The 72,089-nt window shown below is 45.7% G+C and overlaps 3 protein-coding genes across 3 annotated transcripts; 1 reads left to right on the forward strand and 2 right to left on the reverse strand.

Annotated features, from left to right (window-relative positions):
- Positions 1–24,723: 24,723 nt before the first annotated feature.
- On the reverse strand, positions 24,724–25,104 carry LOC142469228 (histone H2B 1.1-like). Its single transcript, XM_075576184.1, has one exon. The coding sequence runs from the start codon at positions 25,102–25,104 to the stop codon at positions 24,724–24,726; it is 381 nt and encodes a 126-aa protein (XP_075432299.1).
- Positions 25,105–25,411: 307 nt separating this feature from the next.
- LOC142469298 (histone H2A type 1-like) lies at positions 25,412–26,256 on the forward strand. The gene has a single exon (XM_075576228.1). It carries the CDS (start codon positions 25,432–25,434, stop codon positions 25,825–25,827), a length of 396 nt encoding a protein of 131 aa, XP_075432343.1. The 5' UTR covers positions 25,412–25,431; the 3' UTR covers positions 25,828–26,256.
- A 39,958-nt stretch (positions 26,257–66,214) lies between these two features.
- On the reverse strand, positions 66,215–66,625 carry LOC142469229 (histone H3). The gene has a single exon (XM_075576185.1). The coding sequence runs from the start codon at positions 66,623–66,625 to the stop codon at positions 66,215–66,217; it is 411 nt and encodes a 136-aa protein (XP_075432300.1).
- Positions 66,626–72,089: the final 5,464 nt, after the last annotated feature.

A 72,089-nucleotide genomic window follows, 5' to 3' on the forward strand; every position in this document is an offset into this window, starting at 1 on the left:
CTCCTCTGCGCCCTCCTCTAACGTTGGTCCCAAAGGCTGGGGAACTGGCGCCGCCGCCATTGCCGCTGTCTGGCTCCGGGTAACCGCCGCCACTGCAGCGGGTTTGGGCACTCGGTCGTAGGTGCAGGTCATCGGTCCCAGATCGTTTCCAAGAAGAACATCGGCATCCAAACCGGGTAAAACCCCCACCTCCCGCACACCCTGGCCCTCCCCCCAATCCAAAAAGATTCTGGCCACTTGCAGGAAACGTGGCTCTCCGTCGGCCACAGTGATCTGTATCCCAGGGCATGGGAGTAGTTCCCCTGGCCGGACCATATCAGGTCGGACCAGCGGTACTGCAGCTCCTGAATTCATCAAGCCGACTGCTTGCCGGTCCCCGACTGTGACCGGGGTGAAATGTCTGCTCCAGCCATCCGTCTGCTGCAGGTCTGCGCTGAGATGTCCTCCGCTCCTGGCTGTAGGCACCGATGAAACCAGGAAAGGTGTGGCATGGGACATCTCGCTGGGAGTTGGTTCCATGACCGGTCTGGAGTCTTTGGTGGAAGCCACCCGCACGCGGGCTACCGGTTTCGCAGCTGGGGTGCGTTGCCCCTGATGGGGTCCGCCGGAATGCAGGGGTTCTGGGCAATCTGGTCTGATGTGACCAGGGCGGTTGCAGTTGTAGCACAGGTGCTCGTGCCGGAGCTCCCCCGCCTTCGGTGGACTGCTGCCCGCAGGCGGCCTCTGAGTCCATTGGGGGGTATTGGCAGACTTTTTGACCGGTGCCGCCGCCGCCACCGCCACCTTGGCTACTGCTTTGGTGGGCATCAGGGCTCGGCTGGCCACATAGTCGTCTGCAAGCCTCGCCGCCTTCTTGTAAGTCTTGGGCTTCTTGTGGTACACCCAAGACCTCACCGCTGGCGGGCACTGCTGCATGAGCTGCTCCTGAAAGATGAGGTCCAGCAGGCGTTGGTAAGTCCATGCCTCATAGCCCTCCACCCAGCGTATCCCGTACAAAGCCATGCGGGTCACGTAGGTAACATAGGACTCTAGGGGCTGCCTCTCTTCCTGCCTGAATTTACCCCGGTAGGCTTCAGGGGTAAAACCGTACTGAAACAGTAACAGTTCTTTCAGGTGGTCATAGTCATCAGCATACTCATCTGAAAGCACCTTCATCGTCTGCTTAGCCAAGCCGGACAGTAAGGGGTCCAAACGTGCAACCCCATGATGGGGAAGTACTTTGTACCGCCGACACTGTGTTTCAAAGTTCTTTAGAAAACTGTCGATCTGATCGGTACCTTCCACGAACTTGGTGAGACTGTGCTGATCCAGTTTGAGTTCATCTTTGTTGGCTTGGACAGGGGGTCAATAAGCGGGTCTGTTCACTGCCATAGTGATAAACTGCAGCCGCTCCACCGGTGTCCCTCTGTCACCCCACACAGTAATCAGTGCCAAAATTTCAGGGGTGAACGGACTGGTAGCCGCACCAACTACACTGGCGACACACTTTATTCGAGCTCGGCTAGTCCCACGAATTCGGGTATACCCGGGTGTATTGAGGTTTGTGACTGTTTTCTGCCCGAGTGCATTGAGGTATTTTCCAGGCAGGGATTTAAGCATTTTATTCCCGCTGGCTGAAATACTGCACAGTATATATATATATACTGCATTACAATTCATGAATTTATGCCATCTGGTAGACACGCAAAGCATTGCAGCCTATTAAATCCTAATCATTATCATTTAACAGATCAGCCGCCCGTCAGCCAGGCATGAACCCAGGCTGGGAAGGCAAACGCAACGGGGCTTGTCAGAGGTGAGGAGCGGCGCATTCCAGGTATCTGCCAGGTACATACTGGGTATTTGCTCGAATAAAGTGTGTCGGTGCAGTAGTACCCCTCCTGTTGCACTGCTCCCAGGAGGTGCACTCGTTCCCTCCCTGAGATTCCACCACCCCGGCATTGGGTTCCTTCCCTGATCTCCGGGTGGCTGTATAAGGGCAAGCTGAACCGTATCCTGAGGCTCTGCAAGCCGGGCTTCATAGTCACCGATTGCGTCAACCATGTCTGCAACCTCCTGGTTCTCATAGGGCAGTCCATATTCACGGCACTTGTCCTTCAGCTGAGCTCGGGTCCTCATGTTGGATGAGCCTTCAGCCTCGCTCATGGTTCACGGTCGCAGCAGTGAGGTGGTGTTGCAACTTGTGTTAGCTGTTGCACTACTGTGTGTTCAATATCTTTAGTCCCAGGAACTCGCAATTCCCTTTGAGTTCCCACTATATTACAGGGTCCCGCAGTACACTGTAATACAGGTTCAGTTAAATCCTGCCGCTGCCACCAGTTAATTATATGCTTGTCACGGTAACTTATGACAAGATAAACAAACACCAAATATCTGGGTTCAACTGAATGAGGCTTAGATATAATAAAACACATTTATTTCTTAAAAAGGTCAACACAGCAATATAGTACAATTAAAAGGCAAGAAGATAACACTTACTTAGGGTTGGGGAATGTAGAAGTATCAGATAGTAATTCTCCAGCAATCCGGTGACATTCAAGGTGAAATCAGAAGAACTAGAACTGTAGGGTTGACACAGTATATATACCTTTGTAACCCTATTCTTAACATTGAATACAGACTATTGGTGAACAATTATCTGTATCCAATCCCTAACGTGGAAACACAGTTTAACCCATGCCCCCCAGATAGTTAGCCCATGCGTACTGGGACTCTGAGGGTCTCATTTCTGTTGCCCCATTATTAAATCAGGGGCGACGACCAGTTTACCAGATGAAGTATCTGGCAGGATTTTCATTGTTTGTAGGTGTAGATATAACACTTACAAACCACTCCAGTTTGATGCTTCTCCGCCCTCAGGTAAACAGTTAGAGTGTCAGAGTCTTTTGATCAGTACTTGGTTCCTAGACTTTGGGTTGCCCCCCTGACCATTTGCATTCCTTTGTGTTAAGGAATCTGCGCAGGTTGTATCCCCGCCTTGGAATAAAATATTAAAGTTAAAACACAGACATATTAAAATATCAGGTTCCGTTAGGTCCAGTGGGTCCAAACTTTCCAGATCTTAATGGCCGAACTGGGACATCATATGATCCAAGTTTCAGCCTGCTGCGACCTTCAGGACCAGAGATACACAAATACAACTTAAACCGTTTCATACTTTAACACAAAATTCTCCGCTGTAAAATAAATCACAGTGTGTGTGTGTGTGTTGTGCAGACACTAACATTATAATGAAACATGGGAACAGGGGAACATACAGTTTCCTGACAAGGTGTAAGCCACATTTCTGTACCGCAGTCCAGTTAACCCCTTGCCTCCCTGGTGAGGTCCGGAGGTGGCCATATGGGGTGTAACCCCTTTAATACCGGCCAACCCCCCTCTCCCTCTACAGTCGCGTGTCCTCTGCTTCTGCTTCACTTCTTTGAATCCGACAAGGAACCTGTACCACAGGCTATTATGCCATTGATTTCTGAACCGTTGCTGCAGAGACAGCTGAAATAATGAAACTCTGGTGACAGCATTTTGGCAGGGGATTTCTGAGTTTTTAAAGGACAAACTTACTTGCCGGGGCATTCCCAAAGATCTGGAGGAACTGATGGCCCTCTGTATCAGAATGGACCTCCGGATATGAAAATGGCAGACCGTGTGAGACCACTCTCCAAAACCCCAACAATTCGGCTAGCTCCCCATTTCAACACTCCTCTTACTGTACCTTGCCCAGGTGACGAACCAATACAATTAGGGGATGCCAAAATATCTGAGCAGGAGAGAAGTAGGAGACAAACCAGGGGGCTGTGCCTGTAGTGTGGTCTCAAAGGTCATTATGTCCGAGACTGTCCTATGTCAGGACAACCCCAATGCCCAGTGAAGATAGATGAATATTCCTTGGACATTTCTTCTATTCTTCCTCCACCATAACCTTCACAGCTCCTCCTGCCGGTTTCACTCTTCTGGGGACCAGCCTCCATCTTCACTCAGGCTTTTGTGGATTCGGGTGCCGCAGGAAATTTCATTGACCACAATAGATTCCACTAGCGGTAGTGGCCATTGACAGAAAACCCCTGATAACTTGGACAATTACCCACAAAACAAATCTGTTGATGGTTTCGGTTGGGGTACTTCACAAAAAACAGTCTTTTAATGTCATTTGCTCTCCTTCAACTCAAATGGTCCTAGGCCTTCCCTGGTTCTGGCACCACAAACCCAAAATCGATTGGACAAGCAGTCAAGTGTCAGCCTGGGGCAACATTGCCATGGATCTTGTCTTCCGGTGTCATGCACCATCTCCGAGGTTCGGCTACCCACAGAGACTTTCTCATTATGCCTTCCTGTTTTCTACCAGGACTTTTCTGATGTATTCAACAAAAAAATAGGCAGAGGAGTTACCACCACACCGACATTATGATTGTGCCATTGATCTGCTCTAAGGGGCCATCCCTCCTCGATGTCAGACTTGCCCCTTGTCAGAACCGGAAACCAGAGCAATGTGGGAATACATTTCAGAAAACCTCCAACGAGGGTTGTTCACAAATCAAGTGCCCTCGCTGGTGCGGGTTTCTTCTTTATTTCAATAAAGGTCACTTCTCTCAGGTCAAGTATTGATTATAGAGGCCTAAATAATTTCATTCTAAAAAAATCTGTATACCCTTCTACTCATCCTTGAACTTTTTGACCACTTATGCAAAGCTATGATCTTCACCAAACTGGATCTTCGGAGAGCATGCAATTTAATTAGGATCAGATTAGGTGATGAATAGAAGACAACCCTTTTATCTGTGACGGACACAAAACATACTTGGTCATGCCTTTCCGGTTATGCAACACACCAGCAGAATTTCAAAACTTCATCAATGAGATTTTCTGGGATCTGCTTGATCACTTTCTCGTGATATATCTGGACGGTAACCTTATTTTTTCCATTTTTTTGTCCGAACATCGGTACAGGTTAGACAGGTTCTCCAAAGACTTCGGTATCACTCCCTTTTTGCCAAGTCAGAGAAGTGTCAGTTTGAACAGAAGAAGAGTTTCTTCCTCGTATACTTCATCTCCTCCCTTGGATTTGAGATGGATCATGTGAAAGTTTTAGCAGTGCTGGATTGGCCCCTACCAATAGGCCTCAAACCATCTGAACAATTTTTGGGATTAGTCAACTAGTACCGACGTTTCTTCAGGAACTTCTCCAAGGTAGTTGCACCCATTACGGCTCTAACTAAGAAAGGGGCAAATGTCAAGATATGGCACTCTGAGGCTCTTCTTGCTTTCGAGAAACTCATGTCCGACTTCTCTTCCGCACCTGTATTGATCCATTCAGATCCCTTGAAACCATTTGTACTTAAGTAGACACATCTGATTTGGCAGCCGGAGCCATTCTTTCTCAAAGGAAATATTTTCATGGTAAACTCCATCGCTGTGCCTTCTTTTTAAAAAAAAACATTCTTTACAGAAAGGAATTATGATGTTGGAAATCGGGAACTACTGGCCTTGACAATGGCTCTACAAGATTCAAGACATTTACTTGAGGGGGCACCTTCTCTCATCACAATCCTGACGCACCACAAGAACCTCAAATACATTGAAGGAGCAAAGAGACTGGCGAGGTGGGCTCTATTCTTGACTTGGTTCAACTTTGTGAACTCTTATCATACAGGATCTAAGAATGTCAAAGCAGACACGCTATCCATGCAATTTTCTGCAGACGACGTCAAAGAGATAGAGCAGGGGCCCATAATTCCATCTTCTCTGATAATCTCTGTAGTTTGATCTTCACTGAAGATTTCACTGGTTCAGACAGAGGATCTCAGGTCAACATCTACTCGTTCGTCCAAACTATTTGTCCCTCTTTAATTTCAAAGTGAGGTTTTGCAATGGGGACATAACTCTAAGATGGCTGGCCACCTGGGAGTTAGGAAGACATGATTTCTTTGGGAGTTAGGAAGACATGATTCCTTTGAACGGATCTTTTGGTGGTCAGAGATCCGCAAAGATGGGAATGAGTAATAAGCAACCTGCATTGAATGTTCCCAGACTAAGGTGCAGAGGACTTTACTCTGTGGGTTGCTCCAGCCGTCATCCGTTTACCCACCTATCTATGGATTTTATTGTGGAACTGCCTTCCTCCAGGGGTATGACTGCCATACTGGTAGTTGTTAATCGTTTTACAAGACAAACCCATTTTGTTCCTCTCATGAAGCTACCCACAGCCTCTGAACTATCTGATATCTTTATTAAGGAGATATTCTGCCTCCATGGAGTCCAAACGGATATAGTCCCGGACCGCAGATATTAATTAATCTCAAGATTGTGGAACAATTTCTGCCAAGGAATGGGTATCTCCCTGTACTTCTCTTCCTCCTATCATCCCTAGTCCAATGGACTCACAGAAATGGCCAACCAGTCCTTAGAACAATTCCTCCATTGTTTTGTTTCCGAGCTACAGGACGACTGGGTTGACCTGCTCCCGTGGGCCGAGCTTTCTTGCAATTCCATGCGACATGATTCAACACTAGAATCACCATTCTTCTGTGCCTATGGGTGCCATCCTGCTGCCCTTCCGAATTCCAGTTCTCTCACCTGAGTTCCTGCAGTGGACAACAAAACCCCCAGAACTCCCATTACTATGGAAGAGGATTCAGGACCATCTGGTCAAAGATCCCTGCCAGCAAAAGATCTAAGGTGGATAAATGCTGACAGCCACCTCCCCTGTTTCAAGTGAGAGATCAGGTTTGGCTGCCTACATGGAATATCCGGCTGAAACTGCCCTCCTCTAAACTCAGTCCCAAGTTCATTGGACCTTACAAGTTCCTAAAACAAGTTAACCCAGAGGCATTTAAATTGAAACTCCTGGCTAGTTTGAAGATACCTTTTCTCACAACCCAGGGGGAGCATGTAGGAGAAAAGCAACAACAGAGAAACAATCTAAGTGCAGACAGTAAATTACAATGTGAATCAATTCACTGGATGTCTTGGCTCGTGTGTGCAGCCTACTCACAAGATGAAAGTAGTATATGGGCAACAACAGGTAACTGGAATGTGTTCGGTCTTCTAACCACAGGCGTTGATACACTCCAACTCAGATGTCAATGTAGTGGTGAGATGTTAAGAAAAAAGATATGTTCCAATGGTGCAGATCACTGATACAAAGGTATTTCTTTATATAGATTCTAAAAATGTGCACTCACAATAAAATAGTTTTAAAATAGCATATATCACTCATAGGTGATTAGAGTACAGATCGGACACTGCCGTAGTTCACCCCGCCGCCTCCGTTTTGTGTCAGGTGGGCTCACCAGCGCTCAGCCGTCTGCCGCCTGATCACTCTCTGCAGCGTTTTTAACACAGCTCTATCCCGGTCTCCAGAGCGTCACGTCACTTCCGGTAAGGCTTCAACGATGGACAGTCACTCTGCACCAATCCTCTCTGTCTCTTGGCGGTCCTACTCTACGCGTTTCGCCAATAGAGTGTTTGGCTTAGTCAGGAGTATCAGTGAAGACAGTCCCTTCCAGAGGGTTTGAGCAGGGAGATGCAACATTTATATTCATCACATCACTTGGCACTATTATAATCATAAAGATCACAAATACTGTATTTTTTATAATATTTCACTCTTTATTTGTGTCCACTATCAGTGTTTAGCGCCTTTTTTTGCACCATCACTCTGTCTAGTTTGAAGATACCTACAGTTTTCCATATTTCCCTCCTCAAACCGTTTGTTCAAAACATGTTCTCTTCCACCAGTCTACGTCCTCCTAAGTCAATCTTGGTGGATGGCCAAGAGGAGTTTGAGGTGCACCAGATACTGGATTCCGGAATATCCTGGGGCAGACTACAGTACTTGGTCCAGTGTATGGGATATGGCCCTGAGGAGAACTCATGGATTAAGTCCAAGGAGGTCCATGCCCCAAACCTAGCATTGGCATGTCATTTCAAATTTTTGGCTAAGCCTGCTTAGATCGCCCGGAGGTCGCTCCTGAAAGGAGGGGTACTGCAATGATGCTGTCTAATCCGTGTCGGGGTGGGTTTGCTGCAGTACAGGTTTTCCAGCTTGCCTGCCCTTTCTCCTCAGTTCGGCCATTTTGGTGACTGGCAGCCTGCTGCTTAAAACTGCAGTTCCCACAGGGAGTTTCTGAGCAAAGTTCTGCTTGCTGTTGCTCCTGTTGATCATTGATGTCACACATTACCCTTTCACCTATTTGGTATCCCTGTTGCTGACCCCAGATGTGACCCAGATCTTGCTGCCTACTGCCTGTACTTTGCACCACTGCCACAATCCCTTATCTCTGCCTGCTTACAGACAATGGATACTAAAACAGGACTCTGTCCCTTGGCTCTAGTCGGTTATTCTGCACCCCTACCTCAGCCCTGAGGGTCCGCTTCCTGATTCAAAATGAGCACCATCACACGTCCTCACTACCCCCTGTCCCCCTTCTCACTCCCTTTTACTATAATTCAATCTCCACAACCTCCTCTCCACAAACACCTCCACCTCCACCTTCACCTCCACCCACACCTACACACACACACATACACACATATCCCCCGTTAAGATTTTTTAACAGGGCTGATTCGGCTGCTCCGATCCCAACTGTGCTGCCGCTCAGCCATGCAGGGAAACAAACAGGAATGCACCCACATCAAGCTGAGACCTGCAGTAGCCTCAGGCATCCTGAGCCAAATCTCCAGCACCGGCCAGCAGGGTTCCGCTATGCTGTCGCCCCCCGCATTGCAGGGTTTAGTGGCACAGTGGTTAAACCATTGCTTCCACTGCTGTGAGGGCAGGGCCCCTCCATACCTCACTGGTGAAATATGAGGCTGAGCATTTCAATTTCCAATCTCAAAATTCCTGCTTTCTTGTTCTCTGGCAACTCACAGTTCCACATTACAGAAGCACTTTTAAATATCCTGCATATAAAAGCTCCCAGCCTCGTTTTCAGGTGTCTCTGGCACGGCCTCAGGGGGCACCGCTTAGTCAATCTCTGTGTTAGGATCATAATAAGAACTGAAACTCTGATCGGGTTCCTATTTCATAGATTCCACGCTTCCATAAGAAATCATGGCAAACATGCCTGCAACCAATCACAGCACAGATGCTGCGCTGGAGCCGATCAGGACATGTGGTTTTGCCTGCACTGGCCAATCCGGGCTTGAGGTGGGTTAAGGCAAGTTAAAGGACAGGGGAGGGAAATATGAATGGGCTAATGGGAGCCACATCCAAAAATGGGGCTCAAGAATGGGGTCCCCAGCCAGCAGGATATCCTCTGCTGGGCTCGGCGATGAGATGTATGTGAGGATGGCAAAATTATCCACTTTTTGGGTGGATGGCCCCCCAGTCTGATCTCCACCCCAGGTCACTCTCCCTTGTTTCACTGCACCTCTCCTCCCCTCCAGTCGCAACATTGGCCAGTTCTCTCGACATGTGTGCTGCACAAAGTGTTCCTCATCCCTGCATGTCCAGAGACATTGGCTATGCTTGTGAAAGAATGGGGCCCATTGACCAGTTAATAAAGGTTAAGCCCAGTCAGTGGGGTTCAACTGACAACCAGGCCCCTTAGATACCATTTTTTTTACTGGCCCAGGATCCCCTTAAATCCCATGAAAACTGTATGCTTTATTCCTGATGTGTATTGTCAGGGAAGACCAGGACAATTTCACGGGATCAAACACCAGACATGACATGGAGATAAAATAAACAAGTGTTTATTTCGGCCGGAGAAAAACAATCCCAGCACAAAGTCATAACAGAGCTTATACTCACGAACCTCAGAACAATATAGAGGGTGTCCCAATCCCTTACGTGTCGGCACCACCGGAAATACTTTTCCGGAGCAGCTTATACTTGTGCAGTAGGTCCTGTGTCTCCAGCAGCGCTGGATGCAAGTTGTGGCAAGGCAACTTCAAATCTCTTGCTCGGGGTACAAGCAGCCTCGGCTTTGCGTGTCTCTGGCACATCCTCAGAGCCCACCACCATAGTCTATCTGCACGCCAACCCAAAAGAGACCTGTGGAACTCGAATGGGTCGCAGCTTTTCTAGGTTCCAGTTCTTAATAGGAAATCATTGAGAAAGGGGTGGTGACCAATCCCAATGAGGATGTTGTGTGGGGAGACACAGAGGGTGGGAATTATGAACCAGATAATGAGAACAGCGCCTACCTCCTCCCTTTTCTCAGTGCCGGTTCGCTACCTCTTGTTGGGAGTTGTCTCTCTGTCTAGGAAGACAATGGCTCCGCTCTTCACACCAACACATCTGAGATGTGAGGCCTGCCCATCCCCATCATCTATTGTCTCCAAACTCCCTGTGGTACCAGCCAGCTCAACCAGGGTTACTGATCATGGAGACTGGGTAATTGTATTAACCAGCTAGCAAGCCCAGGGAACATGTACATGCATTTAATGTCTCTGGCCATGTGTCACGGGAGCTTATGACAAGATATAATGAACACCAAATATCTGGGTTGAACTGAACGAGGCTTAGATATAATAAAATATATTTATTCCTTAAAAAAGGTGAACACAGCAATATAGTACAATTAACAGGCAAGAAGGTAACACTTACTTAGGGTTGGGGGATAGAGAAGTATCAGCTAGCAATTCTCCAGCAATCAGGTGACATTCAAGATGGTATCAGAAGAAGAACTAAAAACTGTAGGGTTGACACAGTTTATATACCTGTGTAACCCTATTCTTAACATTTAATACAGACTATTGGTGAACAATTATCTGTATCCAATCACTAACATATTGAAACAGATTAACCCATGCCCCCCAGCTAATTAGCCCATGTGTACTGGGACTCTATGGTAGCCCCATAATTAAATCAGGGGCAACGACCAGTCTACCAAATGAAGTATCTGCATTGTTTGTAGGTGTAGACATAACACTTACAAACCACTCCAGTTTGATGATTCTCCACCCTCAGGTAACAATTAGAGGGGCGGAGTCTGTTGATTAATACTTAGGCTCAATCATCCGGCTGCCCTTCCTGACCTATTTAGCATAGCAGATGGAGTCTGCATTTTTCAGAGCAGATCCAAAATACCATACATATACTCTTTAATATCTACACATATTAATAAATTCCATTCTGGTGTGTTCAGTGGGTCGAAATTTGCCAGTTTTTAATGCCTACAGTGACTCCACATATTGGCCAAATATCAACTCTCGGTAACCTCCAGAACTGGAGATACAGAAATGCACTTTAAAACATTAAAATACAGGATTATAATGAAACATAGGAACAGGGGAACATACAGTTTCCTGACGTGACAAGGTGTAAGCCACATTCCTGGACCGCAGTCCAGTTAACCCCTTGCCTCCCTGGTGAGGTTAGGGGGTGGCCATATGGGGTGCAACCCCTTTAATACCGGGCCAACCCCCTCTCCCTCTACACCATGCAAGGCTGAGAAACCCTTTGTGCAGCCCATATTTCCAGAGAAATTGGCTGCAGCTGGGTCTGGTAGGGGAGAAGAAGTGCAGAGGACAAAGGCAATGGTGTCCATGGGGTGGAATCATGGCCATGAGGGCATCCACCCAAAATACGGGGCCATTTGCTACCTCTCCCCAGCCAGAGCAGTGCCAGCCAAGGGGAAGATATGCTGTCAGCTGGGGAAGCCATTGCCAAGTCCCTCTGTTAGGTGCTGCACTCAATGGCCCATTTGAAGTTCTCTCCTCAAAGCCCTTTAACTCTCAAATCACACCCTCAGACCTAATTGGTCCATGAAGGCAAGCCCCACTTCCTGATTTGCCCATGAGATGAATCTGCACTCAGATTGGTCACCAGCCACTCTACCATGCTTTCCTATGGCAGAGAGGAAGATAGAAAAAGAGGACCCGATCAGTGCTCCAGAGATTGATGCTGAGCGTGTCATGTAGACCAAGGGTGCACAAGATTTTCTACGGGGGGTGGTTACAGATTTCCTGCTCTCTCCCCCAAGGCATTTAAATAAACGTCGGGAGAGCGCACAAGACCTCTAACAAACTTGCTTTGCCTTCCGGTGACGCGTCATCATGGTAACCCAACATCAAATAATGCCGTAGGGTCACATGACATTGCACTGCCATGGTAATGTGATGTTACATGAGGGGGAAGGTGGGTCGAGCCATAGAGGAGAGCAGGCAGGGGTGCACAGGGGGGAAGTTTGTGCACCCCTGGTGAAGACTAACAAGGCAGTGTGCTCCAAGGATTTGCCGGAGACACGCTGATCAACCATGTTGTTACAAGCCCGGTAGCCCTTGCATCCCATGTAAAATATACTATGTATTCCCCTGTGTGAAATGTAACTGCAAGTGTAGAAATGTGTTTTGTGCAGAAATAAAGCATAGCCAAAGTCTCTGGACATGTGGGGATGAGAAACCCTTTGTGCAGCCTGCATTGTTACAGGGTGACAGAACTTTTAACACCAAAACCACTGGGATCACTATCACTGGAAAGGGCACAATAATTGAATACATGAAAGTTTATTCTGGGAAGCCAGCAAACACACACAATACATAAACACAGTGAAACACTCACCAAATGGGGGCCCAAGAGCAATAAATTAGCCTTATCTAGGTGCAGGGGCCTGAGAGTCTTCTTCCCCGGCTTCTCCGTGCTTTCTCTGTGGGCTGTTACACAAAGCACTTTTGAATCTCCTGCCAGCTGCGTCTCTGATCAGCTCCAATGTTGTTTGGACTTTCATGGCTGCTCTGGCGCTTCTCTGGCAAGCACAGTGCTATTTCCAACATAACCCTTTTGAAAAGAACAATCGACTCCAGGTATGTTCTGGTTCACTGATTGGCAGTGCTTCTTACATAGCCCTCAGTGGCTATACATAACATGGAGCAGGAGCAGCCGACCAATGAGAGCGCAGATCGTGACAGTGCAGCCAATGAGAAGACGAGGGCTTGTCCAGCAGCACGAATCAAGCGTAGGGTGCTTGGCTATGCGCTCAGGACCACCCCTGCATGATGGTGTCGCAGAGAAGCGGGGAATTCAAACTTGCCAGTGGGAATCGTGCCGAGGGGCTTCAGACCAGCCAAATGGTTCCATTTCCAAGTGGTGTACCTCCTGCTGGTAGGCGCCCCAGTGTCTGCAGGGAACAAAGGCTCCATCCCGCGAAGAGCCCGTCTTTGAACCTCTGAATCCACAGCCTCCCTCACTGCCTCCCCCACCCCACTAAACACACACGAGCCTCACCCCCCACGCTGACACCCTCCTGCTCACACCACCACACCACTACACACACACGCACCTCATCGCCCCCACCCTCGCCCCTCCCATCAGCTGCACCTGCCAGGGGTGCCATTGATTCACTCAACCTGCTTCGGCTGACTGCCAGGACGCTCGCATCACCCTGCTTCGGCTGACTGCCAGGCCGCTCGCATCACCCTCCTGCGGCTAACTGCCAGACCGCTCGCATCACCCTCCTGTGGCTAACTGCCAGGGGCGCCGCCACTCGCCTCACCGCACATCACCACCCTTGCGCTGCTGTCCTACCCCCTCCATTCAGCTGCACCTGCATGGGGCGCCACCGCTCACCTCACCCTCCTGTAGATGACTGCCAGGGGCGCCACCGCTTGCCTCACTGCCCCCGCGCCGCCATCCACCCCCCTCCCTTGAGCTGCACCTGCCAGGGGCAATGCCGCGCGCCTCACCCTCCTGCAGCTGACTTCCAGGGGCACCGCAGCTCGACTCACCCTCCTGCAGCTGACTGCCAGGGGCGCCGCCGCTCGACTCACCCTCCTGCAGCTGACTGCCAGGGGCGCAGCCGCTCACCTCACCCTCCTGCGGCTGATTGCCAGGGGAACGCCGCTACACTCACCGCCCCTGTGCCGCCGTCCTCTCGCTGCCCTTCAGCTATGCCTGCCACCGTGCATCACCGCCCCCGCGTCGCCTTCCTCCCCCCTCCCTTCAGCTGCACCTGCCAAAGGCATCATCGCTCGGCTCACCCTCCTGCGGCTTAGTGCCAAGGGCGGCACCGCTTCACTCACGCCTTACCGCGCCACAACCCTACCAGGTAACAATATCACCTCACCACCACTTTATGCAATTCTGTATTCTCAACTTCTTACAGAGGCGTACAACCTCATGCAATTATGGGGCCTATGCAGAGAGCAGCAAATTTTAAAATTGGCGAATTTATTAAAAAGTAGCTTTTTTTGAGAGTTTTAATCTCCATATGCAGAAAAGTGCGAATTCTGCTATGTTTAACATGGATGCGTGTGGCGAGTTTAAATTGGCAAGATGCGCGCTTCAGAAATGTGTTAAAACAAATTCGCGCCTTTTTTTTCCCCTTTGCAATGGCCGCGAGCGGCAGTTTTTTTTGGCGAGGCAAAACGGAGACAATGGCGCGAACAGCCGCTAGATGCCGTTCGCGCCTCTCTGCATACGGATATTTTTAAAACTGGCGAGATTGAGGTTCTCGCCAGCCGCGAGGCGAGTTTTACAAATAGAAAAGAAAAATTGGCGCGTTTTTCGGAACTCGCCATTTTCTGCTGCTTTCTGCGCGATTTTCTCCAAAAAATGGCGAATTTCGAAATAGCGCTGCTCTCTGCATAGGCCCCTATGTCTTCATGCACTGTCTCTCCACTCTACACATCCCCATCATGCTATATTCCTTCACTGTGTACACAACTTACTACACTCAATATCGTCTGTGCAATGTCTGCACTACTCACCACGACACACAGTGCATGCTGTGGGGGTCACGTTCAAAACCTTAACATGCCTCTGCGCCACCGCGCCACCCACTGCCTTGCACACCACGCACTGTCATTTCGCCACAATCATTTATGCTCACACTACCTCCAACAACAACAACTCTATCTTCTGCATATGCACTCACTCTTCCTACCACTACACACTCAACAAACTCACACACTCGCATACTATTGCCACATCACTCTTACTACACTCAATATCTTCTGCCCCACACCTGCATTACTCGCCAAACACACACGCTCACATACTATTGCCGCATCACATTTCATGGACAGTCATATACACACACACACACACACACACACACAACAACAACAACAACAACGCCTATCAGAGGCCACATGCACCTCTGTCATATACATTCTAATAATGTTTACTCATTGACTGGCTTCGGTTTCTAATACTCTTTCTACATATACTTTATTGTCATTTAAGACAGCAGGATCAAACATGTCTCCAAAACAACGATGACGCATTGAACAACTTCAGCACACACAACCACAGATTCCCATCAACACTGACACAACAGAACTCCCTCTCAGACACCACTTCAACAACACACACAAACATCCCCTACCTCAAGTGTGCCATACACCACATAATTGCATGTCACCACATTTAAAAAACGCAGACAAAGAGCCAGAACATCACAGGTGGCAGAGACCGAGAGAGAGAGACCGAGAGAGAGCAACCGATATAGAGAGACCGAGAGAGAGAGAGACCGAGAGAGAGAGAGACCGAGAGAGAGAGAGACCGAGAGAGAGAGACCGAGAGAGAGAGACCGAGAGAGAGAGACCGAGAGAGAGAGACCGAGAGAGAGACCTAGAGAGAGAGAGAACAAGAGAGAGAGAGACCGAGAGAGAGATAGAGAGAGACCGAGAGAGAAAGAGACCGAGAGAGAGAGAGACCGAGAGAGAGAGACCGAGAGAGAGAGACCGAGAGAGATACCGAGACCAAGACAGAGAGAGACGCAACATCACAGGCAGCAGAGACACCACAGCAGCATGAGGCACAACATCACAAACAGAGACAAAGAGCAAGAACATCAAGGGTGGCAGAGACCCCAGAACAGCATGCAATGTGCCTTCACGAGCAACGGCAAAGACAAACTACAACAAGGATGGCACACCCTACCAATTTGTAGCGGCCTTTCCCTATGATCCTCACATGGAGTACGATCAACATCCAAATGTTATTATTGGACCCATGGACACAATATGTTGTTACTGTCAAGCCAAGAAATTTAAAAATGAAGCTCCAGGCATGTGCTGTCGGAGTGGAAAAGTTCAACTCCTGCCTCTGGAAACACCGCCACATGACCTTCTTTCATACATGTCAGGGACTTCTTCTGATTCAAAACATTTCCTACAGAACATACAAAAATACAACTCATGTTTTCACATGACATCGTTTGGTGCTACATCTATCGTTCAACAAGTAGGCTTTGAAACTACTTTCAAAGTGCAAGGACAGGTATACCACAGGGCCAGATCTCTACTACCATTACCTGATGAAACTCCCACATTTATGCAAATTTACTTTATGGGCGATGAGCAACACGAAGCCGATCAACGATGCCATTGTATCCCCGGCATAAGATGTGATATTGTAGTACGCTTACAACAGATGTTACATCACCACAACCATCTAATTAACACCTTCAAAACATCACTAGAACGCATGCCGACTGATGAATACAAGGTGGTAATCCGAGCGGACAAAACACCAGTGGGTCAACATGAACGTCGCTTTAATGCTCCTCATGTTAACAAAGTGGCGATTGTTATAGCAGGCGACACATTTGATAAACGTGACATAATAATTCAGAGGCGCGCCCATTCCCTGCAACGCATTTCGGAAACACATCGATCGTATGATGCACTTCAGTACCCACTCACATTTTGTGACAGTGACGATGGCTATCACTTCAACATCATGCAAGTCGACCCAGCTTCACATGCACACACAAATAAAATAAAAATTGCTATGGACTTCTACGCCTACAGAATAATGATACGACATGGATCACACAACCACACTTTACATTGTCAGCAACGTTTTCATCAGTTTATTGTTGACGTGTATGCAAAAATTGAGACTGAGCGTCTTCTCTTCATTCTTTTAAATTTAAAAAAAACTGTGTGTCGATCAATACATACATCTCAGGGATGCTTGTGTCAACGATGGTAACGTTCACAATATTGGAAAAATGATGATTCTACCTGCTACATTCACCGGAAGCCCTCGACACATGCACGGATATGCGCAAGATGCCATGTCATATGTTTGTGCATATGGACGTCCAGACTTCTTTATTACCTTTACATGTAATCCAGCGAGGCCCCAGATTAAAGAACAACTTTCATTTGGACAAGCACCCAGCGATCGCCTGACTTAATAGCCAGAGTCTTCAGACAAAAGCTAATTAAATTAATGAACATCATGACAAAGAGTCACATTTTTGGAGAAACAAGATGCTGGATGTACTCTATTGAGTGACAAAGTGATGGTGCAAAAACAGGCGCTAAACACTGAAAGTGATCACTAACTATAAAATGACAAGATTGAAAATACAATAAATCAAAAGTGAAGGTGATTTTGGTGACTTAAATAGTGCCAAATAATGTGGTAAATTTAAACGTTGCAACTCCCTGCTCGAACCCTCTGGCAAGGACGGTCTCACTGGTCCCCAGAAGGTAGATACATTTTCTCACAACCAAGGGTGAGCATGTAGGAAAAACAACAGAAAACAGTAATCTAAGTGCAGACAGAAAACTTATGTGTGAGTCAATTCACAGGATGTCTTGGCTCGTATGTGCAGCCTACTCACAAGATCAAGGTGGTAAATGGGCAACAACAGGTGGCTGGAATATATGCAATCTTCTATACCCAGGTGTTGATACACTCCAATTCAGATTCCAATGCAGTGGTGAAATGCAAAGACAAAGAATGTACCCAGAGTGCAGATCAATGGTATAAAGGGAAATCTTTATACAGGTTCTAAAAATGCGCACGTACAATAACATTGTATTAAAACAGCATGCAGAGTGATCAGGCAGCTGAGCGTGGGTGAGCCCACCGGACACAGAACGGTGGTGGCGGGGTGAGCCACGGCACTATTCGATCTATCCTCTATTCACAAACAAGTGATGAAAGCTGTTTTAATACAATTGTATTGTAAGTGCACATTTTTAGGACCTTTATAAAAGATTTACCTTTATACCATTGTGTGCCTTGTCTTGCCCTGTCTAGTTTCCTGCAGTTAACCCTTTGTGTACCGAACCGGCTTGTTGGGGACTCTCTCTGGCTCTTGACACCTGGCGTACGGACTTCAACTACGTGTACCTCTCCACCCCTTGACTCTTGGCTTACGGACTCCAACTGCGTGCATCTCTCCAATCCCAGACCTTTGGCTTATGGACATCTAGTACGTGTATCTCTCCAACCCACGGACACCGGCAAGTATCAGTTTATCCTTTCCCTCATACCCAGACCCAGCAACGCTGATAAACAACTTTCTGGACAAGCCCCCGCTACTGTGGGTGCGTGACATAGTCCTTCCCACCTCAGTGCCGGGGTCAGGTCACGTTTGTGGGCTCGCGCAAGCGTTACAGTATGCTCAGCCCAACAAACATTGACCCCCTGAGGTGGGCCAAGGCATGACTGCCATTACGGAGCCCTTCCAGTACTTAGACACACAACTTTCTGAATTAACCCAGAAATTAGCCGAAGTCACCTTGTTACAAACTCAGTCTCAAATCATTAGGCCAGCAACCTTAACTGCTTCTGCCCCAATGGGAAATATGCAGCAGGAACGACGTCTGCCAACGCCCAATCAGAACGCAGGGGAACCTCTAGGGTGCATAGGTTTTCTAAACCAATGTGACATTCAATTTGAATTAACTCCCTCTCGCTTTTCTACTGACAGATCAAAGGTGGCTTACATTATTGCTTTATTGACCGGAGATGCACTGGCGTGGACATCTCCCATATGGGAATTACAACCTGAACTCACTCAGAATTTTTTTTCATTCAAGAAAGAGTTTCAGCTGGTTTTTGATACCCCCGGTCATAAGATTACTGCTGCTTCCTCCCTTTTTCATATATCACAGGGTCACCGGACTGTGGCGAGGTACGCCCTCGAATTCTGGACCGTGGCAGCAGAGACCGGCTGGAACAACGAGGCCCTGACTGCAGCTTTCTGGCAAGGCCTCTCTGAACCCCTAAAGGATCAAATGGCCGCACGTGAGAGACCTACTGCTCAGGAGGACCTGATTGCTACCTGTATAAGAGTAGACCAACGCCTACAGGAAAGACAAAATGAACACGCCATTGTCCACGTACATCTGGTACTATGTCTTTTCCTCCTCCTACTTCTCATTCTTATGTTCCAGTTTCTGATACATCCGAACCCATGCAATTGGGTAGCCATCAGCTGTCTTTTGCGGAGAAACAGCGTCGGAGGTTTGAAGGATTATGCCTCTACTGTGGGTTATCTGGACATGTGGCCGATCGCTTTCCCATGCGTCAGGGAAAACGCCAGTGCCCAATAAGGTATGAGGGGATCTCATTGGGTACTGTTACTTCTCTCCCCTCTTCTATGAAAAGATTATCAAAGATAATTATTTTACCTATTATGTTGGAGGGTACAGATTTTCATGTTTCTGCCTTGGTCTTTATCGACTCTGGGTCTGGGGGAAACTTTGTGGACCAGGACTTTGCTACCAAGAATCGGATTCCACTGCTAAGGAAATCCTCACCTATAGGACTTGAAGCCATAGATGGACGTCCGCTCTAGCCAGCCTTTATCTCCCTGGAGACCGCGATCCTGACTCCTGATCCTCAAATATCGCTGGATGTCATCCACTCCCCATCCGTACAGGTAATCTTGGGTCTCCCTTGGTTACAAATACACAATCCGGTATTTGGCTGGACTGATCAACAACCAGTTCGATGGTCTGCTCCATACATTCCTTCATGATCCTCTAATTCTCTCTCTCTTGCCGGCCTGGAGACTGCGGATCTCTCTAAGAGTTCCCTTCGAGAAGTTAACCACAAATTCCTAGATGTTTTTGATAAGATCTGTTCTGAAATTCTTCCCCCACATCGACCCTTCGATTGTCCTATAGATTTGATCCCTGGGGCTGTTCTGCCTAAAGGCAAGTCTTATCCTTTGTCCCTTCCATGTTCTCAATTTATTTGTCATTGTGCACCTTGATGATATTCTCATTTTTCTAAGTCCTTGTCGGAACATATCCATCATACCAAGCTTGTACTCTCTCGTCTTCGCCAGAATCGCCTTTATGCCAAGATGGAGAAATGCATGTTTCATCAAAATTCTACTTCCTTCCTGCGTTATATAATTTCAGAGAAAGGATTCACTATGGACCCTGAGAAGTTGAAGGCGGTAGTAGATTGGTCCCAGCCCACTTCGCTTAAAGCCATCCAGCGATTTCTTGGCTTTGTCAATTATTATCGTATGTTTATACATAAATTCTCCACGTTGGTTGCTCCTATTACTGCTTTGACCAAGAAAGATGCCGATCCTACCTCCTAGCCTGCGGAGGCGTGTCTTGCGTTTGAGTCCTTAAAAAGAGCTTTTACCACCGCCCCTATATTGCATCACCCCGACACTTCTCTTCCCTTCACGTTGGAGGTTGATGCCTCGGACATCGGAGCTGGGGCAGTGCTCTCTCAAAGACGTTCTTCTCAAGATCAGCTGCATCCATGTGGTTATTTTTCTAAGAAAATGGTTCCCGTCAAGCTCGATGGGCTCTCTTTTTCTCAATATTTAATGATGTAATTTCTTATATTCCTGGTACTAAGAATTTAAAAGCCGATGCTCTATCTCGACAATTCATGTCTGAAGATAAGTCCAATGAAGTCCCAGAGCCAATCCTTCCCTCAAGATTTATCATTGCGGCCAACTCCTTTGATTTCTTGGATACAATTCTTGACGCCCAAACTCAGATTCCTCATGTTTTTCAATCCTTCCCTGGATGTCATTGTACTGTGCTCTGCCTACCTACTATCATTCAGATTCCTGACGGCCTAGAAGTTCCTGACGGATGTCTGAATGCAGAAAAACACCCTCTCTCTCCCTCTCCCCCAACCTTTCTCTCCCTCCCACCCACCCTCTCTCCCAAACCACCCCCCACCCACTCTCTCTCTCCCAAAACTCCCCCCACCCTCTCCCCCACCCTCCCCCCCACCCTCTCCATCCCTCTCCCCACCCTCTCCCCCACCCTCTTCCTCCCCCCCATTCTCTTCCCCCCCCCACCCTTTCTCTAATCTCTCCCAAACCTCCCCCTACCCTCTCCCCATACATCCCCCACCCTCTCCATCTCTCTCCCCACCCTCTTCCTCCCCCCCATTCTCTTCCTCCATCCCACCCTCTTCCTCCCCCACACCCTACACTCTTGCTCCCCCCACACTGTCTCTCCCTCTCCCTACCCTCCCCCCACCCTTTCCCAACCCTCACAGGAAAAGCATAGAGCTTCCCCACTTTAAAGTGGGAAGTTTGAAAGTTATACAGACCTGAACTGTGCGTGAGTGACATCATCAGCCGGCAACCCAAAAATTAGATGTCTTGTTGTAATTTGAGACTTCTTGCTCCGGACTGAGCGCTGCATCTGTGGTGGTCTAGAGTCTTGTCTAGTTAGTCCATTCAATTATCCATCTCAACATTAGGTGGTGGTGGTTATGGTCAGTGCTCGACATACCCGGTCGCCCACTCGCCAGGTGCGAACGGAAATTGACCGGTGGCCAGTTACTTTTCCCTTACTCTGAAAAAAAAATCCCCCTAGCCGATTGGCCAATAGGGCGTGACGCGGAATGGAGCCCTTCCTTCTCTGCAGGGGTAAGTAATGGGTGTGCTGCTGCTCGCCGCCTCCTGCCCCTCGCCGTCTCCTGCCCCTGGTCCCCGTGGCTGACTGCCCACCCGTGGCTGCAGGTGGTAGCGGGGGTGTTCCCCCCTTCTCTCCCTGGTCCCCGCTTCACCCGATCCCCGCAGCTGCACACACACACACCAAGGACTAATTGTAGTATAATGTAATACAATAAATAAACTTATGTCAAAAACGAATGTTGTTCTTACCAGGAATTTATTACATTTATTTTATATATATATTTTATTTTAAAGTGGGGTTGGGGGCGGGACTAGGTGCGGGGTTGGGGGCGGGACAAAGTGGCGAGTAGATTTTTTGGGTTATTTGTCAAGCCCCGGTTATAGTGATGATGTGATAATTCAGGTCCACCCCCTCCTCACAACAATAGATACATGACCACCACTGCTTCCCCTCTTGCTCCTCCGTTTGCTTTCACACAACCGTGCAGCCTCCTAACTAAATTTGTGTGCACGGGAGATCACGGGAAGTGTAGTTCCGAAGTGAAGCTGGGTGTCAGGGACATACGCATGTAGCATAGCCTCCGGTCGCTACTACTTTCTGTGGGCCCTAACAGTATAATTCCTGCTCGGGACAGGCACTGGAGGGGTTAGATTTTCTAATGAGGGCCTAGTGTGCTATTGCAGCCCTGGATATATTTACTGTATCCAGGGGCAGACCTAGCAACAGCCTGAGGGTGTCAGCCTGGGGGAGGATACTGGTTGGGTCTTATGAAAATGTATGATGCCTATCAGTATCAGACCTGCCCTGTTATGGGGCAGGGTTACAAGCACATTCCCCAGGATATATACTGGCAATCTGTGTGTCTCTTTCGTCCCCTGTGGAGTGATAACAACTACCCTGTATACCACTAGGGGATACAGAAGGCGTACCAGAAGGAAACCTAGATGAGCCTCAAGCCTTAAGGTAACCTTCCAGGGAATGAGGACTGCTGTAAATTCTGGGAATATGCAATAAATATCCATTGAACCATCCAAAAGTGTGATTCACTGCCTTGTGATGAGAGGTGTGTCAGCATGGGCCATCCTGCAGACACAGGATCCTCGCTGACTGGAGGCGCTGCCAACAGAGAATAAGCACCCTGAAAGCCTGTCCTGATTCTCCCCACACCATCGCGGACAACTCAGAACCCTCCTGTTGCCTCACAGGTATACACAGCACTAGGAAACATACAGGTAGCGACCCAATCTCACAGAGGGTAGGGGTAAAAGTGCTACACATAGTAATGTATTGCAATGGTGCCCTTATTACTCATACGCTTTAAAAAGAGGCTTGGTCACCATAGTGATGATTGGCAAAGTTCTCGGCAGCCATGATTGATTTGGGCAGAGCCCATTGATTGTAATGGTAACTAAGGGCACAGGTCTAAGAATGAGGAAACCAAACTATGCAAGACAACGTGACTGGAATAAAATATCATCATTGAATGAAATGAGCAGAGCTTGGATTTAGACATAGAGAAAGGAATTGAATACATGTCAACATTTGACAATAAGTCATGTTGTTGGGATTGTGAAGGAAGACCCCAAGTGTTTCTTATTAATGTAAGTTACACATTTGTGTTTGCTGCCTTTATTTTGATGGTGCTGCTGCCCTTTCCCCTCTATAGATTATATGGGGAAATGTGGCATCTTTGGCAGTTTCAGCCCCCACCCTCGTATATGTAGTTGTGTGTTTTGCTCTTTGTTCATTTTGCTGCTTGCAGATGTCACTAAATAATGTTTCTGTATTATTTTACGGGCTATTTAAGTGTTCCACCCTAAATGTAAGAATAATGATGCAGCAGTGCCACAGTCCTATTGATTTGGACTTAACTCACCAATTATATTTAAGGGACGCCACAAAACATATCACAGAAATATCTCTGGAGTTGAAACCTGTGATTCAGATCATGTGTTAAATCCAAGTCTCCAGAATACAGGTTATTTCCAAAGCAACACTGCCACCGTGTGGTCTCTGTTTGAATGGCAGATATGAAATGTTTTGGTGCCTTTAGCTTCATTTTGTGAATTGTTTTGCTTCCGTGACCACCAAACCGATGTGTTTTACACATGACATCATGTGTGGTTATATTTATGGCCATAAGATAAAAACCGAATGTGATAAATATTTGAGATTTACAGTTCTGACAAATTATCACAAAACCACTTAAAACTGCTACTGAAATCTGATGGAACAAATGTTGCTTGGTCTTGTTTTTATACTAAAAGTTGCAATCCCTGATAACAGATTGAACATTGTATCAATTAATTAAATGTAACACCTCCCAACCTATTACCAGCTATAACTGATTTCTAAATGAATGTTAAAAATATTTAATCCAACACAAGAATATGAGAAATATCACTTGCTGCTCTCAGTAAAACTTTTTTTTTTTTTTTTTTTAATAAAGTAAACTGAATAAACATGTTCGACAAACGATTAAAAGGCCCACTTTATATATGCCAATAAGTATGCTCGTATCTAACGCTTGCAGCAAACACGGATTGCATTGTCTGTATGTTAACTAACCACAAACTGCATTAGAACATGCCCCATATCAGATGTATTATATACCAAGCAGTGTGAAGGGCATCCTTTAATGCACCATGTGTCTGAGACATGTACATATAATCTGTATTTTAGTGAAGCTCGAAAAATAAATAAGGAAAAATAATCGCATTGTATTAATACCAAATTCCGCTTTGTAAGCACGGATCCAATTCCTAACTGCAGCGTCACCCTGTGGTATGCGGCAGAACTGCAGATTAACTGAATGGGAGTCTCTGCGATTTGTACTTTGTCTGCGGGTCTTCCGCTGGTTAATTGTAACATACAAGTATAGCACACACAGGGCTGGGTAGGAAAGCGCTAAAATGCGAAACAGCCATCACATGCTTTGCACACCTTTACAGAAAGTATCACCATGCTATATACTGCAAATCTTTCAGAACAGCTCAGAATGAGAGCTACAAAACAAAAAAAATAAGCGTGCATTAAGTGCAATGTACATTAGAACACAATTTGCATGTGATACTGGTCTTTTATCCCGAACAGATTAAATATGAGAATTATAACTTTTATATTGGTAAGGTGGGTGGCTCTTAGAAGAGCCTTTGTGTTTGTAGGTGGGTGATCAGATCAGGGTTACTTGGCGCTGGTGTACTTGGTGACAGCCTTGGTGCCCTCGGACACGGCGTGTTTGGCCAGCTCTCCCGGCAGCAGCAGGCGCACAGCGGTCTGGATCTCCCGGGAAGTGATGGTGGAGCGCTTGTTGTAATTAGCCAGGCGGGACGATTCCCCTGCGATGCGCTCGAAGATGTCGTTCACAAAGGAGTTCATGATGCCCATGGCCTTGGAGGAGATGCCGGTGTCAGGGTGAACCTGTTTCAGCACTTTGTACACATAGATCGCGTAACTTTCCTTCCTGCTCTTCCTACGCTTCTTCCCATCCTTCTTCTGGGTCTTAGTCACGGCTTTCTTAGAGCCCTTCTTGGCCGCTGGCGCAGACTTGGCTGGTTCAGGCATATTGCACGATGCTTCCTCTCCAAACTGCAGAGAAACTATGTCCAACTCCTCCCCCAGCAGCTCTATTTATAGGCATCGTATGCATTCGAGCAGGCCAAGTCTTCTGTTCTTCTATTGGCTGATTTTGTCATGTGACATGTTATGACATCTTCAGATGTATTGCAACTACGATGATTGGTGGATACAGAATTCTGAAACTGATTGGCTTCTTTCAAAACTGACCAATCACAGGGCAGTGCTGCTGCTCTATAAGTGTATAAATAAGGGCACAGGGGGCGGGGTTTGTTATTTCTCTCGCTGTCACCACTGCACTGTGACAGATACACGATGTCTGGAAGGGGCAAACAAGGCGGGAAAACTCGCGCTAAGGCCAAGACTCGCTCATCTCGGGCCGGGCTGCAGTTTCCAGTCGGCCGCGTGCACAGACTACTCCGGAAGGGGAATTATGCTCAGCGTGTGGGTGCCGGAGCCCCGGTCTATTTGGCCGCAGTGCTGGAATACCTGACCGCTGAGATCCTGGAGTTGGCCGGTAACGCCGCCCGGGACAATAAGAAGTCCCGCATCATCCCCCGGCACCTGCAGCTCGCTGTGCGGAACGATGAGGAGCTGAACAGGCTGCTCGGAGGGGTTACCATCGCCCAGGGGGGTGTCCTGCCCAACATCCAGGCCGTGCTGCTGCCCAAGAAAACCGAGAGCCATAAACCGGCCAAGAGCAGCAAGTGAGCTTCACCCCGAGACCAGGAGCAGAGACCCCCACATACCCAACACAAAGGCTCTTTTCAGAGCCACCCACAATATCAAAAAAGCGTTACATTATTTCATATTTACTGCAGGGAGATAGAAATATATCTCAACACTGATAAATTGGTTTTAATTGTTAATGCTGTTTTGCTAATGTTAGCTCACTTTATATTTTAAATGTTTAATAGTTAAAGTGCATGTGTGTGAAGGTGTCAGTGCTGTTGAGAGAAGCACCAATGATTTGATATAACACTGCAGTTGATACACAAAGGAATAGAAGTAATCATTTGGAAACTGATATTGGCTTTCCCTGTAATAAGAGGTTCGGGTTCAGTTAGACGTGTAGTCACTGCTATAGATTTGTAACTTGAGGGGAAATCTGTATTTCATACCATGAAGACACTTCAATATAGTAGTTGCGGTTATTCATTAGAATAAAAGACCTCTTGAAACTATATGCCACACGGTGGCGCTGTTGTGTTACAAACGGTATCTTCATTACTTGCATTGTACATTCTAAAACCTGTTTTAAAATCGGATACAAATTAGCAAGGCATTAAACTGTATTCTAGTGATATAGATTAATGATATTTAGAGATTACATAAAAATATAAAGACTGGCAAGCCAGAGCAACATTTGTCAGAACAATTAAAAAATGAATTGCATTCAACCAACTGTTGAAAGATTTCCCTCAAACCTGCAAAATCAAAAAGGCTTAAACTAATTGATTTGGATGTGTTAGAAAAAAGTATAATGATTGTATAGAAAGACAGCAACACAAAGAGTTTAAGTAATGTCACTAAAGAAGTACCCATAATGGTGCCCTCGCATGTGTACCAATAATATAATATGGCAGATGTAACAGGACTAGTTCAGGGACAGGCCTATAGTAAACCAAACAAATAACATTAATGCCCCTAATTTATTGACTAGGATCCAGTTGAATAATTAAAATACCTTATGATGGTTAATAATATAAAAAAAAATTGGGACTAGATAGGCACATAACTAGAACACTAAACAGATGACAAAAGTATAGAAGGTTATCATATAAGATGCATGTGGGCGATCAAATATGAGTCCTTATATTTCTTATTCAGTCTCAGTAATGCATCTAATTACTGATGAGTATAGGCAGCCAATATAATTAACACAATCATTGAAGTTTGGGGGTTATGTAATAATATTCCAATCACTACCCTGGTCTTCGTGCATGTGCAGTAGCTTAGACAGAGCGGTGGTCATTGCAGTTTAGCTCCGCATGGGAACTACAAACACCAGAATCCCCAAGGGCTGCCATTCAGATGGGGAAATACAGCCAATAAGGCTGCAGTATCCCAGAGGACTGTGAAAGATACATTTGGTGCACTGCAGGGACAACGCCAGTCGGAAGAGGGAGCAGAAGCAGAGAGGTAGTGTCCAGAGAGCTGTGTTTCCCTGGACTAGGCTTTGTTTGCCCCTTAGGCCCAAGCAAGGCCGCAAACAGAAATTGTGAGGCCCAGGTAAAATATTTTAAGCAGGCCCCCCCCCCGTGTCGTCAGTACTGTGAGTCCCCCTGAATTTTACACCTCACAAGCCCCCTCTCTTCCCCCCCCTTCCCATGTATTTCTCTCCCTTCCATCTAGCCCCCTCTCACTCTCCCACCTTGCATGTTTTTCTCTCCCCTGTGTCTCACTCTTACTCCTTCTTTTACTCACTCGCACCTTCTCTCCTCTCCCTCCAACAATTACCGCACGGTCAGTCATTCCCCCCCTCATCCCGAACCCCCAAATATATTCAACCTCCCCCACCCCCCAAATGCATACAAAAACAACCCTCCCCAATCCATATAAAAAATATCCCCAAGCCCCCCAATACATATAGCAAGCTCACCAATACATATAAACACCCCCCCCACCCCAATACATTTAAAAATACAGACTTACCATGGGTCAGGCCAGACCCGGTGTCTGCGGGTGTCCGCTTGCTGGGGGGGCCCGGCTGGCACTGCAGATTTCCCATTACCTCGGGCCAGGCCCTGCTGCTGGTTTCGGCCGGGCCCTGGCTCTAAGCTGCCTATATGCCTCTTCCATTCCCTGCCCCACGCCACCGTTCTTCCACTGCCGTTGCGCAACAGGGCTCTCTGACATCAGCACGCTGGAAGTGAGCTTGGCCCAGCTTCCGGCGTGCCGCGCGCTTATGTCAGAGAACCCCATCGCACACCTGCAGTGAAAGCTTCATGGCGTGGGACAGAGATAAGAAGAGGCTTAAAGGCAGCTGAGAGTCGGGGCCCAACTGCGACCAGCAGCAGGTCCTGCCCAGAGGTCGGGGAAATGTGCAGCGCTGGCCAGTTAGCCGGGTATCCCCCGCCAGTGGGCCCAGGTCACCAGCGCCGGCAGACCACCCCACCCCCAACCCCGTTGGCGGCCTTGGGCCCAAGGAAGGCCCTGAGACCCTAAACATATTGTGGCTGCTTCGGACCCATAGATAGGGACACTGCCCCAATTAGAGTCTATAATGTCAGCGACACAGTGACGCCGTGTAATACTTGTGGCCAGTGGTCTTGGACCAGAACGCCACCGCAAGATAAGAGACTCTCTTCAGAGTGGGACCCTCCAGCCAGAGTCCACACCACTTACAGGTGGACGCCATCACTGACTGTGACGGCGTGGGACCGGAGAGACCATTTATACAGTTGGCGATACCGGGTGCCGGAGCAGCCGCAGGTACCACAGATAACAAGTGCTAATCCTGATCGGAACCTTGTTCCGGGCGCCCTTGTTATGGGAGACCAGGAACTTTTAACACCATTTATATATTACCAGGATCATACATTAGGCAAAACATTATAGTAAAAACAAAGTGTAATATATTTAGGTAAACCCACATACAACAAGAAGAATTACACAAGAAATGGTTACAAATACACTTACTGGGGGTCCTGGGGAAACATCTAGGCTTTCCTAGGTGTAGGGCGCCCACTAGGATGAGCTTACCCTGACCGGGATATACACCCGGTTATCCTTGTCCTCTTTTCGTCTTGCAATCCCAGCCGTGAACTTGGTCCTCGAGTCTGACTTAGTCTCTGGAGGGCAAACTTTTCAGGCTTCAAAACGAATCCGGTTGCTCTGCTATTTCGAACAGAGCAATTTTGAAAAGCCCACCTTAGCTATATCGACACAAGTCACTAGATGGTCTCTGTCACAGGAGAACAGGTATTTACCCCTTTATACCGGGATCCTTCACTGAGCAAAACAAGATGGTAAAACAAATTGTCATTTATTCCATAGAAACAGACGTACACACAGTGGATTACAAAATACAGAAGAAAACAAATTTACGGGGGTATGGGCTACAGAACTAGACTTTCCTATGTAAAATAGAACAGAAAACAAAGTATTTAGGTTGACCGGGACTTGGCGCGAAATGTCCTGGAACTCAAATTGGCATGAAGTTCCAGATGCTACCGGTCTCTTTCCTCCGGAAAAGCCGAAATCCCTTGACTGAGAGTTAGCACCAAACGTCCTGGAACTGTTTTCGGCTTGCAATCCCAGCCATGACTGCTACATTCTCCTCTAAAAACTTGGCCCTGAAAAGGGGGGCTTAGAAAATATTTTGACTTGAAATGTCTGAATCCATCTCTCTGCTATATCTTCAAGAGCATATTTTGGTTGTTTCAAATATACTGCTGCTGGGGTCACAAAAAACACAAAACACACACAGCGCACCGGGGATTAGTTACCAAACATAACAGATGATAGACACAAAAATGTGAAAAGAGCCTCTGTTAAGTATTTAAAAGGTACTTTTAATAAATGAAGAACAATCTAATAGACCACACATCATAATAATAATAATAATAATAATAATAATAATAATAATAATAATAAAATACTGCCCTAAAATAGGAGCAAGCACTCACACAAATACCATATGAATGGAAACCCTGAGGTTACACACAGACCCTTGATGCAATACTGAGCTGCACATTACATGAACAGACACAGACGCTGGGCCAAGGACTGAAATGGGGGATGCAGCACTCACCAGAGTTGCGCAAACTGGAACAACATGCAGGAGCAAAATGTTCCTGACAGCCCCAGCCGTGGAGATGATACAAACAGCCCGCACTTCCAGGTATGCAGCTACTGCCTCAGCCAATCAGCGCAGCGCGTAAGAGTGACCTCTCGTGACCCCTTACAAAGCACTTGGGTGCGAAACGCTTGCTGTAGGAAAAAGATCGTGAACTCACCAGAGAAAATAATTAAAAGGTCTTTATTATCCTACATAAAAATAGAGACAGATGTATTCTTGTATGTTCCCTATTCTTATCTGCACAATCCTGGCTTTAACTTTGCCCACACAATAAAAACCCTCACAGCTTTTGGACATACTGTAGCTGGAGCACCTCCTGAACCCCTATACCTGGTTCAGGGTGACTTGGGCATGGTCTGGGCACCTCAACTTATGCTAGGGACCCCGGGACATTCTGGGGTACCTTGATTCATCATGCCCCTTTAACTTTTCCAGTTTGTGCTGAAGCAGGGAACCCTGGGGGGAACCCTGGGGGTGAGTCGCAAGAACATTTCCAGGGTTTGCCAGAGCACTGTGCTTCAATGTGCCTGAGAATATTACCTGATTCCTGGTTACATCTTTGGGGTATCCCATAACTCGGGATTCTCGCTAAATAGCAACAATCTTTGAAAATGATTGAAGTTTATCCGCAAAACCCACCCTCAAACTCCCAGCCTCGCTCGCTCTGCTGCCCAGCACCCCTGGAAAGGCAAAATACAAAAAATACTGAATTGTCACATAATTTATACAGTGTCAGAGATGCATACATGGCAATTCGGTAAAAGAGCTGTCACTATGATCTTTACACATGGAGCAGAGGTAACCAAGTTCTCTTAAACTTTATTATTGAGCCTGGTTACCCCCTCACCATCACACAGGATACCCACTTGGAGGAGCTTACCCTGATCGGGATATACACCCAGTTATCCTGGTCCTCTTTTTGGTTTACAATCCCAGCTGTGACCACTACGTTCAATTCTCAGAACTTGGTCCTCGCGTTTGTGAGGAAGACTTTCCAAGCTTCCAAACTAAGCCGGTTGCTCTGCTATTTCGAACAGAGCGATTTTGAAAAGCCCACCTTTTCAAAATTGCATGCGCGACGGGAGCGGAGATGGTGGCATCGTTTGAATGCTCCGCTAACCGCCGGCAAAATAATTAATAAAACATACAATTTATGAACTCAGTTGGGAAAAACTTATATACAGCAGGATAGAAGAACATATAGAGATGACGACGACAAGGCAAAAGAATAAAAGGAAGGTGGACGTGCAGCATATTTTGCGGGAGCCGGCAAGGCACGAGAGGAAGAGAATATGGCGGTCTCCGATACAGACTCTGCAGCAGAGACAGAGGGAGCCTTGGCAGAGCAACCAGGGACCATTAAAAGAGAAATAGCTCAGCTCTTAGCGGACCTAAAAACCTTCTTTTGGGGGGAGGTTGAAAACTTGCGCAAGGACATCTGGAGCATTGGCACACGCACTAACGAGCTGGTGGAAAAAATGGAAGCAAGCACAAGGTGCCAGAGGGAAGCCGTCGCCAAGATAGGGGTGCTAGAAAAGAGAGTGGCCGAGGCAGAACTGCGCATGGACAGGTGCCACAGAGCCCTGCGGTCCCAGCCTCTGTCAAATAACCCCCCACGCGATGTGATCCTCCGTCTTCATCACTATAGGACAAAGGAGGAGATCTGTAAAATTACCAGAACAACCCCCCCCGGTTTCCTTTGATGGAATCAAAATGGCCATATTCCAGGACATTTCTCCGATAACTCTGGCGAGACGGAGAGCCCTACAGCCAATTACAAGGCTGTTGAGGGACAGGGACATTAGGTACCGGTGGGCCTTCCCATTCGCCCTGCTTGTGATAAAGAATAGCTGGCCCCATACACTTAACACATCTCAGAGGGAGAGGCGTTCCTCAAGAAGATTGGCATCGCCAAAAAAAAACACTTACCCAGAGGTCCCGGAAGAGTGTCCTTCTCAGTCGAGGGACTGGAAGACTGTGAGCACGTCGGCCGGGAAGCAGAAAGAGAAGGCGGGGGAGTGGATCCCAAGTGCCAATTAAGCCTTAAAGGGCCAGCCTCCTTAAGCTGTTGTAAAAAGTTTTAAACCTGTTAACAGTGCATTGCCTTGGAGGGAGAGCCATGTGAGAAGCTGCAGCAGCCGCTCTGTCCCCCGGAGGGCGAATGGGGGCTCTGTGAGGCTGGGAGGAGACGACATGGGCAAGGCAACAAGAGAAAGCAGGTTGATCAAAAATGGCGGCGAGGCACAGAACCCACGAAGAAGGGGGGAAGGCGCGAAGAGGATCATGGTGGAGGTTGTTTTGGCGCGAACCCTCTGTATGTCTGCTGAGCCTGCCTTCAGTCACACCCACCACCGCTTAAAGACAGCCCCCTGGGGGACACTCCAGATGACGTCAGGGGGAGGTCCTTCATGGAGATCCGGCGAGGGCAAGGTGACGCGGGTGGAGAGTCAGGCGACCTCCGGAAGAGAAGCTGAGGGACGGAGGGGGAACTCTCTGGTGGGGATGCGCGTATTCCGCCACCGGGGAGCTGTGGGAGGCTGGGGAAGGGGGAGGAGGGGGCATTGCCAGAACTCGGACAACATAAGGTGGTCTGGCCCCGAAGGAATGCCTCACCAAGCAGGTCCCACACAGAGGCGGTGAGAGGGGGACCCAAATGGGAGGGAGGGTGGGGACAGGGTGGCAAAAATAAAAAGCGAGATCAGAGGGACTGCGATGATGGGAAGGAATGGAAGACAGAGGGTGAGGATTAGGGAAGTTTGTCTCAGCAGGGAGAGGGGGAGTTGTGCATCACATAGAGAGGAGAGGCTTCATATACTCCAAGGTAGTTCAACAGTTATAGAATACACAAATAGTTAAGGATGTATAGTTGGCATGGTTAGTTCGTTTAATTGAGTTAGTAATTACAGATAATAAAGATAGTTAGTATAGTTTCAGATTTGCCGGTGGGTGGGGGTGGAGGGCCTCCAGTTCCACCCATAGGCATGTGCTGGTGGGACAGAGCCATGGGTCTAGCCTGCAGTTCTGTCAAAGTCCCAGAGACTCATGGGCGGCTACTGGGCCTGGACCAGTAGGAGGGAGGGTCCAAGGCGTAGGTGGTACCCCCGGGCACCAAACCCTAGGTCTACAGAGACCAAAATGGTTTCTTGTTCATGTATATATGATGTTTGTTTTCCCTGTCAACCCTATATGAGTATCCCGTCCTCCACACCAGATTTCCCCCGAGGAGGCAGAAGAGGCGCAGAGGCAACAAAGAGACAATACAGACGGTCCTGGTACTACAGCTGGCCACAAAGACTGGGTAGGAGAGGGTCATATAGATCACACAGAGGTCCATTCCACGTATACACATGGCAATAACGTTTATATCTAGCGGGAGACTTTAATAAGGTTAATGACCCACGGATAGATAGGTCCCCAAAGCAGCAGAGAGACAGAAAGGCGAGCGCTTCGGCTCTGCAGGAAGGGCTCAATAGAGGGAGCCTCGTGGATATATGGAGGGAACAACACCCTGGCGAGCGTAGTTACACATTTTACTCACATCCTCACGACAGTTACAGTAGGATCGACCACTTCTTTATGTCAAACAGAATTGTTCCACAGATTTCCGATACCAAAATACATGACATTTCATGGTCGGATCATGCATCGATAGAGCTAAGGAGCACACAAATTAGTCCGATTAGCCCAGGAGAAAATTGGAAGCTTAATGAGTCGCTGATTAAGATATTGGACTTAGCACAGTCGGTTAAGGACGAGATAAGGCAGTTTTTCCAAATCAACATGGGCAGTGTAGAATCCCACACAACAGAATCCGGAATAGGCAACCAAATTACAACATACATGCAATTAGGACACCAACAGGAGAAACATCCTCCAACCCCAAACGTATAGTGGAAGAGTTTAAAACCTATTATGAACGGTTATACAATGGGTAGAAGGTGGCTCATAGCTCAAAGACGAGCGGAGCGCTGCGGATGTTCCTGACGGAAGCAGCATTAACGCGGTTGGACTGGGTGGAGGCCCTTCAGACAGATTTTACGTTAGAGGAGCTAACAGAGGTTGTTAAAAACCTGAAGTCCTCTAAGGCCCCGGGACCGGATGGGTTCTCCAATCTATATTACAAGAAGTTTAGTGAGATCTTGGCCCCATACATGCTTAGGCTATTTAATGGGGTTCTAGCTGGGGGGCCCTTCACAGAGCAGATGCTCCAGGCGTCAATCTCCTTGATTCATAAAAAAGATAAAGATCCCACAAATTGTCAAAGTTACCAGCCGATATCTCTGATCAATTCGGATGTCAAAATCTATTCTAAATTATTGGCCAATAGTGCTGTCCTGCCGAGGCTGATCCACCCAGATCAGGTTGGCTTTGTTCGAGATAGGCAAGCGGCCGAATATACAAGGAGGATTGTAGATATAATTGACTTTATCAATGCCAACAAGATCCAGGGACTAGTGTTAAGCTTGGACGCGGAGAAAGCCTTCCACAGGATCGACTGGCCATACCTGGAGGCCACGCTTGGGGAATTTGGGTTCGGGGGTAAAATCCTAAGGGCAATAATAGCATTGTACACAGCTCTGGTGGCCAGAGTGATCCACCAGGGCTTCCCCTCAGAGCTGTTTAAAATTGAAAGTGGTACAAGACAGGGATGCCCTCTATCTCCATTGTTGTTCACCTTATGCATGGAAACACTAGCGGCACAGATCCGTAGTAATCCAGATATAGCTGGAATTCAAATTCGCACACAAGAGCATAAAGTGGCATTGTATGCTGATGACGTTATTTTAACGATTGCAAAGCCGCTTACCTTGCTACCCAACCTGTTCGACCTGGGGAGATTCAAAAGGATTTCTGGTTTCAAAATTAACCAGGCAAAGTCTGAGGCTCTTAGTTTGGACATCCCAAAAGAATTGGAGAAATTAATAGAAATTAACTTCAAATTTAAGTGACAGCCCAAAACTATAAAGTACCTGGGGGTGCACCTCACAAAGCAGGTGTCATCTCTCTATCAGGCAAATTATCCCAGTCTGTTGAGGGCCTTGAAGAAGGACCTCAAGGACTGGTCCGCATATGGAATTTCATGGATTGGCAGAGTATATAGTGTAAAGATGAACCTTCTGCCCCGATTATTGTATCTGTTCCAGACTCTTCCGATACCCGTGGTGAGATCTGAAATTAGAGCGTTGCAAGACTCAATATTTAAGTTTATTTGGAAGAACAAGCAACCTCGGGTTAAAGCGAAAATTATGCAAAGTCCTAGGGAGGCTGGGGGCCTGGCGGTACCTTGCTTGTTATCTTATTATAAAGCGGCGCAATTATGCCAAATTACACAATGGCACACAGACCCAGAGCTGAGAAGGTGGGTGGCACTGGAGAGGGAGATGTGCGCCCCACTGGAGTTTAGGGACTTAATTTGGTACCCAATATCAAGATTAAAGGACGTGAAAAGGCCGCTGGCCTCGGTACTCAACTCTGTGTCTGTCTGGGAAGTGGCTAAAGTTAGTTGCTCATTGACCTCAAAACACACTCTAATGGTCCCTTTGTATGGTAACCCAGATTTTGCTCAAGGGTTAGAAGGCAGTAATTTCACCCTATAGAGGCAGTTGGGGTTTGAGAGGTTGAAAGACCTGGAGGGGAGGAACGCTATCAAGTCATTTGACCAATTAAAGTCGGAAAAGGACATCCCCAACACAGAATTTCTTAGATACCTCCAGGTCTGGGCATTTTACACTAAGCACTCTGTGAGACCACCACTAACCAATTTTGAAAAGCTCTGTGTGCGGGGCTCCGACACACGGGGACTAATTTCTGCCTTATACAGAGAAGTGGTTGTCGCCGAAAGAGACGGTACACACAGACCCCGATTCATGACACAGTGGGAGACAGACTTGGCAGGGTCACTAGAAGACGAGGACTGGACGGAAATATTCAAGGCGGCTGCCAGTAGCTTGATTTGCATGACATTAAAGGAGAACTCATATAAGGTACTGATGAGGTGGAATCTCACTCCAGTTAGATTGGTTAAATTTGTCCCAGGATCTTCCCCGCTTTGTCCTAGACGGTGCGGGGAACGGGGGGACCTGGTGCACATGCTGTGGTCCTGTCCTCGAATCGCGCCCCTATAGTGTCAAATCAGAGATTGGTTGCAGAGGATTTTGGGCCTACCAATTCAGCTAGACCCGTGGCTATTCCTGTTAGGCAGGCCTACAAAGGAAGTATCGAGAACGGGAAACAAATTAATTGCACATTTTGCAACGGCCATGATGTGCGAGACCACAGCATTGTGGAATCAGGATGCAATTCCTTCATTAGAAACAATTCGAAATAGGATTTGGTTTGTTTGCCAGATGGAAAAGTTGACGAGTTTGGTTAACGACACTGGCCCAAATTTCCAAAAGGTCTGGTTGTCCTTGGCAGGCACAGACAGATATTCAGGGGGTGAGCAATGGCACCGTCTGGCTCTAATAGGAACATGTGAGTTCTCCTCTGATGGGCGGAGATGGACGGCGACAGGAGACTTGGAGGACGGCGGGAGGACCCCCAACGTGGACAATGAAGAAGGCAGGAATCCCCCTACCCGTGGTTACAGGGATATAGCGAAGAGCTAACTCAGGTCACCCACACATAAGGCGCCTCAGTGACCTCTCCTCCAAACCCCCCCCCCTTTTTTTCTCTTCCCCATTGTCTTTTCCTTCCCCTGTCTCTTATATGTTGTATGTCCGGGAATATCTCTACGGTGTGAGGATAGTGTTCAAATGTGTTAATGAAAATAAAGGAAAGCAAAGGATGCACTGTACCTGGAAGGTTGTTAGGAAAAAATATAGGGCAAACTCCAAAATAAATTTATCAAGGTGTATAATGAAACACCTACCTTCTGCCAAATATAGCCCATATTTCGCGCCAAAAGCTCTCAAAGATGTACTGCGCATGCGCACCAGTGCCGCGTCGCGCGGCCGAGACGCAGCACTATGCTCCACCCTATATTTTTTCCTAACAACCTTCCAGGTGCAGTGCATCCTTTGCTTTCCTTTAATTTCATTGCTTCAAGACATCAGTAGTGCACGCAGAGGAACACTCATCCGGCTTTGGCGCTACAGAATCCAGGATACCCCCAGGGCAAATAATGGGCATTAGCCCTCATTTTATTACTTGATACCCCTATGGGGATGTATGTATACTAAGGGTGGGATGTGCAAAACTGACCATCTTTTGCGGTAGTCAGGCAGACTGACCGCTAGGTCTTTATATTTATAAATACGATGATGCTACATATGTGAGCCTATGGACTAAATACAATTCCTATCTCTGGACTATCTTTTTCATTACAAATATGTATGTGTGCACACACGGTATTTGAGCATCGCACTATCCATTCTTCTTTCAAATGTGTTAAGACTGTCTGGAGTTACCAGAAATTGTTAAATTTACGAGATGTCTTTATGCCGTGTATTTAAAAACCAATAAAATTGAAGTTAAAAAAAAAATGAAACAGGGGCTCGTCTCTTGGCTGTTAGAGGAGGGGGCGTGTCGAGCCGTCTCAGGATGCCCCAAGGGTGGGACATATGAATCGACCAATGGGAAATGCACCGACATTCTGCCGCTTTCTATGGTCAACCCATTGCCACCTACTAGGCAGGCTCCACTAAGGCCCGGGCCATAGAGGTGTGGGGAGAGCGGAGGCGCGCTAACGCTGAGGCTCGCCTGCTTCAGTCAGCGCGATTGCACAGACTTGCAGGCCAGCCAGCGTGTGCGAAGGGAGCCGGGGGGAGGTGGTTGGAGGCGGGGCAGTGACATCGCTGGGCCAATCGCCCGTGACGCACTGATGTCAATGTCACGGCGCCGTGACGTTGACGCTGCTTATGGCTGATAGGATGTTTTCAGCCGACAGCGCGCTGAAAAACAGTTTGGCGCTCGGCTGAAAACTCCAAAGCCTGAGCACGCCTGCGGACGCTCGCGTAAGCCCCCTCTCAAGGCATCCTCATTGAGGATGCAGGGGCTCAGCGCTGACCGTCCGCACGCCTCAGCGCTGCTTGTCCATCTATGGACGCAGCCTAAGTCTGGCAGATCAGAGCGGCCTCCCTGCAAGGGGTCTCTGTTCTCCGGACTCAGTACTCCTCCCTGCCCCATCCACTTAGCACCCAGATACCTTTCAACATCCTGTCTCCCCTTTGAACTACGGACTCTAAGCAGACTTGCTGGCACCTTATGCAGATGCCCGAGCGGACTGCATAGAGCCTTAAAAGAAATGTATGAAACATATAAAAAATATTTTAATACATGGTGGACCTTAGAGAGGCTTGTGACTGTAGGCGACATAGGAATGAGATATCAGGGCTTGAAAACTAGGAGTGTGGGGGACACGGGGCAGCCCCAGTGTAATTCCACCTGCGTACCCGCATATATCATGCCTGCTCACCAGGTTGAATGAAGGTACTAACAGTAGCTCTGGTCCCCAAACTCCTGCAAACAAAAGAATTGCATTCTTACCAAATATCCCACCTAAAACTTATGCACAGCAAGTTTCACGATTCTGGGGTAAAGGGAACGTGGAAAGTGGAAAAGCAGGGCTCACTTTAACTCTGCATGTAACAATACCTGGCCCCTGGCTTATAGTGCTGGCTAATGGTCAGGTACCCACGGGACCCAAGGGTAACCATAGGGCTTAACCTTTATTATATAGCCTGGTTACCCTTGCCGGTCACACTCTGCACATGTAAGAAAGGCTTGATCTCAATCCCCAGACCCCAGTATGTGTGTATTTGTCTTTTGAGTTTGTTGTATTTCCGAGGTTTTTTTCAAATAAACCCCATTTTATTTCACTGCCTTATTTTGCCTATTGAATGATCCGGTATAAATGTGTTAAAAGACCTGGTCTCCCGTGACAGCGGCCCCTCCACAAGAAAGCGAACAGGGCCTCTGCGGATGTGAGGTGGAGCATTGAGGAATGTATTCCCGTTTTGGCGAGTGTAAGCGGGTTGTGATGTTGTGCGGTGCTGGCTCCGGCCAGAATAAATTCTCTTTATTGATTGATACCTCTATTTATTGATTGATATTCTCTTTATTGATTGCCTTGATACCGTGGTAACTTTCTGGTCTTCTGATAACTAAGGACACAGGTCTAAGATAAGATTCCAACTTGAGAGGCTGTGTGAGTGAAAAAAAAATATTAAATTAATAGAACAGCTTGATTTAGAAATGTAGTTCACAAAAGTAAGGAAGACCAAAGTGTTTCTTATTAATGTGTGTTATACATTTGTGTTTTGTTGCCTTTATTTTGGTGCTGCTGCCTTTTCCCCTGTATAGTTTTTGTATGGGACATGTGGCATCTGGCAGTTTCAGCCCCCACCTAAGTAAACATATATGTGTGATTTGAGAAGTGATGCTAGAGTCCTATTGATTTGGATTTAATTCACCAATTATATTTAAGGGAATCCACAAAACTTTTTTTTTAACACATCTGGGAGTTGAAACCTTTGTCTGATTCAGATCATGTGAAAAATCCAGGTTCCAGAATAGAGGTCAATTCTAAAGCAATACTGCCACCGTGTGGTCTTTGTTTGAATGGCAGATATCAAAGCGTTGGCGTCTTTTTACCGTCTCTTCATATATATCTGTTGCTTCCGAGACCATCAACCCGATGTTTTTTACACATGAAATGTGTGGTTGCATTTATGTTCGTAGATTCAAAAACAAAAAAAAAAACACGATCAATATGTATGTGATTTACAGTTGTGACAAAAGAATCAGAAAGTCACAAAAAATGCTAAAAAAAAAAAAAAAAAATCGTCCATTGTTTCCTTAACAAATGCTGATATATGAAGCCCAATATATGGGACTATTGAATGGAACATAGAATGAGTGACTATTATATGAAGCATTTGTTTTGGGGACTCTGTTTTAACAGCATAAATAACATGACAGCAATATAATATACACTAATTAATGCTTAAACATTGTCATTGATTTAGGTAAATATATAAAACAAAGGTAATCTCTTTTCTTAGCAGTAATAAATACAAGTAATGCGTTGATCAGATACATGTTCCTTTGCAGACTGTACAAATGTGTAATGTACACCATGTGTTTATGGAACAAACAAGCACTCATTTAAATCAGTCAAGTGCAGAGAAAGCTATATCAAACCGTTAAACTAATATTTGTAGATAGTTTGATTTATGTATGAGCAGTTCATAGTATACAGGGAGTATAGCAGAGTGTATATATCTCACGTGTACATGAAAAGGTCGTAGAAAATAGTAAATAAAGCGCTCTAACGAAATACGGTCACATACCTTGGGTAGTTCTGTTGTGAATTCTAACTTTCTTTAACCTGTTACCAATATTAAATCCGTCCCGTCAGAGAAAGTAACATGAAAACGGGTTAGAATAGGATGGAGGTGTAACCAGAGCTCTATACAGGAGAATGTGGGGAGAATGTGGGTGGCCCTTAAAAGGGCCTTTAGGTTAATTGTATGTGAATTCCGCCTCCGTTGGTAAGAAGTGTCACCGTTTAGCCTCCGAATCCGTACAGAGTGCGGCCCTGGCGCTTGAGCGCATACACCACGTCCATAGCGGTGACTGTCTTCCTCTTGGCGTGCTCGGTGTAGGTGACCGCGTCCCGGATCACATTCTCCAGGAAAACCTTGAGCACCCCACGGGTCTCTTCATAGATAAGGCCGGAGATGCGCTTCACTCCTCCTCTGCGAGCCAGGCGGCGGATCGCTGGTTTGGTAATGCCTTGGATATTGTCACGAAGAACCTTCCTGTGCCTCTTGGCACCGCCTTTCCCGAGCCCTTTTCCTCCTTTGCCGCGACCAGTCATTCTTAAAACTTGAAGAACTACAATAAGCTAATGAGGTAACAGCTGTGCAGCTGCTGCTTATATGCAGTATGGGCGGACCTGATTGAAAACCACACACACAACCTGAGGGGAGGAATGTGAATTGCATTTTTTGAATTTACCTGATTTTGATTGGCTGAAAAAGGTCTTTAAGCTGATTGGCTCAGTGAAAGACGTTAATGTTTAAAAAAATAAAGGCGCGCGGCAATGGGATTGGTTGAGAGTTTATCTGCATAAACAGTGATCAGATTTGCTTTGCTAGTATGGCACAACTCACGTGAACCAATTTGTGTGTTATCTATTTCATTTATGTAATTAGATAGTGTCTACATCTATATATTTGTAAATGTAATTCATGTTTAATGTTTTAGATTTCTATGATCAACTACATTCATCAGTATTTGTATATGTCACCCTCTTAAGAAAAACTGTTTTATGAATTTGATTTGACTTCTCATGGACCCCATCATGAGGTGACACGTGGAAGAAATGCAGACCGGGGTAAGAAGTACAGCAAACACATATCCTCCCAGTAGGAATGTCTGAAGTTGACAATTACTCCACAGGGTGGCAGTGCTGCTTCCAAATCCAGCTATAAGCAAACAGACACCAGACAGTGTGTTGGCTATAAAGGTACAATACCGAATAAGAACATGTGTTGGAAAGGGAAAAGGGAGTCGAAGTATTTGGCAAGGTAACACCCTCAGACTAATTAAACATAGTCAAATAATGCCACAACATCATTGCAAAGCGAAAACTAAAAATAGGTTACATGCATTTATCCCTAACCACTTTGCTGTTTGATGTGTGTGTTGTGAGCCCTTGTAGAGGTTACATGGATACACAAAATGTATATAATTACTCATTGATAAACTATAGAATACATTATTAATAAGGATAAAATAAAAAAAAATTCCATATACTTTATAAAACATGAATATAAATGTGTTTCTGCAATTATATCTGCGTTAAACAAAGAAAAAAGAAACAACAACTCAAACTATAAGCAATGGTGTATCTCTTAATATAATATGTTTAAATGAATAAATACATGTGTATACATTTGGGAGGGAGTGGCTCAGCGAGTAAAGACACTGACTGGCACTGAGATTGGTTCAATTTCCAGTGTCATCTTGTGACCTTGGGCAAGTCACTTTATCTCCCTGTGCCTCAGGCATCAAAAACATAAAGTGTGAGCTCCACAGGGCAGGGGCTGTGTCTCCAAAATGCTACGTAAAACTAGCAGTTCTAGACAAGAACAAACACGTATTATTATTATTATTATTATTATTATTATTATTATTATTATTATTATTATTATTATTATTACTACATTGTAAGCTCTTCGGAGCAGGGACTCCTTTTCCTAAATATTACTTTTATGTCTAAAGCACTTCTTCCCTTTATGTGTTTTTGTATTATTTGTTATTTATATGATTGTCACATGTATTACTGCTGTGAAGCGCTATGTACAGTACATTAATGGCTCTATATAAATAAAGATGAATGAAGGAACAAAGGGCACTGCGGATTTGAACAAAATAAACTCATTTATTGAGCCAACACGACGTTTCGACCTAAGTGGTCTTTTTCAAGTGACAATGGCATAAATACATTCCACAATAGTAACATATAAATAGTGCCCCAAATCCCCACAATGCAGCCTGTCCAATTAGTGTAGATGAAGTTCATATGCTGAGACAGTCCCTTTAGCCAATCTCCAATCTGTGCTCCTTTACACCAGCTGTTGGTGCTCCACGTTAGATTAATCTAACGTGGAGCACCAACAGCTGGTGTAAAGGAGCACAGATTGGAGATTGGCTAAAGGGACTGTCTCAGCATATGAACTTCATCTACACTAATTGGACAGGCTGCATTGTGGGGATTTGGGGCACTATTTATATGTTACTATTGTGGAATGTATTTATGCCATTGTCACTTGAAAAAGACCACTTAGGTCGAAACGTCGTGTTGGCTCAATAAATGAGTTTATTTTGTTCAAATCCGCAGTGCCCTTTGTTCCTTCATTCATCTGTCTTGGACTGATTGCAGGCTTTCGTGCAAACACTGGAGCACCGGTAATTGTATGTTTTTCTATTTTTGAGGTGTGCAGCATCACTCTATTTGTTCTGGTCTATATAAATAAAGACATGCATACATACATACATACATACATACATACATACATACATACATACATACATAACATATGAAAATGCCCTTCCCCTCAATACCCGACTAGCACCCTTTCTATCCACCTTTAAGACACAACTTAAGACACACTTGCTTAAAGAAGCGTATGAATAGCACTGTGGATATTCTGAACACAGGATACATAAAGCTTGGCCCCCTGCAGACGCACTTACCAGAACTCCCTCCTACTGTCTCTGTACATTCTCCCTACCTACCAATTAGACTGTAAGCTCCTAGGGGCAGGGTCTCCTCTTCCTTAATGTTACTTTTTTTGTCTAAAGCACTTATTCCCATGATCTGTTATTTATATTATCTGTTATTTATTTGATTACCATGTGTATTACTTCTGTGAAGTGCTATGTACATTAATGGCTCTATATAAATAAAGACATACATACATACATACGAAAAACAACAAAAATAGTGTACTTGTAAAGACAACACAAGTTAAATAAAATATACAGTGGACATTTTGGGGCTGTGATTTTCAACTGGGTTCCACGTGCCCCCCTCAGGGGTTCCTCGGCTGCCAGGGGGGGGAAGGAGCTTGGAAACCACTCCCAGCTGTCCCTGTTCCGGCGGTGCGACGGCTCCCCTGTTCAGCAGTCGCCTCCCGGTCACTGTGACCCTTCCTCTCCCTCCTATCGTTGCTGGTTATCGCATTCAACTTCCATCAAACAGGAGGAGGGAGCTGCGGACCGGCTCAGCACCGCAGGCCCCAAGGTGACAGACTGAACAATTGCACTGCAATGCTTTTGCTGAAACTAGAGGCTATTGCCCTTTATCTTCCTTTATGCAGAGAAAAGGACATTTCATGAGTCAGCGACGCTCTCCCTCTTGTACCTACTGCAAACCTATCATTTGTGCTTTTAGCTAAATCAATATTAAAAAAAACAGCAGCGCACAGCCAAGGGAGCCAGGATGAAATTGTAATAACCCTCTGGTTACAGCTCCTTTGTGTGCTGTTTCATTAATAAATATATTTTTTTATTACAATTTCAACCTGGCTCCCTTGGCTGTGTGCTGCTGTTTTTTCATATTTCTTTACCGGGACTCTTCAATTTGCAGCTGATCAGGCCACACAATGACAGTAAGAGGCTATAGGAGTGGATAAGGATTGATATCTATGCAAATTAAGCAAAAAGAAAAAACTCAAGAAGAAATGTGAATATTTTTGCCTTATTGATGAATGCAGTGCATATGCACCTCCAATGAGGCTGCAGCAGTGTGGGACATCATCATTGACTATTTCCTTCAGGAGGGTTTTTTACCAAGATGTCTCACTAATCTCACCACACTACCCACTCCATGCAAGAGTTTTCTTTTTCTGTCTGTTTATCTTTGGGCATTATCATTGAATTATTGTGTTCCAGAACTATTAGAGCAGGGGTGCATAAACTGGGGGGCACAAAACAATTTTTGGGGGGCGTGGGGGTTGAAAAGGTCCAGTGCTCTACCCCAAGGCATTTAAATTAAATGCCGGGGGATTGCGTGAGGCCTCTGCAACTGAACATACTGAGATTCAGCTGGCTTCAGATGATGCATTGTCATGGCAACGCAGCTTCAAATGACGCTGTGGGGTCACATGATATCACATCACATGAACCTGGCATCATTTGACACTGACTGGAAGGTAAGGAGGGGGGGGGGGTCGCAGAAACAGAAGTTGGGTCTTAAAGGTGGATAGAGAGGGTGCTAGTCGGGTATTGAGGGGAAGGGCATTCCAGAGGTGTGGGATAAAGGGGATATAAATCCTCTCACCTGACCGATAAAACAGGAGCACAGCAGGCTGGTGTACATGAACTGCTGTGCTGTGAGGTTAACAATATGTATCAACCAATCACCCACCCTGTCACCGTAGTACTGTAACCCGGTGTGAAAGGGTTACTGTGTTGTGAGGTTGATCACAGCTGACTGTTGGTACGAATCCACGGCAAGCAGATACTGCAGTGAGCGACTGAACAGCTTCCTGCAGAGACAGCCCGGGATTTGTAACAAAGGGATTAGACACAGTATGCAATTGTAGCAAATGAGTGGCTATGTATCAAGTGTTCTATTCCAGCGCAGGCAAAGTTAACAAGGTAATTAACCATGACACTAACTCTTGCATGCACTGTCCCCTACATCAGCATTGATCATTTTATATCGATGCTGATGTGCTCGAGGACATGCCTAAATCTAACACAGCAATGAAAAACAAAAGTCCCTTAATTACGAAAGAGAGCCTGCAATGCTCTATAGCTGCACACAGGATTGTAGTGATAGTAAATACTATATGAACGCTGGGACTCCGCAAATTGAGATCAGTATCAATGTATGTTGCGGTAACAATGATTGCGTCCCGCGTGTGTGGGGGAGTATGGCCAACGCGCGCGTTTCACGTAAGAACGCATCTTTAGGGCTCGCAACTCACGTTTAATGCTGTTTCATTTTAAACCCCTATATTTTATATTTGTTGATGACATTAAAGAATGATTTTAACACAGTTACATTACTCCTTCTGTGATTGAGTGCTCCTTCACTAGGTTTCCTTTTTCTCTTAGCTTATGATTCTCGATTGAACACAACAAGGAGGGCAAAATAAATTGTAATTTATTTCCTTAATAGACAAACACACGACAACCTCAGAATACACTTAATACAACACTTACTGGGATGGGGAACAAAATAAATTGTCCTTTGCACGAAAGCTGCAGAAATAAAGTCTCTGGCATAAAGTTCTTTTGCCTAGGTCGCAAGTTGCCAACCTAATAACTCGGCCAAATGAAGAAAGTTCGTAGTAGTTGGTTAGAATTTGTTAGAGAGACACCAGGGCTAACGAATTCCGGAGCTTGGGGTAAATCTTTGGTTGCGATGTTATTAACCCCTTGCGTCCTTGAGCTGCTACCGCTGTAGGCGAACAGAACCTTGTGCAAAGATTGGTTACAGTTTAGTTATAGGTGGAGCGGTTCAGGAGACATGTGGGTGTGATAGGTGATTAGAGGATGTTGATATGCAGCTAGGTGTGATGACTCAGGAGATTCCTTCCTCTCCTTGTCCCTCTCTCACATCTCCTGTCACCCTTTGTACGCCTTCCCACTCCTCTCCTTCACCTTCTACCTCTCTCCCCTTGCCGCAGCACGTTCCCCGCAGGTCCCGCATACCCACGCGCTCCCTTAACCCCTGCCTTGATCCTCCCCGCTCCCTCTCCCCAACGGTAGCTCCTTTACCTTCCCCTGTGGTGCCATCCGTCCCATTGCCTCCTCCTCGCGTGGTGCTCGTGGCGCGGCGTTCCACGTGCCTGGTGACGTGTCCGGTGCGTGCACCCCCTCAGCCCATGGAGGACGCGCGTGCATGCTCCTCCCTGCCTTTGCTGGCCATCGCGCGGGCACCCTCCGCTTGGCTCCGTCCCCCTCCTGCGATCTTCCCCTGCTCAGTGCAGGCCGTGCCTGTGTGGCAACCTGTGCGCGCGCATCCCCAGGTTACAGGGGGCGCACGCACAGACTCTTCTTATCAGTTTTCCCCTGTCTCCGCCTCCCAAGCTGTACAGGCCATTCCCCTGACTGCCCCTTCTGTCTCCTCCTCTTCTCCCCCTGACCTATCTCCTGCTTCTCCCACTGCTCTCTCTACTCCTCCCCTCTCTGTCATTGGTGCACCTTCCTTTATAAGCCCTGCCTGTCCACCTCTTCCTCGCTTTGCATAGTTCCTGTTTCCCTGTGTGTACCTGACCTATGCTGTGCTCCCTCTGTGCTCCTGTGATTACCTCCTCCTGTGTTACTTTGGATTTCCCTGGCTTTGACTCCTGCTTACCCTGGACTACTCTGCTCTCTGGTATCCCTTTGAACCCTGCTACACATACGACTCCGCTGACCTCTGGCTTCCTAGGACCTGGCTTGCCCTCTGACGACTCAACCCTCTGGATCCCTGAAAATTGGCAAACGGACACGACTATTCTCATGGACATTCCCCAAGCATTGCAAGTATACTCTAACAACTCTTCCAACAGGCCCAGCAACGCTATACCAAACTCCGGGCTTGCTCCCACTGCTGTGGGTGTGTGGTATCATACCGTTCCCACCTCAGTACTGGGGTCTAGCTTGGTCTGCGAGCATACAGGCGTGACACTAGGGAGCGGTGCAGGAAACAGGTGGGAGTGATAAGGAGATCAGTGGATGTTGACACGCAGCTAGGGGGCGGTGCACACTTGTCACGTGTCAGTGATGCAAAGTACCATCACGTGACGAGAATGTGAGGTGGGGCCAGATCCAGTGTGGTCATGAATACCTCTCCGTGCGTGCTCACGTGGTGATGTCAACGGAGGTTCCTAAAGCTGTAGGTAAGGAGGGAGTGTGCCTCAGGGGACGCGTTCCCCGATTCCTTACACTAGGCTTGGGGGGCTGCTTCTCGGTGGAGCAGAGCCATTGTCACCCCAGACACTGCCTCACCTACTCCACAATGTGTATGGGACTGGCAAAGCCCCATGGCGTGATTCCCATTGGCCAGCTCAAATCTACCGCTTGCCGACATCTCACTCCCCTGTGGGGGTCTAAGATGCCTAGACAAACCTCCCTCCTCTGATTGGTGCAGACGGATGAGCCCTCATCTTCTCATTGACTGCACCGCCACAATCCATGCTGTGGCTGGTCGGCGGCCTCTGCTCCATGTTAAGAATAGCCGTCGAGGGCTATGTAAGGAGTGGGGCCAATCAGGGAACCAGAACATCTCTGGAGTCGATTGGAGACACGACTGGTGGGTTTTTCAAAAGTGCTCTGTGGGAAACAGAACTGCACTTGATGGGGAAGCGCCGGGGAAGCCAGCGCAAATTTGGAGTTGATGGGAGACATGGCTGGTGGGGGATTCAAAAGTGCTTTGTGTAAAAGAGCACTGAGAAGTGGGAAGATGATGTTTGGGGAAAGCCTACAGAAGCAGGCCCCCGCACCTGGTTGAGGCTAGTTTCTTACTCCAGGCCCCCAGTTGGTTAGTGTTTCACTGTGTTCATGTAATTTGTGTGTTTTCTAGCTTGCCAGAATTAACTTTTGTTTATTCAATTATTGTATCATGTCTGGTGATAATGATCCCGGTGCTTTAGGTGTTAAAAGTTCCTGTCCCCTGTTACAAGAATAACCCTCAACATTAACTGTCCAGTCATGAGTTTCATCCCATCATGTTTCAGTAATGCCTATAATATCATACTGCTTCCTGGAAGCTATTAATTATGAATTCAAGCTCACCCATTTTATCTGTCAGGTTTCTTGCATTAGCAACACGTATGTAAAAAAAAAAAAATACATATATAGTTCTCCTGGCTACTAAGTCTGCCATCTCTGGCATTAAGTCCTGGTAAAAGCAAGCTTGCCAGGAGTTATCATGGGTTTTCCCCACTCACAGTAGCTTCTTGATTGACATGGGAGACGGTGGGACAAGGCCTGTGTGTGTCCAATCATTGGATTCAGACATGATACTTACTTCCCTTGTACTTAAGGCGCTGCACTGCAAAATTTAGTCAGTGCCTCTACCTCAATGAGAGAGGCTGGTCTACCCTAGCAACTGTGCAGGGCTCTGCCAAATTTATACTCCCTCCCCTAGGGGAGTGGAGAGGGAGACTATACACTTTACTCACCAGGCAGTAACGGAAGATCATGGACTGCTTCAGGTGCCCTTGGCCTGGAGTGGAGGTCCAGAGTACATCCTGAGGTTGAAGCCCCAAGAAGTGAGCTGTGTATGCTGTAACATCTGCCAGTGCACTGAATAAACTGATCCTGTTTGCAGTCTCAAGCAGTAGGATATATTTCAATCTATCAGGGGGAGTGGAAGTGAGTTCTCCTGCAGGAATTGTCTCCACATCCATGGAGCTTGCAAGAGATGGAGGCGCTGACACAGAGAGAGAATCAGATCCAACCCCAGAAGCCTGTTCTTTGTTCCTCCACAACATCGCAGGAGACTGACATCTACTGTAGGCCAGCAGGTATGCACCACACCACGTAGTAGTGAAATCTCCAGAGGGTGGGGAAAACATTGCAACACATACATAGTGCAAACGTGTAAAAAAATGGCAAATAATGTTCTAACGAGTGATTGCCCACTCGTGGTGTTGGTGATTTTCAAACATTTGTGTAGTATACAAATCTGGTTCTGAAGGAAGTAACAGGAACCCTCACAGATCATAAAACAAAGAAGAAAAAATGCAGTGCAACACAATTTAATATAGCACAAACAAGAGCAAGACGCTGAATCCTGACAGGAGTGGAAGCTGCACTAGGCAAGCTATTTCAGAGATGCCGGGCACATAGTCTATCTAGGCCAAAGCCAATGTAGAGGGAGAAAGGGGGTGGCCCGGTATTAAAGGGGTTGCACCCCATTTGGCCATCCCCTGACCCCACCAGGGAGACAAGGGGTTAACGGGGCTGCAGTCCAGAAATGTGGTTTAACCCTTGTTATAGCATGAAAATGTATATTCCCCTGTCCCCATGCTTTATTGTTATATCTTGTTATATCAGTGTCTGCATCACACACACACTGGGATCCATCCGGGAGGGCAAGGGTTAATAGTTCTTTAGTGATTATAGCCCTTTGTGTAATTTTCCCGCCTTTTCAGGCACCATTTTGCAGAGTCCCATAGGCCGCCATTAGAGTTCAATGCATTTCAATGGCGGATCTTGCTGTTTTGGACCTGTTTCCCTCGAAGACCAGCAGGTGGCGTTCGAGAGGAGGAGCGGCGGTGTCCCATTGTAAGTCAATGGGCTCATTGACTTCAATGGTGATTCCTCGACGGCGCTTTCCAGGAACGAGTTGGCTGCCGTCCAAACAGCAAAGCGGATACTTTTTCTGAAAAAGAGCTTTGATCACTGATTAGTCAAGTTCAACGTTAAGTGGCATGGGAATCTACAGTTCTAGGGCACCCAGAAATATAATTCTTTTTGCCCCTAGTTCCTAGACCTCCCCCCACTCGACCACCACCGGGTCCCCGAATCCTGGACCCCCGAGAAGGGTCGCGCCGAGAGAGCAGGTCGCGCCATAGGTTCCAATGGCGGCGGCAGAAACAGCTCAGGAATTTGACTAAGTCCGAATAGCTACAAACCATCAATCCATACCTCCGGTTCCGGAGGGTCCCGAGGGCCAGGGTTTGGGGTACCTGTAGGAACTGCTCCGGCATGGCTGCAGAACCATCCTTGACTCTCTTTGACCAACCCGACGGAGTATGGACCCCCTTGAAAGTTCGGGAATTCTCCCATAGACTTCAACGGCGGCCAATTTCCATTGACCGGCTATGGCGGAGAAACCCCATAGACTTCAACGGCGGCGATGCCCCATTGAAAGTCTATGGCGGTGGATTCCCATAGCCGCCAACGGCGGCGGTTTGCCATTGAAAGCTATGGCGGCAGAGCCCGTTGTTTTCAAAAGGGAATTTAGTGAAAAACCGTGATTTAATTTACAGCTGAGTTTTTTGTATTAAAATAGGAAACGGATTAAGTGGTACAGTGGCGACCAAATTTATTCTAACTCGGCTAGCTCCGCGAATTTCAGAATATCCCGGTGATGTGCGGTTTTGTGTCATTTTCGCCCGGAGTGTATTGCGTTATTTTCGCGCCGTGATTTAAGCATTTTATTCCCGCTGTCTGCAAATCTGCAATGCCGTGTAAAAACGCATGGGGGCGTTTGCGAGCTGTTGTCTTTGAAGTCTAATACCTTCGCGGTTCAACCTACACAGTCTGTGCGTGCGCGCGCAGTAATAGTAAAATTGCATATTTAATTTATTTTAAAGTACAGTACTGTACATGCTCGGACCCTGTTGGGGTGAAGTGAGGGGGTTCCTTTCATCTGGGGGCAAAATGAATTTTATTTATAGGTGCCCTAGAACAGAAGTTCCCATCGAATTTACCTAGTTCCCACGCCAATTGCGCGCTCATTGCTCTTTTTTTACAATGTTGCCGATCTTCCGGCTTTGCGGTCAGGCAGTAAAAAAACAGTGCAGCAAGCCTCTACATTTGTTACACTGTCAAAGGAGCAAATGGAAACAATGTGAGGCAATTCAACATGTTCTTTTATTGGTGGAGTCAGTACAAAAACATTTATTTCCAAATACTGTACAATGTTGAAACATTTAAAGTGCACAGCAATTCTAACCATCAACACAATAATACATACTGCAGCCTTTAATAAATTCTTCTGCCACATTGAAATCGGAGAAACATTTACAAAACATTTGTACAACATGGAGATACCTGAAAAATGGATGTTTATACTGTATGAATATTAATTTATAATACAGTATACAGTATATATATATATATATATATATATATATATATATATATATATATATATATATATATATACTGTATATATACTGTATATAAAATCCACTGTTTGTTTTTGGTGCATGGGGCACAGGGAGTTAAAGTGACTTGCTTTTTATGTACTGTATTTGGGGGTTGTCTTTGGTGGTTTATTCATCAAATTATTATGATGAACTGCCTTTTGAAATTACAGTGCTATTAACTATTTCAGCCACACACCTCCAGAGTTTTTAATCCCTCCATAGCCAAGCGTCAATCGGCTGAGTCACCCTATCCAACCAACCCCCTCTCTCCACTGGGTCATTAATCTTCTGCATATTGCCATTGTGTTCTTAATCCACCCATAGCCGAGCTACAGTACAAAGACTGCGTCTAATCACACCATCCCCCTCCCCCAACCCTTAGAGGCCTGTTGTGTTAACGGTAACGCTTTGGAAAATCCCCTCTCGAATTTGAAATGTAAATCTGATGTGCACAGCACTGTGAGAATTGAGAGTAAACTGATACTGTATTTCATCAGGGTGTGAAAACATTTGTCAGTCATTATGGTTTACAGTCACATGTTTTAAATACAATACAGTACATTCTTTAATATCTTTAAAATAAAAATATATAAATATATAAGTATAATTTAAAATAATCCGTTCTGTGGGTCTGAGCGGGTTGAATTGGAGAAACATTTACAAAACATTCTTATTCATTGGTGCACTGTAGGGGTGGCTGTCAATGATTGATTCGCAGGAAAGTGAATAAATATTTTATTTTATCAGGAACCAAAAAATACAAATATAAAAATAATCAGGAATAATACATAATGCAGTCTTTATTAAGTTCTTTTGGCAGCTTGAAATTGGATAACCATTTGGAAAACATTTGTAAAACATGGGGAAACATGAGTAATGCACATTTATAAGAATATTATTTAATACTATATACAGTACTGTAATGTACTGTATAATATATATATACTATATACTGTATAGTAATATTATTTTTCCCGTCTTTGTTTTCCTCATTCTGTCTGCAGTACAGTAGTTTATTGAGAGAGGAGAGGTTTTGTGTACATCATTACTGCTGTTTATATACTGTACATTTGACTGTACAAGCAGATTTGACTGGACACAACGCCCCCATCTCCCCCTAAGCCACCCTTTTTCCTGGAACGACAAGAAAACAAAAAAATAGTTCAGTTACTGTACTGTACTGTACTATATGTGCGTACTGTACTGTATTATGGCAGAACTACTGTAGGTGGATGGTGCAGCTTTCTCTGGAAAGAAAAAAATGGAGCAGTTAGTAGGCAGTTACTGTAGTACTGTCAAACTAGTCTACTGTACACTGGAACTACTGTATACTCTGACTACTGTTAAATTCTATGTACTGTAACCTGATGGCTGGTGCTGCTCTCTCTGTAAAGAAAAAACTAACAACTGTATGCTCTTACTATCTGGAAAGAGTATAAAAAAAGTCTGGAAAAAATATGTGCCATACTTACCTGTATCATACAGTACTTACAATACTTACAAAAGCCAGCCTTGACAAAGCAGTACTAGCGAAACGTACGTCGGCGATTGATGACGTCATCACGTCAGAGGGGCGGGACATGTACATGTGCTTACGGTCAGAGCGCTTCCTATCCCCAGCAGGCTCCGAAATGGGGCTTCGCTACTACAGCATTCTGTAAATAGTTATCTAAACCACGAGCGCACCCCTGGCTGATACATTTGAGCACCCGGTTTCCAGCTGATGGTGCCCGGCCATGTCATTAGAGGTATGCTCGTGTACACAGGACGAATGAATCCCGTGATTCCTCCATGGTTCATGTTAACAGGCACTACTTGTGTACTGTAGTAGCACTTACCAATCTTGCTCTCTACACTGTATGGATAAACACATGACTATACGATTCATGTTTACAGGCACGACTAGTGTACTGTAGTAGCAGTTACTGACTTTATACCCTATGGAAACACACATGACTATACGATTCATGTTAACAGGCACGACTTGTGCACTGTTCAGCAGCTACTGACTCTGCACTCCATACTGTCTCCATACAGGCGGGGCAATTTACGGTCCCTATGCATGTGAACTGGCACTGTGTGTGCAATCATAGAGTCATTATTGATACATCTACGACCTACTGATCACTGGGCCGTACAGATACTCACCTTGATACTTACCTGTGTGGATATCTGCACATGTCCCTGCTGTAGATCACCATCACACCATTCTTTACATACTGTGGTGGTAGTAACTAGGACCTAGGAGTCTGGACCCTATATTACCATCTACATACGGTTCCCCATATTGGGAATCTAACATGTTAACAGACACTACTTCTGTACTGTTTAGATAACCACTAATACGCACTGCTTATTTGCTAGTAGGCGTATAGTTATTCACTGTGACTATCTACCTCAGCACGTACAGTATCTGGCCATATCCTTATCATAGGACATCAGTGTTATCCCCTACCACATACTACGGTGGGGACTATACTGATATGGGCAGTTGTCTACATCAGCATTGGTCAATATAGGCGTTTAGATAGCACATGGACTGTTACCCTGGTCCATTCGTCCAATTTTAATTTGCTGTATACTGGCTCATAATAGTATCTCACTTGACCCACAGCGTTTCCCCTATATTTTATTGTTCTGAATCACGACTCAAATAAAGGATTATATAATTTTACAGTTCACTCACTCCTCCCCATCACCACATGGTATCTGGTATACCTGTTCATATATACTAGTGTGTGAGTGCTCTCCTTGGGGCTCTTGCTCTTTTGTTGTTACCCTATCTGTTTATCCCCTGATAGTAGCACCTCCACTTCACATACATCCAGCTAGCAGTAGCGAGGGTTCCCTTCCCCCCCTCTCCCTCTAGTACTTACAATACTACAGCACAGTACTACTTTCCTAATGCTTGCCCATTACGCGCGATGACAATGGGCAACACAGTGGCAATATGGTCTATATATTTATTGCAGCGTTCCATGGTGAGCACATCGTTCCAAAAACTCATTATGCCTTTCAACAACTCGTCCTTTTTGGAGGGTTTCGCCACTTTCCGGATATCGTTCTTCAGCTGATGCCAGACCATTTCGATCGGATTGAAGTCTGGCGATCTGTCATTGGAAAGAAAGGACAATTGGTTTAAGAGCTAAAAACAGTGGGGAACAAAAATGGGACACAGTCTACTGCACTTACTACGCTGGCGTCTTCACCCAGTTGATGCCGCGCTCAAGGATATGCGCCGTTGACGCGGTGTGCTTGGGATAGTTGTCCTGGTAGAAGCGGTGACCATTGGGGAAGTCGCGTGTGATGTATTGCACTATCTCGGGCACAATGTTGTCTTGGAAGAAAGCTTTATTCATGATTCCTATAGCAAGAAAAGAAAAGTGCTCAAAAAACTGCACAATAGTACAGTACAGTGCATACGGTAAGGCAACACTAGTCAAGTACACTGCATTAGGCGACATTATATTTGATAAATTTTACCTTCAAAGATGACAATGCATCCCAGTCCACGCCTAGAGATGGGACCCCACACATGCAGCTTCACAGGGTGTTTTGGCCGTGGCTTCAAAGATATGCAGCCTTTTTTGTGGAACGCAAATCCTGCAAATCTCTCCAGCGACACAGTAGACTCATCAGTGAAGATGCAATCCTGGAAAGTCTCCCCGCTGTCGATCCATGCCTGGGCCTGGATCACTCTTTTGATTTTGTTTGCGTCCCGTATCATGGGGTACGCTCTGTAATGACAAGGAATAAAAAAAATTAGCGGCACAGTGCAGTACAGTTTGCGAAACAACACTTTTACCTCCTGTACTGTCCAGTACTAACCTCACACGTCCATATTTCCATCCAATGCTGAGTCTCATCTTCTTTATGCTAGTCTCGGATATAGTCAGGTTGTGCTTTTTCTGCAGAGTGTTTTTAACCCTTAATGCACTCCTCTCATCATTCTCCTCACTTATTTTGTCCACCAGAAGAGTTGTCTCCCTACAATGTAAAGAAATTATATTGTTTTATTAATATGCAGCAATATAAAATGTATATAAATGTAATGTTGTAATATACAGTCAATATAAATATACAAAAAATGTATACCTTTGTACTATAAATATAAATATACATAATAAATATACTGTTGTAATATAAATATAAATATACATCCTATATACTGTACTGTATACCGTTGTAAGATTAATTGGAATATACAAAAAATGTATACTGCTGTACTATAAATATAAATAGACAAAATATATATACTTTTGTACTATAAATATAAATATACAAAATAAATATACTGTTGTAATATAAATATAAATATACATCCTATACTGTATATACCGTTGTAAGATTAATTGAAATATACAAAAAATGTATACTGCTGTACTATAAATATAAATAGACAAAATATATATACTGTTGTACTATAAATATAAATATACTGTTGTAATATAAATATACATCCTATATATACCGTTGTAAGATTAATTGAATTATACAAAAAATGTATACTGCTGTACTATAAATAAAAATAGACAACATATATATACTGTTGTACTATAAATATAAATATACAAAATACATATACTGTTGTAATATAAATATAAATATACATCCTATGTATACCGTTGTAAGATTAATTGAAATATACAAAAAATGTATACTGCTGTACTATAAATATAAATAGACAAACTACTGTATGTTGTAATATAAATCAACAGAAATAACAACAGTATTACAGTAGATACAGAACTGTACTGTAAATGTACAGTACAGTTTTCTATATTTATTTTTGTTAAGTTTTATAAATTTACTTACGCGTTAGTTACCCTTGGTGCCCTTTTCCGGTCTCTGTTTTTTCCGTATGCATGATAGCTCACGGTGTTTGATGGCACAACGAGGCCAGAAGTAGCTAACCAGCATTGGATAGCAGCAATTCGGTGTCCGCTCGTGTACATCGCCTTAATTCGCATGCTGAGATCCTTTGAAATCTTTTTAACAGGTATTAATGCGAGTAGAAAGAAATAAGAAACACAAGCATGTATATTCGATGTTTAGTCGATGTGTATTATATGTGCAGCAATCCACAAAATGGATGGTGTATTTATACGGTAATGACTCACATTAGAGTACGCCCACTTTCAACACCTGTACCTGGTCGCCATGCATAAAAGGTCACACACTTTGCATAGCCCACCACTCCGTGATCTTTATCTGAACTTGCCCTTGTCCAGATACTGTACTGCATTGTGTCACATGCTTCCATGGAGCAACCCCGGTTCTATGGACGCAAGAACCCACTCACCTCTGCCGTGCCTGTCATGCTGAAAAAGCGAAAGGCGGTTGCCGTTTCCACGCCAAGGGCAAAGCGGCAGGCTAAGGCCAATAAAGAAAATCTTCTGCTGACCCCAAAGGTTAAGGGTTTAATTAGACGTAAGCCTCATTATGTGAAGAAGATATATGGTGATGTACTCTCGACACAAAACGATTGGCAGCCAACCCATCGAATCCGCAGACCACTTCCTCCCATATGCTTCGACGACTCTGCTGTAGCTGTCCCTGAAATCTTCATCCCATCTTCTCCACCCCCATCTTCTCCGGTTCCATCTGACGACGCTGCCGCCTCTGAAATCCACGGGTCACTGTCTCCTTTGCGCTTAGACGACTCTGCTTCTCGCCCGGAAATCCATAGGTCACTTTCTCCATCCCTCTTCGACGACGCTGCCGCTTCTCCTCTACCGGGTATCCACAGGTAAACCTCCTCCACTCTCCATCGATGCCGCTTCTGTCCATGGAACCCCCATCTCATCCTCTGTTGAACCCATCCCCCCAGATGTCCAGACGCCATGCACAAGAATCAGCTCGTTAGACCGGATGCTGAATGGGATAAGTGTGGATCTCCCCGGGAATTCTATTGTGCTGGCAAAGATAGATCTGCTTTTGGAGACCATGTTAAATGTGGAGCAATGGATGCTACAAATGGAACAACGGATGGATCAACGGATGGAGAAGATAGAGGCTGGCATTGCGGGCATACATTATTTGCTCGGTGCTAATGCCCCTGTTTCCCCGACGCCAGAGCAGGGATAAAATTTGCCCCTAGATGTTAGGAACCCCCTCACTTGACCCCAACAGGGTCCGAGCAGTAATGGCGGCGAGAAAGGGTGACGCCGGCGAGGAGGGTCCTACCATTGAGCGTAATGGCGGAGAAAGCTTTGAACCGGCTAAGTCAGAATGAACAGAAACCTGGAACCCACAACTCCGGTTCTGTTCAACCTAAAGGGCTCAGATTCGGTCACCATGTAGTCCTAGTTGCGGCAGGATTGCATGGCAAATTGCAACCCTCTCGTGGCAACAGAACGGAGTCAGGGTAATGTTAAAATTCAGGTTTCTGCCATTGACTTGCATGGCAGAAAAAAAGCCACTTTGGAAATGTGCTTTTAAACTGTCTTTTGGTATCTCCGGTTCCGGGGGTCGTGCAAGGCTGATATTTTGCCACTATGGCAAGGGTCCTTCCGCATGAGGACCAGGTGAATTTCAACCCACTCAGACCCACAGAACGGATTATTTTAAATTATATTTATATATTTATATATTTTTATTTTAAAGATATTAAAGAATGTACTGTATTGTATTTAAAACATGTGACTGTAAACCATACTGACTGACAAATGTTTTCACACCCTGATGAAATACAGTATCAGTTTACTCTCAATTCTCACAGTGCTGTGCACATCAGATTTACATTTCAAATTCGAGAGGGGATTTTCCAAAGCGTTACCGTTAACACAACAGGCCTCTAAGGGTTGGGGGAGGGGGATGGTGTGATTAGACGCAGGCATACTGAGTCTTTGTAGCTCGGCTATGGGTGGATTAAGAACACAATGGCAATATGCAGAAGATTAACGACCCAGTGGAGGGAGGGGGTTGGTAGGATAGGGTGACTCAGCCGATTGACGCTTGGCTAGGGAGGGATTAAAAACTCTGGAGGTGTGTGGCTGAAATAGTTAACAGCACTGTAATTTCAAAAGTCAGTTCATCATAATAATTTGATGAATAAACCCCCAAAGACAATCCCCAAATATAGTACATAAAAAGCAAGTCACTTCAACTCCCTGTGCCCCATGCACCAAAAACAAACAGTAGATTTTATATACAGTATATATATTGTGACAAACGCCCCTCTTTTGTAGCGCTGAAGTCTGTCTGGGTTCTTCCCGACACAGTCTTCTAGGGTTATTTATACAAAAAACGGGATCATGCAAAGTATTACATTGCTTAACTCAGGCTTCTGCCTGCTTTATTTTCATCCAAGTAAGGCACTGCAGCTTTAACATGTGTAGGTTAGAGGCACTCAGATATTTTCATTCAGTGGTTTACTCATATCAGTGTTATAACATTTCACACAATGTCACTTTTAAGAAATAAAAACCAAATCATATAAAGAAATCCTATCCCTTTCAGGGATCTAACTACACATCAGAATCAGCCTCTAACTGCGGCTGGGCCAACTAACCTGGTTCCCCAGCTTAAAACAATGCCCTCTCATTTAGGGTCACTAGATACAGCACAGTCTTTTAGCAACAGCAATAAACATTTGTTTTGTCTTATCTGTTCGTGGTGGGAACACGGTCCCAAGTGTCCAGGCAAATCCTCTGGTACTGTGATACTTGGAGGGGCCGTTCATCCCGAAACTGGATACAGGGGAGCAGCGATACCCCCAGCCTCCAGGCTCTAAGGAGAGAGAGTGAAATACAAACCTCTCTGTTCTAAATACCTGTGCAAGTGATTAGAAGAGCAGGTGAGGGAGAACTAGAGCCATTGTAATCTGTGGTCTGGATTTTCCATCCAGCAGTCTGAGTTAATGTGAAGCTGTGGAATGGATCATTTTTAACTATTCCTGCACTTTCGGACCTAAAACGGGGCAGAAAGCTGCCTAACATCTTTGGACTATGTCACAATATATACTGCATATATACTGTATTATAAATTAATATTCATACAGTATAAACGTCCATTTTTCAGGTATCTCCATGTTTTACAAATGTTTTGTAAATGTTTCTCCGATTTCAATGTGGCAGAAGAATTTAACAAAGTCTGCAGTATGTATTATTGTGTGTTGATGGTTAGAATTGCTGTGCACTTTAAATGTTTAAACATTGTACAGTATTTTTAAATAAATGTTTTTGTACTGACTCCACCAATAAAAGAACATGTTGAATTGCCTCACATTGTTTCCATTTGCTCCTTTGACAGTGTAACAAATGTAGAGGCTTGCTGCACTGTTTTTTTACTGCCTGACTGCAAAGCAGCAAGATTGGCAACATTGTAAAAAAAGAGCAATGAGCGCGCAATTGGCGTGGGAACTAGGTCAATTGGCGTGGGAACTTCTGTTCTAGGGCACCTAGAAATAAAATTCATTTTATTTGGCAACAGAACGGAGTCAGGGTAATGTTAAAGTTCAGGTTTCTGCCATTGACTTGCATGGCAGAATAAAAGCCACTTTGGTAATGTGCTTTTAAACTGTCTTTTTGTATCTCCGGTTCCGGGGGTCGTGGAAGGCTGATATTTTGCCACTATGGCAAGGGTCCTTCCGCATGAGGACCAAGCGAATTTCAACCCGCTCAGACCCACAGAATGTGTTATTTTACATTATATTCGCGCAATTGGCGTGGGAACTACTTAGGGCCCCGGTCAAGGTCACGGGCAATTGGCATGGGAACTTCTGTTCTAGGGCACCTAGAAATAAAAAAAATTTTGCCCATAGATGTTAGGCACTGTATACCACTGTACAGTATACTGTAGAAGACACATAATGAAACGATACTGAACATGTAGAATAAATGCATAGTTTTATTTATTCGGGTTTATTACACAGTATACGGTACGGCCGGAAAACTTCAGCATACAGTACAATATTATCCATTGAAATCCTCCCATTAGCCGTTTTCTTTTCTGAGGAAAAACAAAAAGAAAAGTTTTAATGTACAGTAATGGTCAGACCCCTAAAGAAGTACCCAGCCAGCCCCACCAAAATAATACGGCAACAATATAGTACACACCATAGAATTTCCCATTCAGCTGGCATCGGCGCCGGTCCACTGCCAGTCCAGCTTTCTTCATCATCCACGTCGATAGTTTGCAGTGGGACTAGTCCACCTGTAGTCAGCAGGTGAGGCTGGAAATCGCTTAGGTACATGCAAGCTTCATCAAAACTGCACGCAAAATCCGACTCAGGCTCAGGGTTGTCACTGACAGTGGGACCGTCATTGGAAGCCGGTGCTGGTGCTGGTGCTGGTGCATTGCTTGGCAGCGACTGTCGCTTCTTAGTTGGTTTTAACATGACCCTTCGCCTTTTGCCGCCTCCATGATCATAGATATGGGAAAAATCCGGTGACACACACCAATACCCTCCAACAAATTGGGGCTCAATACGGTGAAAACAGTGATCGCTACATAACCTTTTCCTTACTGCACGCTTCCACGTATGAGGAGTTGGCGAAAATTTGTAAAAGTCATAGTTTTCGATAAAATACTGATAAATTTGAGCAACTGTTGCCATCTTATCATCTGTTGCATTAATCGCGGCCCATATCAAATATGCGTAACTTCTGTCGGGTTTTTGGAAAGCGGGCTGCACTTGAACACTCATGGCGGGTGTGTCTCTGGAGAATAGTGTAACAGAAACTGAAACTGGTCTTTGTCTTTCTTTAATATGAAAAGCCTAAATTGATACATTTTTGCAACTCTTCCTTCAGTCTCAAGGCCAAGGCCAAGTTACAATAGCACACTGTGGTACAGTATATTTTTTAAACGAAACACCTGCAAGCCGACACATTACTGATTCGGCGCATTACAATTCATGAATTTCTGCCATCTGGCGGACACGCGAAGCATTGCAGCCTATTAAAATCTGAACCATTATCAATAAACGCATCAGCCGGGCATGACCCGTGGCTGGGAACGCAAGGTGAACGCGGCATGCGCCAGGTGAACAGCGTTGCATTCCAGGAACAAGCCATGGACAAACTGGTGATTTGTTAGAATAAAAGCTGCCGCAGCAGTATATGTGTAACTCCGGTTCCGAAGGTCGTAGCAGGCTGAAACTCAGACCATATGGTGTCCCAGTTCCGGCATTGAGATCTGGGTAGTTTGGACCCGCTGGACCAAATGGAACCTGATATTTTAATATGTTTGTATTTTTCCTATAATACTGTATCCCAAGGCAGGGATAAAACCCAGAGGAAATTCATTTGCATACAATGAAGCATATGGTCAGAGAGGCGACCCAATGTCTAGGACCTAAGTACTGTTCAAAGGGTTTTTCCACCCTCACTGTTTACCTGAGGGCGGAGACGACTCAAACCAGAGCAGTCTGTGAGTGTCATATTGTACACCTTCCAACAAAGGGTATCCTGCCAGAAATTCCATTTGGTAGACTGGCTGGCATTCCTGATGTAAATGTGGGGCTACAGAAATGAGACACCAGGGTCCTAGTGCGCATGAGCTAACTAGCAGGAGGGCATGGATTAAAATGTGTTCCCACGTTAAAGATTGGATACAGAAAATTGTTATCCAATAGCCTGTACTTAAGGTTAAGGATAGGGTTACAAAAGATGAAACTGTGGTCAACCCTATATCCTTGGTCTTCTGATACCATCTTGATTGTTACCTGATTGCTGGAGAATTGCTATCTGATACTTCTCATTCCCCACCCCAAGTAAGTGTTACTTCTTGCCTGTTACTGTACTATATTGCTGTGTTCACCTATTTAAGGAATAGATATACTTTATTATACCTAAGCCTCGTTCAGTTCAACCCAGTTATTTGGTGTATTATTATAGCCTGTCACAAATCTCCCGTCACAGCCAATAAATAAAAATAAATGTTTATGTATTCCGTAGAGATAGGCAAACACACCATGGATTACCATAGACAGAAGAAAATACACTTATTGGGGGTTTGGGGTTGAAAACTAACTTTCCTGATTGAAACAAAGTCTTTAAATAGTTCGTTGGTTGACCGGGACTTAGCCCGAAAAGTCCTGGAAAGTCCTGGAGCTCACATCGGCATGAGCCTCCAGCAGCTCCCACTCTTTCCACTCCAAATGGTGCTGAAAGTCTCACTTAGAAAATATCTGGTTCCAGACTTCAGACGCTGTCCGCTGGAAATGTTACTGAAAGTGGGACTTAGAAACGTTTCTGCTTAAAGTCCTGTAGCTGTTTCCGTGCTGTCTCCTTCGAAATATTCAAACTTTTGATGGAGAAGAGAAAAACCCCCACATAAGTGTCCCTACCACTTGCACTCAAAGTAACTATTTGGATATAAAGATCTCAAATGATCCTACAGATTCTAATATCCAGATTAAGAGAACAAAGTTATGATATAAATATCCTCTTATGTTTTACTAATAATTGGAAAAAAAATACAGTTTTATTAAACATTTGACGTCGACGATTCGTGATTTTATTTACAGTGCAGTAAAATTCAACAATGAGAGGCTGCATATATCAAGTAACATGTGTAGGTATCCAAATACCATGGATTAATTGTGTAGTTTCTGTCCACAATAATACACTAATAGGTGGAATATTTTTATTAGTAACAAATAGATATCCAAGTATAATCTAGACCTCTAATTTGATGTAGTATCTTCACATCATATAACTCCTCATAGATGTTTAATGTCCATAGAGGTCTAAGTCTTTAATCTTGTATTCCACTTATAGCTTATATAGAAAGGTGCAATAGCATAATAACCATATAAGGATGAAGTCAGACATCAGAACTAAAATATCCAGTTATAAATGAACAGATGGTGAATTAACCATCTACATTTGCATACATGCTTTAATATTTAGAGGTGTAATAGGTCACGATAATACAATAAACTGCAGCTGTATCTCTCTATGTATAAATGGCTAGCCCATAGTATATTATTGCAACCACCTGCTTATATATAGTGCCAGTAAGGACATAAATATGCTCTTCGTCACAATATTAATAAGTGTGGAGTGTAGAAAAACGACCACAAGACTAAATATAGTCTGCATAGCATAGATACAAAATAGCATCATGTGTCCTAAAGTCTAAATAACAAACTTCAATGATCAAAACGTTACATGGAGTAGCCCAAGCACACACAATTGAGTAACATTGTATTGAGCATGAAACGAAGCTTCTAATGCATGCTAATATCCAGCAAATGTTAACTAGCCTGACAACCTGACCAGCTGAGACGGCTGTATGTATCACCAGAGCAGAATAGTTTCTGCAATTAACTCCTTGTGTATAATATCACCAAGTGGTAATAGATCTGAATTGCACACTTCAGTATTCCAAGCAATATAGCACACAGATTCGTTACATAGCATTCAAAAATTCCCATGTCAATATTTATCACAGATTGAGTATCAATACTTAGCACATATAGGTAGATGTTGCAGCGTGACTGTCTGGAACAGCTGTTAATCTAGCCTGAGCAGAGTGAATCCTACAAATGATCTCCTCATAGTCACGCATAAAGGCAACATCGCGATCACTAGTGCTCAGTATTGGATGACGGCACAGCACAACTTAGCCAGGAGAATTAAGCTATACAACCTGATCTTGTCAGTGAGGGACAGAAAAACTACCGCAGCCTCTCATCATTGGCGCCACCGTCGTCAAACCGGAGAGGGAGAAAGTGCTACACAGGTTTTGTATAAAAAAACATACAATTATAACCAAAGAGAACAAACCAGAAAAATACAAAGGTTACTGTGATCCAGGCAGTGGCTTCCAGAGTGTTTACTAAAACAATTATTCATATGTATAATCTAACAAACATGGAAGGTGTATCAATTTATAAGTGTGTGAAAGGGTCTTGCACATCTTGAAGTAGGTAGCAGCACATTGCTATGCATATGAAGAGAAAGGTCTACACATCCTGCAGTAATGTGGCAGCAAATTGCTGGATGTGTTGTGCAGGAATTAAAAACATATCATGGGCAGGATAGCAATCTCCTGTTAAGAGGAAACTTCACTTCACACAATTTGGTTAACGATTATGGTCACAAAACATTGCAGTTCCTATAAAGAGTGCTAATAGGAACATTACAGTACATGGTTACATAACAACCCACAGGGTGACTAATGACCTATTCATCCATTAATATATACATATTATTTGATAACTGAAATACAACTTTATAACACATCACAATTCTGTTATAAAGCTTAAAAAATAGTTGTTTTATTGTTACATTATTAAAATATGTACAGTAATTCATATGATGTGTATGTTACTATGATTTTTTTTCTTAGAAAACATGTTACATACATAGAATTCTAAACTAATCATTTGCAGAACAGGTGTAATACAGGGTTTTTGAATCTCCCATTCAATAACAAATATTCATATCTGACAATTAAATAATACAGAGCTCAGTACGGGGGTAATGGAACAACATGACAGCAATGCAGACTTTTGTGCTACTTATACATATATAGTGAATCCCCAGACCATCTTTATATATTGGTATGCACTTTATTTGAAACTGATACTGTACAATAATATGTTCTTTGTGTCACTGTATGAGGATGGAGGTGGCACATGTAGTCTGAGCAAAGTAAAAGTGACAGAAATAGACAGATATGAAGACAATCTGGCAAATCCCAAGAAGTCTAAAGTTGCCAAGCCCAATAAGGCTGTGAAGAGCCCGGCGACTAAAAAGGTTGCAAAGCCCAAAGCTGCTAAGAGTCCAGCTAAGGCCAAAGCAGCAAAGCCCAAGAGGGCAGCAGCTTCTAAGAAGTGAGACCGAGAACTTCAGCCTCTTACAAACACAAAGGCTCTTTTAAGAGCCACCACAACCCCACAAAGAGAGCTCTGCACATAATGTGTAACTTAGAATGTGTCTCCATCTTATCACATGCAATGGTTTGTTTTACACCGGAGAACAGGCAAAGAAAATAAACCTAGTATGGGCTCTGACACCAACTGGATGTGAAATTAAATAGATACAAAACCAACTCTTTAATAACCAAAATTAAAATGATGGTTTTTTTTAATACGAGTATTAAACGCTAGGATCCTAAGGTCTGAACACTGTTCAGTGTTCTGGATCAGTAAATATGACTGCGAGTAAACCTCAGTGTGTAACAAGCAGTGGTGGACTAGTGGATAAATCAACTACTGTCCCCAAGGAATCAGTCATGTGGTCACTGTAACGGACTACCGTAGAGCTACAATCAGTGTAGTTGCTGTATCAACCCAGATCCTAGCCTGGTCTGCCTCGTTGGCACAGCGCACTATATAGATAGATATCCAAATCAGCAAGTGAGGATACTACTATAATGTGGTGAAAAGAGACCTCGCCTCATTAGTGTAAACAGGTATTCACACTAGGCCAGTGTTTGCCATTAGTGATTTGCAGCTATCAGTACTTACCTAAGCGCACACCCTGTAAGATTTGTTCCTTACCTCAGATCCTTATAAGGACTGTTGTTTAGTGTGTTACTTGAATCTCATAGAACACACTACTTTAGACCCGGAACCTATACAGTTCCAGTATTGAAGGTCAGAACACCTTCAGGTCGTTGTTTTTAATACCCAATATTTTACATACTTGTTACAGTTAATAAAGTTATGTTTTAAACCATTCATTCATCACCAGAGTGTGAAATTGAGTGCTATATTTGGGTTCTCTACCCCACCTTCTTCTGTGCATATACCCAAAGCACCGTTCACCATTTACTTGTCAGTGGCAGAAGCAGGGGCTCCCCTATTACTTTACATTAAAAGATCAGTACATTGTGGAGGTAACAATAATAGATAATTATGTAGTTAGGGTACAGTGGGTGCTAAACAATGAGCAAACAGACAGGAATCTGTTAATATTGATCTACTAGCCAATTTGATTGATAATTTGGTGGCTCTGAAAAGAGCCTTTGTGTTCTGGGTGTAAATGAAGTGGGTGCAGTTAGCCTAAGCTCTCTCCCCTCTGATCCTGCGGGCCAGCTGTATGTCCTTGGGCATGATGGTGACTCTCTTGGCGTGGATAGCGCATAGGTTGGTGTCCTCGAAGAGCCCCACCAGATAAGCCTCGCTGGCCTCCTGCAGAGCCATGACAGCCGAGCTCTGAAAGCGTAGATCAGTCTTGAAGTCCTGGGCGATCTCCCGGACCAGGCGCTGGAAGGGCAGCTTGCGAATGAGCAGCTCGGTGGACTTCTGGTAGCGGCGGATCTCCCGGAGAGCCACAGTACCGGGCCGGTAGCGGTGAGGCTTCTTCACTCCGCCGGTGGCCGGAGCGCTCTTTCTGGCAGCCTTGGTCGCTAGCTGCTTACGCGGAGCCTTTCCTCCGGTGGATTTCCGGGCGGTCTGCTTGGTCCGGGCCATCCTTTGCTGTGACAGTGATCCTCTCCAATCCTAACCTAACTCTGACTAAAAAATCAGGAAAAGTGCTAGGTATTTATAGAAGATGGATCGCTGCGATTGGCTGCTTTGTGACCCGCACCTCGCTCTGATTGGTTCTCGGAAAACCGTTGGGATTTTCAAACATCCCGCCTAATCTAAGTCCGAGATCGTCCTAATTAAGTTAGGATATATTTAGCGCCTGAAAGCAGGACAGTGAAAAAGATGTATTGTAATAACATTAGTGTTTGCACAGATCCAGCACAGAGCTCTCTGACACGGAACATGTATTTATACCAAACATACAAATGATCTTTAATCGGTAAAATGAGGGTTTTTCTTTCCCGGTTCTTTATTGGTTCATCTTCTTATAAAGTTTACATTGTGTTATTATAAACCCGAACACAAAGACACAAAGACAGCGGAGCAGCGCGGCTCTTTATCTTTATTTAAATTCGCGCAGTTCATAAATCACCACACGGTGGCAGTGCTGCTCTATAAATGAGGCTTCCATAAATGTATACTCGCTGTCACTGCTGTGTGTTATCTGATCAGTTCCTAATGTGGATCTTTGGGTTCCCTCTAATGCTCCAGTCACATTACTTTCCTCTCACTCATAATACCAAGACTATATATTTATATACACAATCTGTTATAATTTTTTCCTATTTATTTAACTACCTCACTGCTTATGAAATATTAAATAACAATTTAAATCACACTTACAAAAGCTGATACATTTAAACATCATCGGAACTGTATATTCATATCTCCATTTTTTCTTTGTTCTCAGAAAAATATTAGCCTTTAAGCAGACTATTTAATTATGTGTTACATGTTGCTATGTTTTTACATCAATTTCCAATGTTTATCTATGTTACAATTTAGGCAGACCTGGATAGGGTATATTTCCATTGATTCAACGTGTGCGTATAATCAACACTGGCCACAGGTGACTTGTTAATAAGAAATGAGCATGCTGCTATTGCTAAACCCTGCAACACTCATTAACTAATAACAGATGCAATATCTGTGCAATATATATTAGCAGTGGTTGACAAATCACCAAAAAATCTACTCGCCACCTAGTACCAAACGTGTGCTGCTTGGGCCAATATTTACTCGCCCGGGGGTTAAATCCACTCGCCCGGGGCGAGCAAATGTATAGGTTTGTCGAACACTGTATATTAGCATACATAGGATTATATAGATTCTCATTATACCTAGACATATATTTTTATGAACTTCATTCATGCTCATTTCTTATTAAAAAGTCACCTGTGACCAGTGTTGATTAATGCTGGATTAATTGCTATATATTGCAAACTAGTGCATCACTCATCATTAGCCTTTGAAAAAGTCTTACGCAGAGACGAAACGCGTTAGGACGACACAGCGACACTACGTCATCACTGGTGGACCGGAAGCTGGCCGGTCCGGACCCCCGCTGTCTCTGGCTGTCGGTGCGGGGAGCACTTGGTTTCCTGCCTGTCTCTGGGACAATCACCTAACAGGGAGGCTCTCCATCGATGCAGCCCAGGAAAGAGTGAGGCAGATTTGGTATTTATACCGCTGACTACCCGGATGATCTACTTGGACCTCTGCCAGTGACGGGGTGATATATATCACTATCATGCATGGCCCATAGCGTGATATTGTTTCACATTTAATATTTAAAATAATGGGGAATAGGCTCACTCACAAAGGTCATAGAATTAAGAGCTTGTAGTGATATATATCACACCGTCACTGGCAGAGGTCCAAGTAGATCATCCGGGTAGTATATATACACACTAGCTGATATACCCGGCGATGCCCGGGATTGAATTCTCCCGCTCCCCCTCTCTCTCCGCTCACCCCTATCTCCGCTCCCGCACCCACCCCATTGACACCTCCTTCCGTCCCCCGTTCACACCTCAGTCCCCCCCCCCCCTTCACATCGGTGATGTGACTGACTGGGCGGGTGACTGAATGACTGACTGGGTTGGTGCGGGTGACGGAATGACTGACTGGGTGGAGGTGGGTGTGGGTGACTGAGTGAGTGACTGGGTGGGTGAATGAGTGAGTTACTGGGTGGGTGGGTGACTGAATGACTAGGTGGGTGTTGGTGACTGAATGAATGACTGGGTGGGTGGGTGACTGAGTGGTTTGGTGAGTGGGTGACTGGGTGGGTAGGTGAGTGACTGTGTGGCTTGGTGAGTGACTGAGTTGGTTAGTGACTGGGTGGGTGGGTGAGTAACTGACTGACTGACTCGGTGAGTGGGTGGGTGATTGACTGGGTAAGTGACTTTTAGTTAGTGGCATCTCAAATCTCTCCCCCCCTGCATGTCTCCCCCCTGCATGTCTCCCCCCCTGCATGTCTCCCCCCTTATGTTTTCCTCCCCCCTGCATGTCTCCCCCCGCATGACCCCCTCCCACCCGCATACCTCAGGCGGCAACGGAGCCATGCAGGTAGTGGAACCTTTCAGGAGGCGGTGGAGGAAGGTTCAGAAGGTGGCAGGGTGGGTGGGAGTAACGGGGGGAGGGCGAGACACATCGCGTAACGGGAGGTGGTAGAGGAAGCTTTCGGCAGTGTGGGTGGGAGTCACGGGTGGGTGGAGAGGCGGACTGGGAGGAGCCGGAGGAAGCTTTCGGCAGTGTGGTGGGGGGGGGGGCGAAACACACCGGCCAATGAGAGCCGTGGGAGGGCGGGACACACGGGGGGGTGAGACACATAGGCCAATGAGAGCCGTGAGAGGGCGGGCAGGTGGACCGACGGAACAATCAAATTGTTTACAGGGACACAAAAACAACACTTTCAGTATATTTTATATATATCTTATTATATAAATATGTGAAAGCACTATATGCCTGTCTGCATCTTCCTGTGTCCCTAGGGGAAATCTCATTGGTCCCTTTGGCCGCCCGCCCCCACACCTCTCATTGGCCTGAGGCGGGGTGACGACACACACACACACACACACACAAACACACACACACACACACACACTCTGTTGCTTGGCCTCACTCTCCCCCGTCAATTGGACCGCAGCTCACCTTCCACACACCCCCACTCCTCTCCCGGTGCCCCTCCTCTCCCGGTGCCCCTCCTCTCCCGGTGCGCCTCTTCTCCCGGTGCCCCTCACTCTCTCCCCCCTCCCCACTTCACCCAAATCCCCACGCTCCGCAACATCCCCAGCCGCAACATCACCCTCACCTCCTGCACTCCCCCTCACATGTGTCGGCTCCTGGAGAGGGGAAGCGCGGCCCTCCTGCTATGCAGCAAACTCCAGGCTCCTCCCCCCTCGCTCACAACGAGGAACGGAGGGGAAGTGCGGCGCGGCCCGGGCCTCCTGCACTCCCCCTCACGTGCGCCGGCTCCCGGACGGAGGGGAGGCGCGGCACGGGCCTCCTGCCACTCTTGCCCCCCTCCCCCGCCAGCTTCCTGAACTCACCTCTTGCCCCAGCCAGATGCCACGGGGTGAAGGTAAGACACCCACCGTCTCCCACCCACACACTGTCACCCAGTCACCCACACACCCACCCAGTCACCAACACACGCACCCAGTCACCCAGTCACCCAGTCACCCAGTCACTTTCACCCAGTCACCCACTTTCACCCAGTCACCCACTCACTCACCCACCCACTCACCACACCCACTCACTCAGTCACCCACCCACTCACTCAGTCACCCACCCACCCACTCACTCAGTCACCCACCCACCCACTCACTTAGTCACCCACCCACTCACTTAGTCACCCACTCAGTCACCCACCCACTCCCTCAGTCACCCACACACCTACCCACCCAGTCACCCACACACCCACCCACCCAGTCACCCACCCACCCACCCAGTCACCAAGTCACTTTCACCCAGTCACCCAGACACCCACTCACTCAGTCACCCACCCACTCACTCAGTCACCCACTCACTCAGTCACCCACCCACTCACTCAGTCATCCACCCACTCACTCAGTCACCCACCCACTCACTCAGTCACCCACCCACTCACTCAGTCACCCACCGACTCTCTCAGTCACCCACCCACTCACTCAGTCACCCACCCACTCAGTCACCCACCCACTCAGTCACCCACCCACTCAGTCACCCACCCACTCAGTCACCCACCCACTCAGTCAGTCACCCAATCACCCACCCATTCAGTCAGTCACCCAGTCACCCACCCATTCAGTCACCCACCCATTCAGTCAGTCACCCAGTCACCCACCCACCCATTCAGTCAGTCACCCAGTCACCCACCCATTCAGTCACCCACCCATTCAGTCACCCACCCATTCAGTCAGTCACCCAGTCACCCACCCATTCAGTCACCCACCCATTCAGTCAGTCACCCAGTCACCCACCCACCCATTCAGTCAGTCACCCAGTCACCCACCCATTCAGTCAGTCTCCCAGTCACCCACCCATTCAGTCACCCACCCATTCAGTCAGTCACCCAGTCACCCACCCATTCAGTCAGTCACCCAGTCACCCGGGGGAAGCCCAACCCTGTCGTCCGCCCCCGCAAAATTACATCCCGGGCAACGCCGGGTCTCTCAGCTAGTATATATATATATATTTGGTGTCCAGTATATATATATATATATATATATATATATATATATATATATATATATATATATATATATATATATATATATATATATATATATATATATATATATATATATATATATTTATATATATATATATATATATATATACACATACATACATACATACATACATACATACATACATACATACGGGTTAGCTTGGGCACCTGTTTGGACATCGTTCCGATTGTAAAGAACACATTACATTTAATAAAGTATATTTCACTATACTTCTGAGTCTTTGGGTAGAGGGGACAGACAGGGAAATATGTTGTAGTTTTATTTCTATCTGCCTTATTCCCCACACACTATCTTTTGGACTCAGTCTGGACTCTCAGAGTCCCCCCTCAACCTTATATACAGTTAAGGTACCCACAACCCTTTTACTGGTTGTGGGTCACCTGGGCACTAGCTGAGGTACCCCATTAACATAGGAATTCCCTCAGCTACAGGAATTTATGTTTTATCCCTGTGTCCCATTCTCCTTTCTGGGCTGTGCTGAAGCAGAGTACCCTAGTGGTGAGTCACACTTGCATTTACAAAAGGAGATATTGTCGGGACAATGTGCCTACATGCATCTGAGAATTAGGCATGATTCTCGAGTACATTTATGGGGGGACCGACAACTCCTAGGCATATTCTGTCAACGGTTCATCCGCAAAAAAACCCTTGAAACTCATACCCTAGCAAACCCTGCTTGCTGGCATGCCCGGAAAGGGAAAACACAAACACTGCTCTTATTGCATACTTACAACAGAATGGTACAATGTCACTGGGGCCAAGAGCTAACTCTCTTGGACCCTTATACACGTATCAGGGGTAACCAAAATGGGCTTAACCTTTATTTTTAG

Source organism: Ascaphus truei, chromosome 18 (assembly GCF_040206685.1).
Source record: "Ascaphus truei isolate aAscTru1 chromosome 18, aAscTru1.hap1, whole genome shotgun sequence".
NCBI classification, from domain to species: Eukaryota; Metazoa; Chordata; class Amphibia; order Anura; family Ascaphidae; genus Ascaphus; species Ascaphus truei.

Coding starts and splice junctions, on each gene's coding strand:
- LOC142469298 (XM_075576228.1), top strand. CDS start 25,432: ATGTCTGGAAGGGGCAAACAAGGCGGGAAAACTCGCGCTAAGGCCAAG.
- LOC142469228 (XM_075576184.1), bottom strand. CDS start 25,104: ATGCCTGAACCAGCCAAGTCTGCGCCAGCGGCCAAGAAGGGCTCTAAG.
- LOC142469229 (XM_075576185.1), bottom strand. CDS start 66,625: ATGGCCCGGACCAAGCAGACCGCCCGGAAATCCACCGGAGGAAAGGCT.